At 31.8% G+C, this 72,089-nt stretch overlaps 4 protein-coding genes across 4 annotated transcripts in view; 2 read left to right on the forward strand and 2 right to left on the reverse strand.

The window, feature by feature from the left end:
- Positions 1 to 8,694: 8,694 nt before the first annotated feature.
- On the forward strand, positions 8,695 to 12,776 carry LOC134690615 (galactoside 2-alpha-L-fucosyltransferase SEC1-like). The gene is made up of 3 exons (XM_063550585.1): positions 8,695 to 8,776; positions 10,560 to 10,599; positions 11,666 to 12,776. The coding sequence occupies exons 2-3, from the start codon at positions 10,566 to 10,568 to the stop codon at positions 12,613 to 12,615; spliced, it is 984 nt and encodes a 327-aa protein (XP_063406655.1). The 5' UTR covers positions 8,695 to 8,776; positions 10,560 to 10,565; the 3' UTR covers positions 12,616 to 12,776.
- An 11,082-nt stretch (positions 12,777 to 23,858) lies between these two features.
- LOC134691654 (cholecystokinin receptor type A-like) lies at positions 23,859 to 27,092 on the forward strand. The gene is made up of 2 exons (XM_063552216.1): positions 23,859 to 23,980; positions 25,690 to 27,092. The coding sequence occupies exon 2, from the start codon at positions 25,691 to 25,693 to the stop codon at positions 26,828 to 26,830; it is 1,140 nt and encodes a 379-aa protein (XP_063408286.1). The 5' UTR covers positions 23,859 to 23,980; position 25,690; the 3' UTR covers positions 26,831 to 27,092.
- Positions 27,093 to 45,474: 18,382 nt separating this feature from the next.
- LOC134691552 (uncharacterized) lies at positions 45,475 to 46,749 on the reverse strand. Its single transcript, XM_063552117.1, has one exon. It carries the CDS (start codon positions 46,747 to 46,749, stop codon positions 45,619 to 45,621), a length of 1,131 nt encoding a protein of 376 aa, XP_063408187.1. The 3' UTR covers positions 45,475 to 45,618.
- Positions 46,750 to 64,686: 17,937 nt separating this feature from the next.
- Positions 64,687 to 72,089, reverse strand: part of LOC134691655 (cholecystokinin receptor type A-like) — a 10,851-nt gene continuing 3,448 nt past the window's right edge. Inside the window, exon 2 of the mRNA XM_063552217.1 lies at positions 64,687 to 65,797. Within this exon, the coding sequence (XP_063408287.1) occupies positions 64,696 to 65,796 (1,101 nt within the window). The 5' untranslated portion in view covers position 65,797 and the 3' untranslated portion in view covers positions 64,687 to 64,695. The remainder of the gene's footprint in view (positions 65,798 to 72,089) is intronic.

Consider the following 72,089-nt stretch of genomic DNA (forward strand, 5'->3'; position numbering starts at 1 on the left):
AATATTAATGTAAAGTAGTGATAAGGTCCAGCTGAAAAAGGTCAAAAATTAGCACTTCGGAAGCTGTCAAATGATTGCAAGACCCCCTTAACATAAAATTGTCCATATTTTGAGTTAGAGCTGATGAAGTTTTCTATAATTTTGATATAAGTTGTGCCAAAAGTAGTACAACATTCTTTAAAAATTATTGAGAAAGCGCAGGTGGGAATTTTTTTAATTTTCATTTATTGTCTAAAAGAAATGCACTGCGAAATAACTGTGTACTCGGACCAATACTGATGGTAGATAGATACATACATTTTGCCATCCCCTTTCTTACAAATTAAGAATACATGTACTGATTGTGTCATATATATGCATAATGTATGTAATCAGTATTTTTCATAGAACTTATACACTAGTTGAATGGTTCAATATAATTCTTTTTGATGTATCCATGGCAACAACCTGCTTTATTTTAGTAATAATATTTCAAAAAGGGGGTAAAAATGTCACATATGTTCCCAAATATTGTCAAAAAATGAAATTTCAATTCCCAGCTGGAAGAAACCTTTTCTGAAACTGTCTAAAAATATATATATTACGAATTCAAATAAAAATCATTTGTCTTTCTTCTCATTTTTTTGTATATAAAATTGCGTCAAAAGCATACTAGTATATAAAAAAAAGTGTTTGTTAACATTCGACCTAACGGTGACATATAGTTGTTAATTTATGTGTCATTTGGTGTCTTGTGGAAAGTTGTCTTATTGGCAAGTATAACACATCTTCTTATTTTTATGCTACAAAAATGTATGGACATACGGAAAAAGCGGACCGACAAACAACAATTATCAATTAAACAGGTTGAATATTATTTTATTGATGTTCTTAAAAACTAACTTTGATCTGCTGGGACCAAAATGCATGATCTATACTTCCTTTCCAGAACAGCTGAGATCATCCCAGGTTTTATTGGTTTCGTGTTGCTTAGTTTTTAGTTTTCTATGTTGTGTCATATAGACTGATGTTCGTCTTCTCGTCGGCTTTCGTTTTTCGCTATGGCTGTGACGGTTTATGTTTGACCTCTGAGTTTGATTGTTCCTTTAATATCTTTGGACTCTCATTTAAAATAATACACCTGCATGCATTAGTACAGACGCGTACTGTACTCGGAGAAATTTGTGTACAGGTGAAAATAAAAAGTGGCAGTATATTTGCAGAAGAAAAGTTATGAAAGTTTATCAAAGCTGCAGACATTTTTAGAGGATCGTGTATCAGTCCTGTATACTCGTGTATGACCTTGTAGAGATCGATGAGTGGTCGAATGTGGTCGCGTTGAGATCGGGTATTGGTCGAATTGGTCTGGGATGAAAACAATAGAGAAGTCGCAGTGACCATAAAGCGATCGGGCATAAGTCGAGTTAATCTGGAACACATATCGAACAGGTTGGCTTTGGTCGGAAAATGATAGGATATTAGTCGGGCAAAGATAGAAAAAGTCGAGTACTGATCGGTAAACTTTTTGTATTCCGACTAAACTCGATATCTACACGATCCTTTCCCGATCAATTCGATTTCTTCTCGAGCGGCTAGCTTCTTGATTCTTACTCGAATGACTTTGACATGTCAAATACTCTCGGGTAGAATGACCGATCGATGACGACCAAGCTTAATGTAGACCACCCCGAACATTCGTGTCGATTGAGTCAGACCAGTCTCCTGATCGCTTTATTTGTCTTGATCGAGATTGATCGAGTTGATCTGATCGGCAGTGTGAACCTACCTTAACGAAAACTGTGCATTATCATACTTGTTCATTTTAGTTTAGAAATAATAGAAATGTACTAAGACGTTTTAGTTGCAAATAGTTTTATACCTCAAGCAAGTTGACCTTTGGCCAATGTGTCCATTAAAGTGCGACGTTTTTTGTTTTTTTTATGTTTGTAGAATCCATATGTTTGATGCCAAGTATTAGTAATAACATTGATTTCTTAGACATATAGAAAGCACAACTCGAATTAATACATGTAAATGTTAACACACAGATGTTCGGTACGGTGACTTAAACACCAACGCATCAAATAGCGTTATGTTTATAAAACAAACTTAATATAGCGAATAATTATATGCATTTTAGGTATTTAAATAGAGGTGTAAACCCAATTGATTTATTCGTCTATGGTTAATAAAAATAAAATGTGCATTAAACACCAACGCGATAAATAGCGTTTTGTTTATAAAACAAACTTAACATAGCGAATAATTAAATGCATTTTAGGTATTTAAATAGAGGTGTTAACCCAATGGATTTATTCGTCTGTGGATAATAAAACTAAAATGTGCATTGCCGCATATTATATAATATATAATACTCAATGAATGTCTATGTAAACATGTTGATATGTTGTAGGTGTAATCATTTGCGTGAAAACTTTTTTTCCTATAAGGAAAACACGGTAGGAAAATGCCAATATGACAACTATCCACAAAAGACCACAATAACACAAACATTAACAACTATAGGTCACCGATCGGCCTTCAACAATGAGCAAAGCCCATACCACATAGTCAGCTAAAAAAGGCCCAAATAAGACAATGTAAAACAATTCAGACGAGAAAACTAAAGGACTTTTTTTTTTTTTTAAATGTAAGTTTGTTTGTCAAATATATAAGGCATGATCACGGGTGCCACATGTGGAGCAGGATCTGCTTTCCCTTCCGGAGCACCTGAGATCACCCCTAGTTTTTGGTGGGTTCGTGTTGTTTATTCTTTAGTTTTCTATGTTGTGTCGTGTGTACTATTGTTTGTCTGTTTGTCTTTTTCATTTGAAGCCATGGCGTTGTCAGTTAATTTTAGATTTATGAGTTTGACTGTCCCTTTGGTATCTTTCGTCCCTCTTTTATAGCCTAAGATGGCTAAAGCAGTCGAACGACATTTACACTTAATTTGATTTATAACCGTTTGCAGTTAATGTTAAGACAGCACCACTTTTGGCATAAACCGTCTTTTATCAAATATCTGCTTTGAAATACCTTTTAGAAAGGTTAATAGTATCATATTGTTATTATATCCCCTCAACCAGTAATTAAGATTTTGTCCATGAATCTTCTTTTTATCAAACGTCTTGTTCTTAATTTTAATTTTATTTTAATTTAGACCATTGACTATAGACCGCATCACGAAATAATTCATTATCTAAATGAATTGAGACTTGTTTTTAAGTTGGTTCTCATTCTGCTGAAAAGATTGTATCTGCGGACATCTCCGTACTCCACATTTGTCACAACTCGGCCGATTCCGAACCTTTTTTATAGTTTATTATTATTTTGTTCTGTAACACAACTCTCCCAGGATAAGGATTTGCGTCTTCAAACATGGTTAGCCAAGGCACATTCTGTATATGCCTGTCCCTAGTCTGGAGCATGAAGTTCTTTGGTTGTCGTTGGTTCATGTCTGTTATATTTGTTTGAGTTCCACATCTCCTTTTCAGTATTGCAAAATATAAAATTGTTGAAAATGTAGCAATGTGTACTGGTTTATTGTGTAAATTTTATTACTATTAGAACAAAATGTAGGTGGACATATCTTGCTGAAGAATTTTTTCAAACAATAATTTCTCTTTTCTTTTTATTTATTATTTTGTTAAGTTCCAGTGGCAAGTATGTCAATCATATTCAATAAAAAGAACAAGGTAGCTACAGATCGTTCGGTAGAGCCTGAAAAATGGTTCGGCCGGGGAGTTAGGTTTGAAATTTAGACTTCCATTTTACAATAAAGGATTACTTATCTCCTCCCAAAAAAGAAGTGTCTTAAGTGAATTGTTTTACATATAGAGAGCATGCAGTTATTCCTACATTTAACAAACATTTTAAGACTGGACGTAAATGCATTTTTAATCGCATTTCTGTACATCACAAACATCCGAACAAATGTTATAGACATTGAGGGCGTGCAGTTTTTCCTATATACAACATACTCTTTAACCGGGACGTAAATGCATTTTTAAAAACGTTTCTCTACATCAAGCTTGGTCTTACACATGGACTCACCCGTCGTATGGGAGAAGACGAGTATTGATCCGATGTCTCTATACGAGGCAAATTTAGTGAGATGTTGGTTTTGTTAAGAGTAGGGCAGTAGTCTTAACGGAGACAGTCACCTAACACAAAAAATAAACAAGTAGACAGATACAGGTCAAAGGAGAATGTGACTTTTCAGATGGTTTTTGTTCAAATTGGAAGTGTTCGCATAGTTTTCAATCATTAGTTTATGTATCATCATCAAATACAACACATCTTGAGTCTGAACACAGGTGTGGCCATTTCTATTTGAGACAAAAATCGTCTACGAATTATCAGAATTGCCAAAATTGTGAAGATTTCGGTAATGTTGTATGAATAAATGATGTTAGTATATTTTACCTGATGCGTTTGTAGTGTTTTGTGAAGAAAAAAAAAAGCCAATTTGTGTGTAAAAAAAATAGTCGTCTTTCCAATATATAGATAAAAGTGTACAAATTTGTTAAATGCCATATAGTTATCAAAGGTACCAGGATTATAATTTAGAACGTCAGACGCGCGTTTCAACTATACCAGACTCATCAGTGAAGCTCATATCAAAATATTTATTAAGCCAAACAAATAAAAGTTGAGGAGCATTGAGGATTCAAATTTCCAAAAAGTTGTGCCAAATACGGCTAAGGTGACCTATGCTTGGGATAAGAAAATCCTTAGTTTTTCGAAAAATTCAAAGTTTTGTTAACAGGAAATTTGTAAAAATTACCAAATCATTGATATTCATGTCAACACCGAAGTGTTGATTACTGGGCTGGTGATATGCTGTGGACGTCTAAATCGCCAAAAAAAAAAAAAAAAAAATAGCAACAACAAAAATATCTTCTTAATATTATTTATCAATTTCAATTGTTTACTTTTCTATCGGACGTTCAATGTATTAAATCTTTGACTTGATAAACCGCTCATAAATGTCTCACACGTTTATTTGAAATGATAATAATTACACTTTTATATATTTTGCTTTATCAGGAAATGTTTGACAAACACAAGTAGAAAGAGGAAAAGGCGTGCTCATATACGGACATGACATATAATCTATAGGTGAGCAGATTTTAAAATTCGATTTTTATTTTTTCTATAATTTTAGGAACGACATCAAAAGTTCAATGTAGGATAAAAGACTTGATTTCACTGACCCCCCTAACCCCCCCCCCCCTTTTTCTTAACGTAATTTGAGAAAAATTGATTAGCCAATAAGGATATATATAAAATGAATGTATGTCAATTAAACAAAACTTGCAGCAATTTTGACCTAACTATGAATTTAGTTGTTTATCATTTATTGATATTTTGATGTCGTCCCTTAGTATGATGATATTATCTTCATTTTCGCCATTGATTTAACACCGTACATATCATTACAAATTATAAGTTGATTTTATCATAATTAATATCCGATCTTTATCGGGTAAATGATACCTTTTATCCTTATTTTTTTGTTTTACTAAAACTAAGTTACATATTAAATCCTAACAATTTTATTTATTTTATAAATAACTACGCATTTTTAAAAAAAATTAACCTAAAACTAGGATATTTTTAATGCGGTGACCCTGCAAATAGGGTGGACTTCCGAAGAAGAAGAAGAAGAAGAAGATACACATTTTAGCATGTATTAACTGAAACCAGACACGTACATGTATGTATAGACGTGCAGGCTCGATACATCTTCGTTGCGTTTATTTAATATTTATAATAAATATAAATGTCATTTATAACATACGACAAAAATCAAACTTGCATATGATTTTTATCAGAAAATCTAATTGGATTTAAGCGATAAGATGCATTTTATTGGTACTGAATAATATAAAATGGTAACAGTTTTGATGTAGAAATACAACCTTTACAATTTAAACAAATAATGTCACGAAACAATGACGATTTTCTTGTCGATAACACATGTTGCATTCATAATCTCAGGCCAGTCTTATCAATAACAAGGTTTTATAACCAATAAATAGTAAAAAGAAAAATAATTATTTAATGTAATGTATTGTAAATAGTTATATGGTTATTGTGCGGACGTAAAATAGTTTCAAAATTACTCATTATTAATCAAATTCAACACTTATATAGGTGTAATGTTTGTACTAATATTAAATATTAGGTACAGGAAGGTTAAACCGGAAGTCAAAAGTTGAAATTAAAAAAAAATCAAGTTCACTCTTTTGTAAGTGTTCGTTTCTAGCGTGACAGTACGTTTTGTGTATTTATTTATTTTTTCACTGATGATTTTAACATTCGACTTGTAAGTATTTTAGCTTTATACTATTTTGGGGGTTTGGCGAAATTTTACCGGACAATCATATTTTTGGAAATGACTATCATGTTTCACTAAGGGGCGCAACCTAAGGCGCGTGTACTATAAGACAAATTAAGAGCTATGACATGAGCGCATGATACATGCGTCTATCTTTATAGTTCGTCTTTATGTGTTTATTGAATTTATATAATCAACTAGAAATACTGTGCACTCTACTCAAATAGGCCCTTACCTCATCCCCCATCCCACTAAAACAGAAATACGCATGCATGATACCCACTGACATCTTACATGAAGAATTTGGCAATGTTAAGTCTTCTTCAAGTTAAACTAAGTTTTTTTTTAGAACGTGAAAAAAATTATAACAGTTCAACGTTTGTAGAATGAACAGTTTCCCACGATTTTTTTAACAAATACAGTTCTATAACACCACTATGTCAAAGGGGGTTATTTGGTTGTGTAAATTATCCATCACAACTAATTGTGTGAACCCAATAAATATTAATAAACTGTTTACTTTATATCACTATATTCTCCATATGATTCATCATATTTATTGTAAAAATTACGAAAATCGAAATTAATTTTGGCGAAAAATTAAAAACTAGTAAATGTAAAAAAAAAAAAAGAAGAAAAAAAAGAGAAATTCCAGCCTATGTGGAATTTTCCATCCAATTGTATGAGCATGTAAACAAGTTACTTCAAGTTGGACAAGATTCATCAAATGTACTTTAATAAATGTTGTAAAAAAAAAACCATTTTATTTGATCATGCCTTGAATTCGCTAACTTTATCTACAAAGAATTCTCGCATGCTCGGATCATATGATGTTTTTTCTCTAAAAATAAATATCATCATTTGTAACATATGTCATAACTATAACAGTACATTTTGTTGTCTTAACTCCAAACTACTGACTTAGGGAGCTACCATTTGATTTTTATGGGGGGGGGGGGGGGGGGGGGGGGGGGGCTAGGATGAAATTTGAAAAAAATAGGCAGGATAGGAGTTTTGAGTAAAAAAAAAGGCAGGATGAGACATTTGCAAAAAAAAAAAGTCAGGACAACAATTTAGATAAAAAAAGTCAGGATAAACTAAAAAAAATAAAGGCTGGACCGAACAGAGTGAAAAATAAAAAGGCAGGACAGATATAACAGCTAAAAAAAAAGCAGGTCAAAATTGTTCATCCTAGCCCCCTCCCCATTATTATTATGTTTTAATTTGTATATGTATTCATTATCTTGTACTTATAAATAGTAGAAAAATCTATTAAAATTTCTAATAGGAAAAATGTTTATAAGTTTATACTTTCTACTCAAATTTTATTATTAAGGTGGTACCTAACACTACAGGGAGATAACTCTGTAATATCAGCTAAACGTTTTAATAACGTTGTATTGTGAAGGCAACGAAAAGATTCACAATGATCAAAATAAGTGTTTGTCAAATTGCTATATAACCAGTGTAATTTTTCTGATAAAACGGTTGGTTCAAATTTGGTCAAATTTTTATTTTTTGTGAAAGGGTCAAAGTAAATACTTTGTTCACATTTTAAGAAAATTATACGAGCCAAATTAATTTTAGTTAAACATTGGAATCATACTATGAAACAGTCAGCAGGATATCTATCATAGGTCAACATTAGATTTTCAACAATAGAAATATGTCAAACTATAAATCGATTCACTGGTATTTAAACATAGTAACCTTGCATCTTGGGTAGAAAAGATACATTGTGAATAGGAAGACTCAAAGAATCGTGGTATAAACAAACTACTAAAACCGGAACCCCAAATACCATGACTCTGACCCGCATGTATTCAAAAAGTCTTACATTATTTTATTGCAATATCTTGAGAACAATTGATGGCCTTCGGTTGTTTTCTGCTTTAGTCGGTTTATTGTCGCTTTGTTATATTCCTCATTTCCGTTCTCAATCTTATCATTAAGGAACGAACATTTAACTTCGAGGGGTTATGGCTTTTTCATAAAGAATATTCTGATCTCCACTATTTGACCCAAAAAATGACAAGCAAAACAAATCCTGGTCTTATAGTTTTTGGGGGTGTATTTTTTGGTGTGTGTCATCTTTCATATTCCTTTTTTTTTTTTTTATCAAGAAAAATGCAGTTGCCAAGAGGCAAGGGAACAAAATAATGTTCCCAAACCCCGTATTTCTGGTTACTACAAACGGAAAATATTGGGAATGTATTACCATGTGATGATTGTGAAAGGTGTGAATTATTGATACCGTATGGAGCAAATAAACTTGAATTATAAATAGACACGTAGTAGGTTTATGATAAGGTCAGGTTATATTAATATAGTAGATAGCGTAGTCGGTAGTGACAATTAGTCTTGTAATGACTTCCGGTCACGAGTGATAAATATGGACCAAAATGTCCCTTAAGTCGTAGTGAACTAGACCTTGGAACTACTTTCCCTCAACAGGTTAATTTAGCTTTAGTATATTAAGATAAATATGATAAGTATTGTATATGAATTCTGATAAAAAAATATATTGGAGTATTTCATACATTTATCTGTTTTCCTTTTGATTTTGAATATTTACAAGACGACTCGAACTGTAACATTGTGCTTCAATCTTACAAAAAGAAAAGAGTATTTATTTTTAAACAAATTAAGACATAAGTTGGTTTATCAATTATTTAAGAAGTTTTGATTTTGTATGCGCAGGATATCTTTTTCTCTGATATCAATTATCATATAGTACTACAATCTGTTTAAAAACTTCACCCCTACCACCGATCCTCTTTAAGGGTGACTACTGAATAGAAAATGGTCAATTTCATCTTCATCCGACAGTCAGTAAAAACCCACAAAAAAGGAGGGGTTACATGTTTTGGAAATGCGGGATGTAAAAGTACGCAGCCACGTTGGATCAGAGTATGGAAGCTTTATCGGGGATTGAAGTCATTTAAACTTTGCTCAGTGCAAAAATCATGCTCGAAACATGAAATCCATTAAATCCAATACGATTGATTTTGGTGTACGAGTACAAACAACTGACTCGAAAGTTTTATGACTTCAAGGCCTAATGAATCATGTAAAGATAGTATCACGCTCACTGCACGTTAGGAACCCTTGCAAACAACTGTTTGACTGGTCCGTTTTTGGCCTATTGTGAGGCAAATTGTCCCTCCCTTTCTGATACTCATTCTCAAGTGACAGTCCCAAAAATCTTTTAGCACGTATTTTGCAGCCGCAGAAAAGGGGACAAGAAAGTGGAAACTATCATACAACCTTGAAACTTACATTTATCTATCTCAATGTTATGTATTCTGTTATTACATTATTCCGGTCTTTCTTATTAGTTCTGATTGTATATGACATATTCGTCACTGGACATATACTTTATAAAATTCAAGGTTTTAATCTTATTGAAATCGAAAGCCACAGAATTAATGAAAAAAATCAAGTAAATAGATTTATTATTATATATTATTACATGTTTGTACGATATTAGGTATTGTCAATTGCATGTAAACAATTTCAGCTATCAAAATTTACAGCTTTTAACAAATTCTTTCAAAACTCCGGGGCGGATCCAGCCATTTTAAAAAGGGGGTCCCAACCCAGGACAAAAGGGGGGTCCAACTATATGTCCCCATTCAAATCATTGATAGGCCAATGCAACTAGTATTCCTAGATATCCATGACTGCTTATTTTTCACTTTCTCCTTTTGATATTCTTGAAATAGCATATGTCAAGCAAAGATTTTGTGTCTGCACAAAAAAATGGTTGTTAATTGTTCAATCTCTTCTTTTGAGACAAAATTTCATTTTATCGGTAGACTTCCGTTAATTCGATCTGGAGGTTAATATCTTTCCTTAAAAGTTGACACATATTTCAGTATGAGAGTATATTTATTCAGTTTCAACAAATTACAAAGTTAAGATGGTACCTAACACTACAGGGAGATAACTCTGTAAAGTCAGCTAAACGTTTTAATTACGTTGTGTTGTAAATGGAATATCAAGCTTCTCAATGATCAAAATAAGTGTTTGTCAAACTGCTATATAACCACTGTAATTTTTCTGACAAAACAGTTGGTTCAAAGTTTTTTAATTTTTTATATTTTTGTTAAAGGGTCCAAGTAAATACATTGTCAAAATTTTATGAAAATTAATTGAGCCAAATTAATTTTAAGTGTTGGGTACCACCTTAAAGTAATTAGAATGTGTTCATCTTATAAATTTATATTTCTTTCAGATTGTCATGCGTACACAAAAGCAATGTTGTTCTCGAAAAGGTGTGTATGAATTAAACACGAGGAAGACGATACCAAAGCTAGATTTAAACTAATAAGTCGAGGAGAGACATATTCATAGCAAAAATCGACAACCAGCAAAAAGACAAACAACTCAAAATATACATTACAGAAAAATTATAGACTGAGGCTTTGCTCATTGTTGAAGGCCGTACGGTTATCTATAGTTGTTAATGTTTGTGTCATTTTGATCTTTTGTGGATAGTTGTCTCATTGGCAATAATAGTATTATACCACATCTTCTTTTTTATAAGCAACACGAAAGACTTACAGACCGAGTGCCCTGTGATGTTTATGCAGATCCTGCTCAACATTATCAATTTACATGTTGCACTCGTTGTAAGGTTTTGTTGTATTTTTCAATCAAAGACTTTTTTTTTAAAGTTATGATTAAGTCGATAGTGTTTTCTCACACTAAATTTAAGACACAATTAAAACAAGCTCACACTAAATGATGGGTATCGTTACTTCAGATGCCAAACATAACCAGGTAAAATAAATTCTTTACGCGTATACATTTTTTTTATTGGACAAAACATAAGTTATTTTGTTCAATTTGACCAGGGAGAAATCCTAGATTCACATTATTCGAAGAAATGATTATAGTCAACATTTTTTACATGCATGTGTTCAAAGAGCTCAACAAATCCATGTTTTTCTCCACAAAACAAACACACTGTAACTTTAAAGGGAACACCGTACATAAAATGTGAAAAAAAGTTATGTCATTGTTCTTCAAAACTTGCTAAATTCCATAATACATATTCCAAGGCACACGGCTGTACCCAAATATGATTGTTGAGACCTCCACCGCTAAAGGATGTGCGTTCATTACCAAAAATAAATATCTAAAATTGAGAATGGAAATGAGGAATATGTCAAAGAGACAACAACCCGACCAATGTGCAGATAACAGCCAAGGTCACTAATGGGTCTTCAATGCAGCGAGACAATCCCGCACTAGAAATACAAATAGTTAAGTTTCTTTTACAACCACTAAATTTTTAAATGTCATGCATTTAGTTTATTTTTATTTTATTTTTTTCAGCAGTTTATTCTGTAATATCTGTATGTGTATTTTGTATGACTGTTGTCAGCGTTTTCTTCATCAACCAATCAATGGTCGTCCTATATTTTGACCCGCCTACCTACTTGTGTCCGTATTTCAGAGGTGGACTAGGAAATCTTATGTTCATGTATGCTTCACTTTATGGAATCGCTATAAATAAGAGAATGATATTAGTTCTCGAAAACAAGGACCATATCAACACAGTTTTCCCAAACTTAAACGTACTCAAATTGAATAATACGTCATCAGTTTGTGGTGTCAATGTTCAAGTAGTGGGTGAAAAAAGACCATGTGCGTACGACATAGAAACAATTAGTTTTAACAGAAGGAGAAATTCTCAACATAGGTCGTATTTACAATCGTGGAAATACTTCGACAAATTCGAATTTGAAATTAGAAAACAGTTTGTTTTTACAAAGGAAGTACAAACTCAAGCACAGTCTATAATAAATAAATACACTAGTTCTTATATTAAACAACATGGTATTTCCGAAAATTTACAAGTTATTGGAATACATCTCCGAAGGGGAGATTACTTAAAAGATTATAATATAAAATATGGATATCAAACTGTAAATAAAGAATATATGGAAAAAGCACTGCAATATTACCGATCAAAATTTAAAAACTGTTTATTTTTGGTATTCACCGGACATTCAAAAGATGCTGTAAAATGGCGAGCAGACAATATAAACGGAAGTGACGTAATACACGTGGAAGCTAATTCACGAAATGTAGACATGTGTGCGTTATCCAAATGTAATCATACCATAATAACTGTTGGCTCTTTCGGTTGGTGGGCAGCCTGGTTAAATAATGGAAATACAGTGTATTTTAAAGATGTTGCGAGACAAAACAGCTCGCTGAGATCAGATTTTAGTGATGATATGAAAGACTTTTTCCCGCCAAATTGGATAGGTCTGTCTTGAAGATGGTTTCAAATTATTCTATGACATTGAATATGCAAAAATAATTATTTGCAAGTAAAATAAGCAAACCAATTAATGATGCACGACCGATGACATTTGATATCATATTTTTATGACGGAAATATGTGGACCAAAATAAAACGCAATTATTTTGTTACATTCATTTAACAGTGCACATTTTTTTTAGCAAACGCACAGTTCGATTTACCAGTAAGGCCAACATAATTAAGATTATGGAACATGAATCGATTTATTTATGAACACATAAGTATTATATACTTTGGTTAAACGTTTTGTCTAATTTGGTTTTAACAGTTTTCAAAGTGTCGATTTTGATTTTTGAAGATCTGGCAAAACCAACACAAAACGAACAATAAAGACCCTGAAAAGAAATCCTTACAATGCATAAGGGAAAAATTTCTTAGTTACAGCATGATTATCAAAAAGTTAATAACACGTTCTTAATCTAAATCTAGCAACATAAATTTATTTCAACATTGAGTTTTTTTGTATGTCCCATTTATGGGCAAAATGTTTTCTAGTCTGTGCGTCCGTTCGTTTGTCTGTTCGTTGTACTGTTCTTCCGTTCGTCTGTACGTTGTACCGTTCTTCCGTTCGTCTGTTCGTCCGTTCGTCCCGCCTCAGGTTAACGTTTTGGTTAAAGTCTTTGGTCGAGGTAGAAGTTGAAATCCAATCAACTTGAAACTTAGTATACATGTTCCTTATGATATAATCTTTCAAATTTTAATGCCTATTTTTTTGTTTTCCTTGGTTTTTTTTCGTTTTAATAATTATAGTTAAACTTTGTTTTATTTAAAGTTATAACAAATCTTCTCAAATGTAAAATAATTATAGGTCACTGTGCGACTCTAATTAATGAACAAAAACTATTTCATATTGTAAGCTATAAAAGTCCCCGGCATGACACATACAAAAATATTGAAACAAAAAATCAACACCTTGAATTATATTCACAACATCAAATAAAAACCAAGTGAACCTGGCACCAAGCACCAACAACCCAGCAACCACTGAGATATAGGATGCTGAGTTTGGACAGCTATATAAAAATTGAGCTGGGGTGAATATATCAAAAGAAGAGACCAAATGAAACAAAAATTAAAAACTATACAATAGGTCACCATACGACCTTCAACAATGAACAAACCCCATACACATAGTCACCTATATGGCCCCGAAATGACAAATGTAAAACTATTCAAACGAGAAAACTTCCGACCTAAATTATATACAAAAAATAACGAAAAACAAATATGTAACACATCAACAAACGACAACCACTAAATTACATGCTCCAGACTTGGGACAGGCACATACATACAGCATGTAGCGGGGTTAAGAAGCATGATTATGAGCTTGTTCAACCTTCTCCCCAAACTATAACATTGGTGTTACAATACAATCTACGAAAACACTATAGAAAAAAATTAAACAAGAATTTGTCACCAGTACACGGATGTCCCCTCCGCACTAACATTTTCCATGTTTAATGAACCGTGAAAATCTATTTTAACATAAAAATAAGAAAGATCATATCATAGGGAACATTTGTACTATGTTCAAGTTGATCGGATTTCAACTTCATCAAAAACTACCTCGACCAAAATATTTAACCCGAAGCGGGACAGATGGACGAACGGAGAAACGAACGGACGGACGGACGGACGCACAGACCAGAAAACATAAACGCCCATAAATGGGACATAAAAATGATTTGATGGTACTTCATTTGACACATTTTAGAAAATCTATGTAAAAACTCTGTTACATAGCCACACAGTCGTGTATTCAAAACGTTATATAAATTATCTAGGGTTTATTTTAAAACGTAAAATTCTGTAGAATGGTGAGTTTGAAAGAATTTGGAACATGAGTCTTATACGTGTCTAGGCTGGTTCACTTTTCTGTAACGTACTCTTTTGGGACAGGCGCAAAATTGCGTCGGGGTTCAACATGTTTATGAGATCTCAACCCTCCCCCTATACCTCTAGCCAATGTAGAAAAGTAAAAGAATAACAATACGCACATTAAAATTCAGTTCAAGAGAAGTCCGAGTCCGATGTCAAAAGATGTAACAAAAGAAAATAAATAAAATGACAATAATACATAAATAACAACAGACTACTAGCAGTTAACTGACATGCCAGCTCCAGACCTCAATTAAACTGATTGAAAGATTATGTCTTCATCATATGAATATCAGGCACAATCCCTCCCGTTAGGGGTTTAGTATCATAATATAGACTTATTAGAAGGGGATATAGTTACGATACTGTTGTCAGGTCATTAAAGATTTCATATTTTGGCTTTAATATTGATTCACTGATAGGGTCTTTGCATCGGAACTAAACACATTTATTTCTAAAAAACAGTTGTTGTCATGACACGGGTTATGTTCTTCTCATATATGTTATGATAGTATGATACTAAACCCCTAACGGGAGGGATTGTGCCTGATATTCATATGATGAAGACATAATCTTTCAATCAGTTTAATTGAGGTCTGGAGCTGGCATGTCAGTTAACTGCTAGTAGTCTGTTGTTATTTATGTATTATTGTCATTTTATTTATTTTCTTTTGTTACATCTTTTGACATCGGACTCGGACTTCTCTTGAACTGAATTTTAATGTGCGTATTGTTATTCTTTTACTTTTCTACATTGGCTAGAGGTATAGGGGGAGGGTTGAGATCTCATAAACATGTTTAACCCCGCCGCAATTTTGCGCCTGTCCCAAGTCAGGAGCCTCTGGCCTTTGTTGGTCTTGTATGATTTTAAATTTTAGTTTCTTGTGTATAATTCGGAGTTTAGTATGACGTCCATTATCACTGTACTATTATGCATATTTTTAGGGGCCAGCTGAAGGACACCTACGGGTGCGGGCATTCTCGCTACATTGAAGACCCATTGGTTGCCTTCGGTTGTTGTCTGCTCTATGGTCGGGTGGTTGTCGCTTTGACATATTGACCATTTCCTTTCTCAATTTTATCACATATACTGGTATCTGATTCATACAGATAAAGGACCGGGAACAAGACTAGTACATGTAATTATTTTTTATAAATCGCTTCATTTCAAATATACTACAAAATGTACTTTTTTACGTGTTATGAGGGACGAAAGATACTAAATTCATGTTTATACTTATCTGTCAAAAACAAAATTAAACTGACGATGCCTTTAAAATAAATATTTTTCTTTTATTGAAAGGAATTTATCCGGTCTGGAATGTATTCGTACCGGAATGTATTAATAACAAATAGTTTTTATGTGAAAAATGTGTTGTTAATAATAAGTCTACCTGCAGCGTTTGGTTGTCAGATTTTGTGTTTGTCTTATGCACGGATTAAGATAATTTATATGAAATAAAGTAAACTCTGTCGATCTGTTCAAACATAAACGATATTTCAAAAGTTTGTTTTTATTTTGAATAAACTCAATATTGATATTTATCAATGAAACCTTTTTGCTTAGACAAATAATCTCACAAAAACAAATGGTTTATCATTTTAACGTTTAAGTGATTTCAAAGTTGAAAGTTTGATCTACCAGGGGCAATGACGAAAATTCATCTTAAGTAATATGGTAACACAAATATGTTCAAATTTGTTTTACAATCTTTAAGGCCATTTTTAAATATCCTTATTTCATTTCAACCTTTTATTTCTTAAACTAGGCAACAAACTTATCCAAGCAGAATGCATCTATTACATTGTTAAAGAGGGACCAAAGATACAAGAGGAACAGTCAAACTCATAAATCGAAAAAAAGACTGACAACACTTTAAATAAGAAAGACAAACAAAAAAATAATAGTGCACAAGAAACAACACAGAAAACTAAACACTTAGCAACACAAACCCCACCAAAAACTTGGGGTGACCTCGGGTGCTCCGGAATGGTAAGTAGATCCTTCTCCACATGTGGCACTCGTTGTGATGCTCATGTTATTACAACATAGGCAACAAATTCAACCACACAGAATGCATAAGTTAAATTGTAAAATAGCAAATGTAATTCTCTGCTCAGCGTGTCGGTTAAGTATTTTATATCAAATTTACGTTTAAGCGTTCGTATATGCATGTAATATTTGCAACTGGACATAAATAACCATTCACAAGCATCAGATTTTGAACTGTTTACATACTATTGCATGTCTCACACCTTTGTTCGTTTTCGTATATTTTTCTTTTTGTGACTTTAAGAAAACAGAACACCCACAAGTATCTCAATGATAAAAATAAATTGCTGTCATTTAATCTGCTATTTAGTAAGTGAAATGCATTGTGTGGTTCAAATTTCTTTCATTTTGTACGTTTATTAACAGGTCAAAGAAAATATTTTCTGTAAACTAAATGAAAATCAAACAAACCAATTATAGTCTAGTCTGCTAGTGTATGAGGGTGTGAACGGGTTTACAGAATTATAGAGAATAATGGGGGGGAAATAGAATAAAGAAAGATAGGGTGATAGATTGTAAAGAATAATTGTGCAAAAATAAAAAATAAGTGAGTAAACAATTTGGTATAAAATGTCGAACTGATCGTGATAGGAAATGTTTTAGTAATTTTATCTATGCCAATGCTATACTTTAATTCAATATGGATCAGGATTTTCCATCCGAAAACACTTGCACAAGTTCAAACAAGTTGCTTTCTTTATAAAACGAAAAGCAATACGTGAATCTAGACTGCGCACTGGTCATCAAAAGATTGTTGCTGAATTTTTGTTTCCCTATGAATTGAAATGATTTACTGTGAACAGAAGAAGATAATTATGAAGTTTAATTGCCTTGACTTAAAATATGTAATAGTTGTACATTCTTGCGCACGACAGTTGAAAATAATGTTGGATAGTTGTAATGAGTAAATGTATATATGGCCCGAGAACACAGTTATTTTGTTGTGCATTTCTTTTAGACAATAAATTAAAATTAAAAAAATCGCACCTGCTTTTTCTCAAAAATTTTTTTACAGTGTAGTGTACTACCACTGAGACAAATAATATCAAAATTATAGAAACTTCTACCAGCTCTAACTCAAAATATTGACAATTCTGTGTTAAGGGGTGTAAAAGTCAGTTTGACAGCTTCAGATGTGATAAAATTTGACCTTTTAGAACTGGACCAATTCACCACTTGACATAAAGATTCAGCACCCAAATTTTTTTAACATCCCCCTACTTGATATTTCATGCATTTGATATCAGGAAATAAATTGGGAAAGTGTATCAAATACAACATGCAAGTTATACACTGTTTACACTAGGGACTATATTCGTAGACAACGAAAACCAAAGGACGATAACTGTGTCCTTGGACAATACACAGCTGCTATTTGAAAATACATTTTAAAGATCGACTATTTCATTCGTTGCTTGGGGTTGTTCATCTTTTTTTTTTCCATAAATCTATTGCAAATCTCAGTATGTACACACTTGAAGTATAATGCAAATTGCATAAACTAATTACAATATGAGTTTAAGCACTAAGTGTTTTCTATAATCTGGATGAAGTTACTTATATGTATCTTTCTATTTGAGTTTCTTTCATATTATCAACTTGTTGTTGAGTTTGTCTGTACTCGTGGTAGATATTGTATACTAAATTTTCCATGTGAAGTGAAACCCTGTAGCATGCAACTTTTAAGAATGTTTCATATATATTTCTGGAGAGAAACACACCAGCTTCATTTAGATCTCTTATAAAGAGACTTATTTTGATCTCATAAAACATCTCAAAGATTTCCTGATTTTCTTAAATAAATTCAAATTTCTAAACTTGGTTTTGAAGAATATCTTATTTCCAGAAGTTTTATAAATACATAAACTTGTGAATGGAATTGGGGAATGTGTCAAAGAGACAACAACCCGACAAACTAAGAGACAACAACAGACATACAACATATACAACACATATACTCAAAACTGAGAACCAATTTATATAAAAATATACCAGGAATAACATGTTGTACGCCAGACGCGAGTTGCTGCTCACAAGGAAGTTATTAAACCAAGAGTTCTAAATGGTAAAATTGACATCATCCCTTTGCAAATTTTACGGACGCCATCACGAGTTGGTTGACCGTTATGGAATAACCGTTTCAAAAATGATATCGGATATGTTCCTTACGTCGTAACTACAATCCCCTTCCCTTTCATGAATGTGACCTACCGAATAGACCACTTTCGAGTTCATCCGTCACCGGCAAAAACTCGTCAATTATGCACGCCTTTATGACGTCATTTACCAGATAGAGGGGCTCGCCTGTATCCCTGCACTATTTACGTTCATCAAGCGTCTTAGTGATCGTCTTTGTGCAGGATAAACTAGAAATAATGGTTGCTCTGTAGGTACTTACTGACAATTCCCTAATGACAGCAGTGTTGATTATCAATTTTGAGAATTCAATTTGCCGAATAATTCGTACAATATAGAATTATAGTTTTCCAACCACTCGCTCAACATTGGAAGGAAGTGACGACGCCCCTAAACGCACAATTGACGGTGATAAAGGCGCGTATCATTGACGAGTTTTTTCCGGTGACGGATGAACTCGAAAGTGGTCTATTAGACTATTTACCGGATTTGTTATCACATAAGCAACACGACGGATGCCACATGTGGAGCAGGATCTGCTTACCCTTCCGGAGCACCTGAGGTCACCCCTGGTTTTTTGTGGGGTTCGAGTTGTTTATTCTTTAGTTTTCTATGTTGTGTCATGTGTAATATTGTTTGTCTTTTGGTTTTTTTTTTTCATTTTTAGCCATGGCGTTGTCAGTTTGTTTTAGATTTATGAGTTTGACTGTCCTTTGGGTATCTTTCGTCCCTCTTTTAAGTCTACAAAGAATCATCACTGACGCTTGAATGAAAAAAAGTTTAAAAAAAAGGAGCCAAATGAAGTAACAAGTTATAAGTAATCTATTTCTTAGGGAGAAAATCCTTGACATTTCGGAAAAAAATTGCATATTTTTTTAAAGATATTTACATATTTGATTTTATCAGGTAAAAAATGGCATTTCTCACGATTACTGTATCTGTTGTTGTATAATAATTCATTGTGAACAAATATGTAATTTGAATTAACACATATTTTCAAAATTAATATTTTATAGTCATATACTAGGGCAGTGTTTGCTCGCGCAGTGGTAATTACCATATTTATATTATGAAAAACTCTTACGAAATTCTGTATAATTTTCAATATCCATTTTTCTCTGAAATTTATTCTATCAAAACCTTTAATTTTTAACTCTTTATACCACCATTTCATATAGTGGGAGATATTATGGACATAATTGTGCAAATCGTGATACAAGCATGAAATTTGGTATAAAGGTTGACTAAATGATACTTATAAAAAATCCGCTGCTGGCCAGAAAAAAAATCTATGTTTCAAGATGGCCACCATACATTTTGGAAATGGCGTCATTACAAATTGGCAATAATTCGTTAATACTTTGAAAGGTGTGTTGTATGTAAAATGCAATGTAACAATTGATAAAAACCAAATGAAACTTCCTAAATTACGACTAGACAATACATCAATGAAACTAAAGGTGACTTCCGGTTTCAAAATGCCGGCAAAAAAGTCAAAAATTTCAAATTTTATTTTTTCAAGCAACTTCACAAGGAATGTAAATCCTTGATAGATATGTAATAGGTATAGTTCAATGATAAAATGTAAAAAAAAAACAGTTCCCAAGTACGACAAATCAATACATAAAAGAAGAAAAATATTGATTTCCGGTTCCAAAATTGAAGCAAATACGTAAAAAATATTTTTTTAAATTTCATCAAGTTAACAAGTGATAACACTCTTTGTTAAGTTTAAATGCCAAGTTTGATTTGACAGACAGGTTGCTTATCTTATAATTATCCGACAGTTGCCTAAACAACCCATACACGGAAGGCCAGAACGGTAGAATTTACAGTTACCAACACAACTGGATTTTTGCCTCCGTATTTCAAACGTTCCTGACACGAGGATGCAACGGCAGTTACAGAAGCTATTTTGGTTTCCAACTGTCTTTAATTCTTCCTTTCATCAAACCCCAGTGTTCATGACTTGGTACATGAACCTGTCGAATACATGAATCAGGCTGAGCCCAAACTACTCCTCCTTGATTTTCTTCTCTTTGGAAAAGAACTTCTTGTAGACGGAATTGCATCACAATGCCGCTGCTTACTGGCAAACAATTCACATAGTGCCTCGCTTCATATTTAAGGCAACAAGAACGTCCTTTACATCTGAAAAACCTTCCATTGTTAGCCAAGCTGACCTCTTCCCTTCCCTACGACAATTCGACAAAGTGTCACATCCACTGAATGCATGGACGAAAGAAAGAGCAGCTACACAAGGACCAAACGCATTTGATATGTCACGTACAGGAAGCCACAAAAAGTCTTTATTCCTTCCATAACCTATCAACAATGTGTTCTACCTAGTTCTGCGATTGCAGTTATTCTTGATACTATTACATCAGTCTCAGAACTACCTAAAATTACATTTTAAAACACTTTTCATAATCATGCCGAACATGGACAAACATTCGTGTATCTGCTTCTTGGTGATTACAAGGTGTAGATAGGAAGTATCCTTATTGAAATTGCAACGAATATTTTCACCATGAGTAAGATACACATTTTATTAGTCTCGTAAGAAGCAATTTTGTCAGCAAGAAACTTTAGCAATTTCGTTTCGTTGTCACCTTCACAGAGAAAACTACTTCCAAACTCTTGGAGTTCTACAAGAACCAAAACGTTTCCATCTGACACAAAAATTTAGCATCGAATACAATGTTTACTCTTGAATACTTATCAATGCACGATTTTATGTTAGGCAGTATGACATCATTTACATATTCATTAAATATGTTTGCCCAACTTTGTGACCTAGAAATAACCATTGCTGCCCAACCAACGATAGATGCGTCCGAATGTGGATCAGAAAATCGCAGAATGTTTCAAGTAAACCCATTTGCAGCAATCTGATACCACTATTTCAAGAAACATCCTGAGATAAATACGGAGAAGTTTGTTTTTTATGGATAAAGAAATATTCCAAGTAAAACTGTCTACTGTGAAAAGAAATGAAAAGTCTAGAAAAGATATCGCAATCACTTTAAAATTTACGGTTCTTTAGCTTTGACAAAGACGTTTCCAGTTTTATTTTGCGGCAAAAATAAGAAGTTGTTATTTGATTTTGGTTATAAAAAGCAGGTTCTGCTTTATTTGCATTTGCTTCAAAAGATCTTCGTATTGTTTGGACCAAAATTTTTCGTATTTGTTTACTTATTTTACATGTTCAACAATTTCCTAAATGGAGTATATTTTTTTTAACAATTCTGACGACTCTTCTAGAAATGAATTTGCAAACTAGTTCATCACTTTACAAAGTCTTTAAAGCTGTTTAAAGATCATATCGTTTTGTGTTTTCGCAGAGTCTTCATTAGGTCTTTCATCTGTTATCGAATGAACTAAACCACAAGATTTGTCAAATTCATCTCCTATTATACTGACCCCTGGTCCAGCTACCATCCATTTGTCTAAATATCATCTTCGGATAATCATATGGCACCAAAATCGCCCTCTACAATTGCATTATTCTGTTTTTGTGCCTGATTAATTGTTTTATTAGAAAGAAATGTGCTCGTCTTACGTACAGTGAAATTAACAAATTGTCGGCTTTCCTATGGGAACGAACTGTGCGCCTCTAATTGCCGTAAAAATACACGGAAAAACGATAAAAAAAAATAATTCTAATGTTTCTGATCGAAAAATAATTCTTATTTTTTATTTGAAAGATTGAAATACCTAAAATATATTTGCATTAACTCCAAAAAGAGCGCTTCCGGGAAGGTCAATAAGGTCAAGGGCTCCTGAAATGTACGTGATACTCTCTCTGCGAATCCAGTCGGTCATTCAAAAGGACACACGTGGTATAAGAACACAAACCGTAATTAATAAGTGTAGATTTTGAGATCAACAAGACACGTTAGTGAGTTGGCCTATTCGTGTGTTACAGTAGTAAGGAATTCATTAGTTCTGTATGATAAACAAAACGGTCCGCTTATTTGACTTTTGTATTCACATATTTTTGCAACTATGTACATATTAATAATTTTCCCTCTTGTTATTTTGCAACAATAAACAAAAGTATACTCATTAGAGTTCAATGTATATCAGGATTTTAATATCCGTTGATACAGCAATGTATTTCAATATAAGTAACTGTTTATCGTTGTCACTTCGAACTTGTTTTCCTGTGGTGATTCCACGAAGATGTACTTACAAAGTGATAAAAACAATTGCGAAATATTACCTGAATTTACAGAAATAACCGTATTATAAAACTACATGGTCAGTAAATAAAAACATTGACTTTGTACTGTCATTAACATACTTGGATAGAGTATGTCATTTTGTTTACAGTGTCTAGTCGATAATGAACTCATAATATATACCAGGATAAAAATTGTATATTTACGTCAGGTCTGCGTTTTGTTCATAAAAGACTTACCAGTGACAATCGAATCAGAAAATGTTTAAAAGGCCAAAATAGAGGACGAAGTTGAAGAGCATTGAGGACCAAAAATTCCTAAAGGTTTTGCCAAATACTGTTAAGGTTATCTATTCCTGAGGTAGAAATTAAAAGCCATTTTTTTTTCTAAAATTCAAAGTTTTGCTAACAGTTAATATATAAAGGTAGAAAATCCTTAGTTTTTCGAAAATTCAAAAAAAAATTAACAGTTAATTTATAATTATTACCATATCAATGATAACTCAAGTGAACACGATAACATCAAGGTTAGTTGTTGATTGAAAGGCATGATGTTGACTCAAACAATTCTCTACACACACCAGGTTTGAATATGCTGTACATTTCTTATCTTACGTAATGGTACCTGCTGTTGTTTTTTTCTACGGTCGGGTTGTTGTCTCTTTGACACATTCCCCATTTCCATTCTCAATTTTAGAGTAAATGCAGCTTCCAGAAGCCCTACCAAATATTGATCGTACCACGAATATATTATGAGAACTTCCGTGTATATTTGAATATACAATATGTCTTTTATCCAGCCTTGATTGTACTTTATTTTAAAACAGAAATAACGTTTGAGAGATACATGTACGAGGAGAAACTTCCTGAAATTTGTTTTTATCCTTAAATAGCTTTCCAGGAACAGGAATATCTAACAATAACCATTGTGTGAAAGTTATTGATTTTTCATCGGATACACCATCTCAAAAGTGTGTAGTAGTTTACAAAACATATATATCAGTTATATAGTATATACTTTTATTTATACACAAAGACACAGACAATTTCGAAAGACCTATACAGGTATGTATTTTTTGTCATACAAATAAGACACAGTCAAATTTAAAGATCGAATCGAATTTAAACTGACCGGTTTAAAATAGGGGAAAGACAAACTGACAAATAAAAGTACACAAAACACAACATAGAAAACTAACGACAAAGCAACCCGAACCCCACCACAAAATAGGGGTGATCGCAGGTGCTCAGGAACGGTAAGTTACAGGTTCAGCTAGCAATACAAAAATGTTGAAGCCTTTTTTTCTACATAAAGACATACTTGTACGAACTGAGGAATATGACAGCTTATTTCAATACGTTAAATGTGTTTGAGCTTTTGAATTTGTCAGAAAATAGAGAACGGCTTTGAATTTCCCTTGGAGCTCGGATTTTTTGGTTAATTTACTTTTTACATGTACTTTTATGACAAAATGAACATTTGTTTCAAGTAATTAAATGTCATAAGTTAAATATGAATGAAATATTTCGGTAAATATTTTGTTTATGTTTCTTTGCATAAACTGATAGTTTCCTCTGTAATAGGCTTTTTACCAATTCCCGTAATTGGCCCTGTAATTAGAGAGCCCTTCTTTTTGTTGTCTCCCTTATGAGAGACATAAATTTTTATTTACAATGGAGAGCTATCAGAAAGAGCAACTTTACCTTTGCGTAATGTGAGTTATCTGTAAGGTTTTCAAATCTTTTAATAACAATAATTTGTTGTTCCGCTAAATACTTTTGACATCATAAATTATTTTTCATGAAAATCTAGTTATACCGCCGATACATCACTTTTAATTCATCATGTTTTGCATTGGCAAAGGCCTTTTTTGTCCGGTATGGAACCAGTCTACGATTGACAAAGGGAAGTAATTTGTTTAAAAAGTGTGTAATAATAAAATCAAATCGGAAATTGAAAAATGGGCTATTGGCCATAGTGAATGTCAGTTTTTCAAACATCAACTTAGCAACACATTTAACAGACATCTACTATTATGATAACGTTTTCTCTATTTAATTATGCTATACTTTGCATATCGGAGCCTATTACATGTATGACCGACTATACGGTATGGGTGTATCTAATAGTTGAAAACTGTACTATTACCTTTAATTGCTTCATTTCAATTTTGGTGGATAGTTGTCTTGTTGGCAATCATACCACATCTCGTTATGTCTATTTAATTTGTATGATATGTATGTTTTACTGCACTATACGATAGATAATTCAATAACCTATTTTGAAACAGTTTTTACTAGAAATATTCTGACGGCCGTAAGTCACTTTGTCTATTTAAAACACGGAACGAAGTTTTGTCTATCATTTACCATCCAATACGTGAATGTTTCCGTAGAAACCAAGAAACTTAATCACGTGTGTTTGAAGGTAATCATAACTCCGTTTAAACATAAAAATGATACACAAGATAAGTTTAAACATTGTTGGTTTTTTTTTAAATGCACGAATTACATTTATGAAATAGAAATACCGGGACTCGGAAACACGATAAACTTATACAAATCAGTCTCTCTTAACAAAATGACAATATTGGGGCATAGTGTAAGATACCCGTTAGAAAGTGATTTGCAATTGATATTCTATATTTATTCTGTTGTTTCTTCTCAGAAGTCAGTTTGATAAACTCATTTCTAATTCGTACATGAAAATGCATTTTTTCATTTATGATTGCACAAAATAAAACGATGAAACATTTAAAGAAAATATTTTTCAGGATGGAATTCAATTTTACTAACAGAACAAATACAAGTTTGAGCGAAATAGACTACAAAAGATTTCTCGACGAAGCTATTCCAGCAACAATATACCTCGTGATTTTGTCAGTCGTTGGAATAATAGGAAATATACACACGATCTTAGTGTATATGATATCGCCGGTCATGGCAAAATATTCGGTGCGAGTTTTTATCATTTGGCTTGCCATTACTGATATTACAGCATGTTTGTTTTGTATGCCTTTTGAGTGTTTTGACTTGCGATTCAATTACACCTGGTCATCTGACGGTGCTTGCAAATTCTTCAAATTTCTCAACCACATTGTAACAGGAGCCTCCGCTAGTTTATTGACTATAATTGCTATTGAAAGATATAAACTTTTTGTTAAAAACTTGCCGAAGCTATTTGCAAGCCTTGAAAGACAAAATGTCGTATCTGCTGTTCTGGTAGGGTTCTCCGTGATATCGTCCATTCCAACAGTTATATTCTACGGTAGAAATGACAAAGTAACAAACATATTTGGTTTAATCGGCAAGGATTGCAGTTTTTCATCAGAATATCAAAAGATGCAAACTGCAGGAGTTTACTACAGTATACTGGCGATTATAGGTTTAGTATGTATTGTGTTGAGCGTCGTATCATATGGACGAATATTGCGTGAAATCTTTAGCAGAAAACAATGGAGAAAATCACTAGGAAAGAAAACTGTTCCTTCTGTGAATTCAACTTCGGATATGAGATCAGAAACCACCCAGGTACATGCAATCTCAACTATTCAAAATGCCGATGTGAAAATAAATAATATGCAAATTGAAATCTGTAAAAAAGCAAAGAAAAAATCTTCCTGTTCATCACACAATCTTGGAAATGCGATTCGACTTACCATTAGTCTCATGATAGCAACCGCTGTTTCCTACATTGGAAATTTATTGTATGTTTTTACGTTGATGGTCAGAATGCTTAATCGACAAGTATACCATACCCATATTCGACCAGTATCATTCATTTTAGTGCGAGGATATTTTATCAACAATGCAATCAATCCTATTGTGTTTTGTCTGTTGGATAGAACTTTTAGACAGGAATGCATAAAACTGTATAAGAATATATGTTCGAGGAAAAATATTTCGACTGCATGAAAGTATCGAACAGAATATATATATGTACAAATTGTGTATCAAAAGATCGCTAGAAAGATTTTCTATTGCCAGACTATCGTAAATATCTAAATACGTCACCTGACTCTGGAGATAATACTTTACACTTGTCGTTAATGATACCGGTTTCTTGAGCGTTTGAATATATTCAAGTTTGTAACGGTGGGATTGGTTTGTTTTATGTACATGCATAGTGTACATTACATTATCAAATCTATAAATAGATATTGATCATTGAGTCATTGTTGAAGGCCTTACGGTGACCTATAATCGTTATTTTTTGTATCATTTTGTCTCTTGTGAAGAGTTGTCTCATTGACATTTATATCACATCTTGTTATATACATATAATAATCTGTTGTTTATCAAGAATTTTGAAGTGTACGCTTTCATCAAAAAAATTTTCTCTTTTGGCACTTTTGTATTCTACTCTTACATTATAGACTTTTATACACAAAGTGAAACCCAAACAATATGGGAAACGGTAACATTTTTACCAACCCAATATATGAAAAGGTATACATTTTTTAATATCAAAATTAAAGGAAAAGGGTTGGGTAACAGAACCCCAGCGGCACCACATATTGAAGTAGCCCTCCCCTCCCCGAGGGAATTTGGATTTTACCATTGATTCTAGAAAACCAGAAATCGGTTGTAATGTCCTTTGGTGTTAATCCAAAGGATGAAGACCAGGATCTTTCATCCTTATATTGGATTCCTAACCTTCACAAGAATCCTTATAAGGAAAGGCATATTGCAGGTCCTTCCAAGTGTTCCACTAAACCCCTTTCTAAAGTTCTTACTGCAATATTCATTGAAATCACAGAAGGACTTCATTAGTATTCCGAAAAGGCATATTCAAGTAGTGGTGTTAATCAGAAACGAATACCGAAAAAATCAAAAGAGTTAATGATGAATTTACAATCGCAATCATTTAAACATTGTACCAACATTAAAACCTTTGATTTTTCAACTCTTTATACCACTACTCCACATACTAAACTTAAAGCTCGACTAAAAGAACTCGTCAGCTTATGTTTCTTTAACAAAAAGTACACTAGACGTTTCAAATATCTAGTTTTGGGCTGGAATTTAGCTTACTTTTTGAAAAATCATACAGAGTCAAGAAAAAATATACCGACGAGGATATCACTGCCATGCTGGACTTTTTAATTGACAACATATTTGTTGAATTCGAGGTTTGGTCGTCCAACAGGCTATTGGAATCCCAATGGGTACCAATTGCGCTCATGTACTTGCAGATTTGTTTTTTATATTCCTATGAGGCAGAATTTATACAAGGGCTAGTACAGAAAGGAGAAAAGAAATTAGCCTAGTCTTTTAATTTCACCTTTCGGTATATTGATGATGTACTGTCTATAAATAATTATAGATTCAGTAATCACTTACATTTAATGTTTCCAAGTGAATTTGAAATTAAAGATACTACCGACACAGATCAATCTGCTTCATATTTAGCCCTTTTCTCGAAATGACCACTGATGGTAGGTTAAAAACCAAAAATTATTACGATAATTATCAAAGGTACCAGGATTATAATATTTTACGCCAGACGCGCGTTTCGTCCTCATAAGACTCATCAGTGACGCTCATATCAAACTATTTGTAAAGCCAAACGTGTACAAATTTGAAGAGCATTGAGGATCCAAAATTCCAAAAAGTTGTGCCAAATACGGCTTAGGTAATTTATAACTGGGATAAGAAAACCCTTAGTTTTTCGAAAAATTCAAAGTTTTGTAAACAGGAAATTTATAAAAATGACCACATTATTGATATTCATGTCAGCACAGAAGTGTTGACTACTGGGCTGGTGACACCCTCGGGGACGAAACGTCCACCAGCAGTGGCATCGACCCAGTGGTGTAAATAGTTATCAAAGGTACCATGATTATAATTTTGTACACACAATACAATTCTAAGGGTACTGGCAGTTAAAAAGCTAGTCCACAACCAAGAAAACATATGAAAGTCATAGACGACTAAACAGCACAGGTGAAGATAGTCGGTAAGATAAATTCGTTACACGGTGTGTTAGTGACCTAATAAGATACATAATGGATCAGTAAATTCCATATTGGGATTCATGCTTCATATCGTATGAGGTCACTAACACACCATGTTACTAATATAATATGGATTATCTTCAGGTAAAGGTATCAACTATTACGATGTATATTGTCATCGTTGTCTTTTTTTATGTCTATTGTGAATGACGTAGATATATAGGTGGGAAAAAATAATTCATTTAATTCTTTGAAACAAAACAAAATCGTCAAATCGATTGAAAATTATTGCTGGAATAATTTCCTCATTCCTGTGATTCGTTTCAAGTGTGTTTTGACATTTGTATGTCCGTTGATTTATAGATACCATTCATTTCATAATTTGAAATTCCTTAAGGTGGTATCTAACACTACAGGGAGATAACTCTGTAAAATCAGCTAAACGTTTTTATTACGTTGTGTTGTTAAGGGAATATTAAGCTTGACAATGATAAAAATAAGGGTTTGTCAAACTGCTATATAACCAGTGTATTTTTTCTGATAATTTGGATGGTTCATTTTTCAAATTTATATATTTTTGTCAAAGGGTCGAAGTAAATATTTTGTCAAAATTTTATGAAAATTAAAGTCATAAGAAACCTCAAATAATGCATATGTTTTTTATAACTCAATGGATAGTTTTCATTGTAAAACTAATGTACATATATTTTTTTCTGAAGAAAATTCTTTAATTTATTCATATTTAGAAGAAGTTTACTTTATTTGAATTGCTTCCTTCCAGCAAGCAATTCCCCCGATATATTTTCCGTATGCAAGGTGACCTCAGTTTGACCCATCTCGTAAAAATCCGGTGACCACAATACGCATGGATGTCCTTAAAATAAACTATTATCTGAATTAACATGTTAAACACGTGCTCAATTTCCATGCTTTTCTGTTTATTTTTCGTCAATTGTTGACAAACAGGTGACAATCGTTAAACTCCGGCTTCAAAACACGAACTTTAATTACCTGCCATATTTTCACAACAACACTGACCGATTGAAAATAAAATTGACGATTATACCAAATTTACACGAAAAAAATGATAAATTCGAGCACAGAAGACTAAGTTTATGATGTTTGTATGCATTGGTTTAAGAATTGGAAGAACATTATTTTTCACCGGTCACTCGTTTCTTATGACTTTAAACGACCAAATGAATTTAGTCAAGGTGTTGGGTACCACCTTAAATGTAAGATTTAATACATCCTAACAAAAGAAGATGTGGTAAAATTGCAAATGAAACGCCTCTCAACAAGAGACCAAATGACACAGAACATCCTAATTCATGTAAAAAAAATCAACGAAAAAAAAATATGCAACACTTTAACAAATCACAGAATATTTGCCCCACATGTTATAACAAGAGACTTTAACATAGTTCATGACCGAGCGATGATATTATTTCTCAGTAAATATCGTCACCCGTCCATTATAATTGGAATAAGTGCCGTAACATCATCCACGACACACTCCGTACTTACTGCTCAAAATAGATAAAACGAGGAAAAACTGACAAGAAATCAATAGATTTTCGGTAATGAACATTGTTGGTACACGTATTCAACATTTTAAATATCAGTTTACTCATAACAACAACCATGATAACTTGTTTCTCGTATCAGAAATTGGCTAAAATTAATCACAAAAGAAATTGTTTAGTCCCCGCTGATAAAGCTGCTTATAAAATCAGTATTGTTTGACGTAAATTTTATTTTGAGGTTCTACAAAAGGAATTCACCAATTTACAAACATTTCAATTTACTCAATTTTCTGGAAAGGACATATGTAACAGGCATACACTTTTAGTTACCTCTTTAAAGCTGAACCAACGTTTCCTTTGTGCCATTCTCTCATAAAAAATGTACATACACACGTCTCATTTGGTTGATTTTTAAAGAAAGATGAAGCAATCTTATGCCGGCGAGATATTTTTCTTCAAAAATATGTGTCCATACAATTTCAAGCATTCCTGTCGAAATGTTCTATCCAAGAGACAAAAAATGATAGAATTAGCTGCATTGTTAATAAAATATCCGTGAAGTAAGATATTGGATACTGTTTGGATAATGTTTTTATATATATTAGGATATAATATTTCAATCATTTTCGTGAAAACATACACCAAATATCCTATTAATGAAATGGCGGTCGCTATTACGAGGTTAATGGTCAATTGAATCGCATTCCCAAGATTGTGTGATGAATTAGTGCACTTTTTCTTCGTCCTGTTGCCACATACAGTTTGCAATTTACTTATTTGTAACTCTTCATTTTGAATAGATGCAGTGACCTGAGCAACTTCAGATCGTATATTCGAAGGTGAATTAGAAGACGAATTGGATTTCTCTCTTTGTGATTTCCTCCATTCTTTCTGGGAACAAATTTCATACAGTATTCTTCCATATGAAATTATGCACACAACAACGCAACCTAAACCGATAACTAAAACAATACTGTAATAACATCCTGCAGCACGTATATTTTGATATTCTGATAAAATTCTGCATTCCTTGCCGGACAGGCCTGAAATCTTCGTTTTATTTTTATTCAGACCATAAAATACTACTGCTGGAATTGATAATACAAAGACCAATGCTAACAAAACACCAGATATAGCATTCGACCTTTGTGAATTTGTAATAAGTATCGGCGATTTTTTAACAACCATCTTATATCTTTCAATAGCAATTGCAGTCAATAATAGGGTTGACGTCCCTGTACTTATGTGATTTAGAAATTTAAAGAATTTGCAAGCACCGACAGATGAAAATGTGTAGCTGTACCGCATAACAAAATTCTCAAAAGGCATTCCAAAGACACAAGCTGTAAGATCGATAAAGGCAAGCCAAATTATAAAAACTCGAACGGAATAGTTTGACATGATCGGTGATAACATATATACTACTATCGTGTGTGTATTGCCAATTGTTCCTACAACTGACAGAAATGTGAGAAATATTGTAGCTGGGATGTCGTTGTCCAGAAACTCTTGATATTCTATCTCACTTAAAGTTGTACGAGTTCCATTTGTAACATTTGGTGCCATTCCTGCAATCATATAGGACAAAACATTATACAGCTGTTTAATTTTTCACATTTTAACAACATAAAAAAACATAACTAGTTTTTTTTCAACTGAAAATGATATGACCCTAAGTCAGAGAAAACTTTTTGTCGTTAATACGAATCACACAAAATAATGAATAATGAAACGTGAAAAGGATAGACCATATCAAATGCAAATCAGGATGAAAACATGTAAAATGTAAATCATATAAGTACCCAGATTTGCAAAAGACATCGATGCTAAGTCATATATTTTATGTTAAGTGCACAACATTTCTCTCGTAGACATACATTTCATGAAATAAATACTACTACCGTTTATCCTAACTTTGCTTTTCTTATAATTATCGCATTCCTAGAGTTTGAGCTTATGCGTATTTTTAGGTTTTTAGGCATGAACATGGGATGGACCATGTTCGTTCCTAATAACATAGCAGTTCAATCGTCACCGTAGACGAATCCGCCAATATACATGTAATACACCATCCGGACACTTTGCTGACCTCGGAGACCGAGTGTTCTCAGTAGTCCATCTACTGTATAATTAGATTGTCAACACTGATGTTGTGAGTTCGAACTCCGTACGTGGCAAGTACGTTTGAATCTTTATTGACTTTAGTTGTCATTTTTCATGTCGCAAATAAGTGGTTTATTCCGGGTCTTCTTGTTTCCTCAATAATAAACCTACTTACTTCCTTGACAAACCATTTTATTCTGAAAATCGGGTAAGATACCGATCAATCAGTTAATCAATCCAAAACATCCGCAATAAAGTATATATATTTTTTCTTCCTTTGTTGTAATGCTTCTGAAACTGTCATAACTATTACAAAGTACGTTTCCAGATGAAGTCAGACTCAATATTTAGAAAATTAAACAATACCATAAATGATCAAGTTTCTATGCACCTGATGCGCATTTCATCATTAATTGTCTTTTCGGTCATCATCAAGGCTAGATATTTAAAAAAATTCAAAACTTTTTATTTACAATGTTTTCAAAAATTTAAAAAAACAAAACTTAATCAAACAATATCCTTAGTACAAATTAAGCATTTCAACAATTAAATCTATCCATCATTTTCGATCCATATATATATATATATGTGTTATGTAAAATTAAAAATAAATAAAATTGCCCTCCCCCTCTTTTCCAAAAAAATAACGGGAATTATATGTATCCAGCATGACTTTGATACCAGATACTTTTCGATTATCTGTAACATTTTATAAAACCAGGAACACTTATCAGCATTAAATACTTACCTGAATTAATCCTCCTTTATTGCTTTGTCGTTAAGTATATAGTCGTTTATACTTCATCATTTGGAAATAGTTATATCCTTATTCTATAATTTTGAAGGGAAACGTGTGAATTTTCAATTGTCAATCAATTATTTCAGACACACCCTTTAAGATTGTGTATCCAATGAAAAGGATTTAAACTTGAATATATCTTAGCTTTATCAGCATACACTGTTAGTAGATGTTGTTGTGTCCTGTTAAATTGTTATACGATGATGACTGATGTTCCCATATTTTGACTATTTTATTGATTGTGACTGTTAATTTAACGCATCATGTAAATGTAACGGAATTTGATGAGACTGTTATTAAAGTGAGAGGGTTAGCGCTATAGAACCAGGTTTAATCCACCATTTTCTACATTTGGAAATGCCTGTACCAAGTCAGGAATATGACAGTTCTTGTCCATTCGTTTTTGATGCGTTTTGTTTTTTGATTTTGCCATGTGATTATGGACTTTCCAAATTGATTTTCCTCTGAGTTCAGTAATTTTGTGATTTTACTTTTTTCTGTTACATTTTCCTGGAATTTTTTTGTTTAAATATGTTCTAAATAACTATAGTACGATAGACATGATAGAGTTGATGAATGTTTTAATTATCTTTAATACAAAAAATTACATTAGTGAAAACACTTAGAATTAAAAGTGTATTATAACTTGAAAAGAAAAGAAAATACATAACGAAATATACACTTATTATAAGACCAACTTTCTCAACTTGAAAAATCTGTGGGTTCTTTTTGGAAAACATTTTATCATATTCAAAACTCCAATTATAATGCATCTTAAAATTAAAAGAAAAAAGTGAGAAGATGTCATTATAAATGAAAGACAATAGAATGGCCTTGTGCCGTGCCAGAATATGTGAATATACAGATTGAAGAATCGTGAATGTTCGTACATGTTTAATTGAAAATCGAGACAATGTGACAATATATAGTTCGTTATATGGATTTTGTGAATGTTTCGATAGATACTTGTACCGTTCTTTTTCAAAATTGGTACAAAAAGGACATATTTCTGTATTGTTAATGTCTCCTCTATTGTGAATAACGTAGATTTATATATTAGAAAATATCACCCATTCAATTCCTTGAAATATTGAATAATGAATTAATCGTAAAATCGACTGTAAGTTAAATATTTTCCTTGTTCCTTCGTTTCAACAGTGTTTCGACCTATTCATGTCAGGTGATTTTAAAGATACTTTTTTTCATAATTTAAATGTATTTGAAGTACAAGGCTTTATGTCTAATACCACCTTATCATAGTACGTCAAATCCGGTTGCATACGAAAAATGGTGAAACATAATGTTATCTTGATTATTTGTATCTCAATTGTTTGTAAAACAATTGAAAGGTCTTTCCCCATAAAACGACGTTATCGTAATGAACATTGTACGACCTTCCGTTTGATATACGACAAGCAAATCTTCAAAACACTTTCGCTTTTTACACTAAATGAAGCCATCCGCCTACATTTTCGAGATCGGAAGTATGATATATGTAATGTAGACTTGATGATCAATTCTTATTCATATTTCGCCTTCGGTCTCAAGTAATGAATTAGCTTAACTTCTCTATGAGGGGTGAAGCTTACATATAATATCTCTGTTTAAAGAAACGAACTATACCCACAGACCATACCTGGCCAGTGACCTTGACCCTAGTATATAAGCACCTGTTCCATAATAACTTGTCATTATTTTTCTTGAGGGTTTGAAGTGAACACTTCACGTAAGTACTTTTTAGTTATTTTATTTTTATCTTAAATTTGGGAGAAAGTTATTAAAGTTACATTAACTTGTCTACGATGTACGACAAGTTCTATTGTTATTTTGTTATTTACAAATAATAATTCCTCAATTGTCTACGATGTATGACAAGTGTTGATGGAAATGAATTTAAAAACTTCTTGTCTACGATGTATGACAAGTGTTCATGGAAATTAATTAAATATTTTATTGTCTACGATGTATGACAATTTTATATATTTATTAAGTTTTTGCCTTAGTACGATGTACGGCAATTACTTTTTCATACCCCTGTTTGTTAAACAGGTAGATATTTAAAATTATTTTTATTCACCCGAAGGTCGTTAGTACTCTTCACAATTTACACGTGTTTTACCTGCACAGGTACACATTTTTGTATTACAATGGCTTAATTTGTTTATGCAAATGTTTTGTTTTTGCAAGATGTTTAGAATGATGTTTAAACTTACAAGGGTGATGGTTATGATTTTCATCACCTCTGGAATGTTTTAGAAATTAAAGATGATAAATTTAATAGGAAAACAAGAGGTATTTTGAATAAATCCTCTTCTTTAACAGATATAAAACCTAGTAGTTTTATAATAAATCATAATGGCATGGCAATTGGAAATAATTGACAAAGCAACAGAACCTGTAAAATTAGTAATTTTTAAAATCTAGTGCTACTTGTATAACTTCAAAATCTACTTGATTTGTGAATGTTTCTCACGAAAGTGCTGTTGAGATTTAAGATAGGCATGTATATTGATACATTTACTCATTATTATTAATGACTATGAAGTAAAGAACCTGTATGAATCATGAGGTTTGAGACAGTTTCACTGCCTTCAACTCTAGCAAAGTTTGTAGAGAAACCTGCTGCTATATTTGAATTTTGCCATTAGAGGCTTACTTTAATGAAGATTTAGTTCTAATTTTTGATCTGATCTACTGAAATGATACGGTGTATGTACCTCCTTTTGGAGTTTGTGCCATGGCTGATGATAGTCCAGCCGGAGTTGAATTTGATACATCTTTTGATCCTGCATTAAGGTTTTCAGAAGCCTTTAAGGCTTCTTTTATTGAGATTAATGGTCCATTATCTCATCCTGTTTGTTGAACAGTTTAATCATGATTTTGATAAAATCAGGAAAATATAAAGTTCATAGAGGAAATACTATCACACTGAGAACTGTGACAATCCTAGTGTGTCTAGGATAAATAAAAAAAATCGATATGGCACTGCCTAGACAGGCCCACTCTGTGGTTTCAAAGATGCAGGAAACCAAGAGATACTTTTTTAAGGGGTTGATCATCACCCCTATTGTTGAGTTTGCTATTTCTTGTTGTAAGAATGAGCCATTGGATCTTGATAATACAAGGATTTTATTGTAAAATTCTTTTTGCTTGTTTGACCATGGGTTTCTGGTTAAACCCATAGGAGATGCTCAGAAATATTTAGATGATAATACTTATTTGGAATTCTGTTGTGATAGTTGCTTTATCACTTTTCTAGTTATGATTGCAAAAAGCAAACTTAGTGTTTATACAAAGATTCTGAAGCAAATTATAGATTCCTTGGAAGAGGTTCCAGGTCTAGCAATTAATTTACTCCCAGCTGTTATGGGAAAGGCAATATCAGTTTTTTAACTGCAGAGGCTCTGTTGGTCAACAGAGCGACTATATTAGTAGGCATTTCCCTTCATTGAGAGGGAGAGGTTTCCATAAAGGGAACAGAGAATCTGGAAGAGGTCACATTTCTCAACCAGTTGCTATATATACAGTAGATAACTTAAATATTATGATTTGGAAAATGTTACTAATGATCTATTGATATTAGATTTATTAAGAAATGGTTATAAAATTATTTTTAATGATGTACCACAAGGTTTATCATTTTTGAATTAAATACATTTCACCTTTCATAAGGATGAATTTATTTCAGAAGTCCAAAAATTGATAGTTAAGGGAGCTATTTAAGAGGTTGATCGATCAATGGAAAATCAGTTTATTTCCTATATTTTCTTAGTTCCTAAGAAAGATTGGTCTTCAAGGCCTGTATCTATTTGAAAAATTCAAACAAAATTAGCTTGTGGCTAATCAGCATTTGGAGCAGGACCATTTATCTTTTGTTTAGAGGTAATTCTTTAGGATAATTATCTATATATATATATAGAGAGAGAGCTAACATCTATAGATCTCACAGATGCATATTTAAGTATCATTTATGATTATATCACTATTTCCTGATTCATGTGGAAAAGACATTGATATGATATTTATGTTTTTTGTTTTGGATTGGCTTCTGCATCAAGAGTTTTTACTAAGGTTTTAAAACCTGTCTTATGTATTTATGAAATAATGTCACTTGAAGTATATACATGCTATAGTTTATACATTGATGATTCTTTTATTATGGATCAGAGTTTAGATTATTGTATTGTGAATACAGAAGAAGTGGTGCAAATGCTCGATAAGCTGAGCTTCGGAATAAATTTTGAGAAGTTGGTACTCATTCCTTGGAAGCACATTGTTTTCCTTTGTCTCATTATTGATACTGAGCTATTTTAGTTTTTTCTGACAGATGAGAAATGGTAAAATTATCTCCCTTGGGAAATTCTTCTTAAATAGAATTGTGTAACTGTATTATAGATGATTTACATCATTTATTGGTCTTGTGACGAATGCTTTTAATGCAGTATCTGTGGGAATGTTACATTGCAGAAACATGGAGAGAAATAATGTTGAAACACTGTATAGTTGTTACAGTGTTTATTATCATCAATAGTTGAAATATTTTTTTAATAATTTAAATTCAGAAATTAAAAATTTGATTTATAGACCCATCCAAATAAGTTTTTGGATTGGACCAGATTCCTCTGACATAAGAAGGATTTGGGATCCAAATTTGAAGAAAATGTTTCTGTTGGTAGATGGAGCTTCTTTAAGAGTATGCACTTATTTCATATAGATTTCATAGTATTGTTGGCTATATTTTTCTTATGGAGAAAAAGTTTTAGTCACAGAGAGTTATACAATCAGAAAATACAATTTCAGTAGCTTTTTTTATGCAATAGGAGGTATAACCTCTTTGTCATTTAACATGCTTACTACAAATATTTCATTATTTGGGCTTGGTGTTCAAGAAGGAACATTTTTATCACAGCTCTTTATATACCTGGTAAGAAAATTTTGATGCTTATCATATGTCTTAAAAATTTACAGATTCAAAAGGATGGCAATTGAAAGAAGATATATTTGTTTTGTTTTTATCACGTTTTCATTTTCAAATCTGTAGATAATTACCTCGTTGTCTTTTGACCAACAAGCTCCTTTCAGAGATGTTTGTATTTTTCATGATCAGAATTAAGACCTTATATTTTCCCAACTTTTTCATTGTTGGGGATAATTATAAAGGAAATTATTAGTGATAAAGTTCAGAAGGCTCTTTTGATTATCCTTTTTGGCTTGCTCAGAGTTGGTTTTCTTTGCTAAGACCAATTTTAATTTTTTGTCAGTTAAACTGCTAAGCATAAAAATTAGTAACAATGTTGCATACTGAAGATAATGTCTTACCGTCAGGAAGAGACTTAATTTAACTGTATATTGTAAAAAATATAAGTGAACCAACACCTGAAGGGTTGATTGTGCAGTAGGGTAAAAGTGTGTATTATTCTCAGAAATCACTTTAATATATACAGGAGATTTCAGAATCATTTGTAAAATATATTTACACTTCATCTTGGAGACCTTGCATCTATAATCAAGCATTATCAATATTTTTTGAGAAATTTCATTATTTGGTGTGTTCAATTAGAGAACCAATTCCTTATCACCATCTAAAAAGGATGTTATTGATTATTAAATTTTTTGTAAAACACAAGCTTTTCATATTCAGCATGTTTAATGTGTATTTTCCTTGTTCTATGTTGAAACAGACTTTATCCTTTAAGAAATAGATGTTAATTATTTTGTTTGTTTACTACATGTATTTGTGGAAGGTTGCTTAAACCTGAATCTGCAATTGAAGAGTTAGATACTCTTTCACTTGGGAGATGAATTTAGTGCTTTCTTTTTTAAGTTCTTAATATTCATTGGAGTATTTAACATTGAAGACTGTCTTTTATACTTGTGTCTTTATTTGCCTTGACTACATCTGCCTTAAAGTACTATCTTTATCAGCTGTAGATTTACATTCTATGTCTTTCATTCTGAGACATGGCACTTTATTTTTTCATATACATGAGTTTTTGAAAAATACTAGATCTGTTAGTTAGTTTACCTAATGAGGTGATCAAAGGTTTTGATAAACCAAATCTTTGTGTTGTTAAGACAATGATTTATCATGTTTTGTGTACAAAATAGGTGAGAAAATTCATCTAAGTCTTTTCGTAAAGTTAAGATAGTTAGAGAGAGTTCTAATTTTATCCGAGGTTTTAAGGTTAACTCATTTAGAGAAACCTTTTCATAAGTGCATTTAGCTTCAGGATGTTCTATTAAGGACATTATGGCAACAGTTTTGTCTGGACATATGGTAAAATTTTTTACAAGTTCTATAACAGGAAAGTAAATAATATCAGTACTAAAACACTTTTCTTCAGTTGTAGTTACTGGATGATCTTGTGATTTTTATCCTTTATTAAATGTTGGCATTTATATAAAAAATGTTTTTAGTTTGTGTCTACATTTTAAACAAGCTAATTCATTACTTGAGACCGAAGGCGAAATATGAATAAGAATGTTCCTTCATCCAAGCATATCTTGGATGTGCAGGATGAAGGTCATTCTTAGAATATGAGCTTGAGGCTCGAAAGTAATTAATTCCCACCCTAGGGATTATCAGTCAGACCCACCCTTTTCCACTGGGTTTTATTTTTGGTCGACACAAACTTGCTTTAAATTATGACAAGTTATTATGGAACAGGTGCTTATATACTAGGGTCAAGGTCACTGGCCAGGTATGGTATGTGGGTATAGTTCGTTTCTTTAAACAGAGATATTATATGTAAGCTTCACCCCTCATAGAGAAGTTAAGCTAATTCATTACTTTCGAGCTTCAGGCTCATATTCTAAGAATGACCTTCATCCTGCACATCCAAGATATGCTTGGATGAAGGAACATCATTTGATATACGACAACGCCATGTTCTAGAAAGTGTTTTTTGCACACAATAATCCCATTAAACTCATTTTTGGAGGTCCGGAATTTGATATATTTCAAATTAGTTTAAACATATTTTATTGTTCAAAATGACAAAAGGATCAGACACAAGTTTTACAACTTAGAAACGTCTTCTCCAAAACAAATACAAAATATACACATTAATTAATGAACATATGAAATATTTCTAACTAACAAATAATTTAAGAATAAAGACATGAAAACAAAAGGAAACTTTTTGAAGCGAATCAATGGATTTTAATCGAGTGCATCCTTTTACAGTATAAATACGACACAAACACACCGAATAGTTAGTGGAATTACCTATGCGCAAATTTTGTTCTTAAATAAGTGTGTGTGTTTTCTCATAATAAAGTGTGGGATCTTAATATATTATCCAAGTTTCGAAAAGGATGTCAGCTGCACAATGGTAAGTATAGATTTGAAACTTATTCTTATATTCTTTCGTTAAAATCCATTGAATCGTTATTGATAACAAAACTTAACAGTAAATATTCATCAAGATCATTCGATTATTGTCATTACATGTATATAGAAATATCTTTAATCTCATGTGTTAACAGAATTAAGGTTGTTAATGCAGAGAAAAACGTTTGGTATTCTTTATATATCTTTGAACAGATAAACAAATAATATCATTTTCTTCAGTACGTAAAGCATCATCGCCAAATAATAATAAATCGATAGTAATATTAACACTAAAGACATTAATTTCATTAAACATCAGATTTCTCTGAGCTGAAAAATTAATACAATATAATAGATAGTGTTCAACATTTTCATTAATAAAACCACATGAACAATTTGCATTTTGTATCAAATTTGCTTTGAACAAGTCAGCACGCAGTGCGCTACATCTGTTACGCAGCCTTGCGTGTAAAACAGAATACAAACGATCTCCTAAAGAACCAAATCTCGGACATTCATTATTTCTATAGTATAGTTTGTGCAAGGTTTATTTAAAAAAGGAAAATGTAGGAATATGTTTCAAATGTACACATCATAACCTTTCATTTGATATACAACAACCGTATCTTATGTATCTTATAAGAACATTTATTTTTTGCATTCAACGACCCCACCCGACCAATTTTTGGTGGACTCAATTTGAAATTTGAAAAAGAACACTTTATCGACTTTCGTTTGTAATGCAACAATCTTACTATCTGAGAAATATTGTTTTTCAATAAATGACACCACCCAAGACCTGGGATGAAAAAGAGGTTTAAAATTTTCATTTTTAAGTACAGATTATTAAGAACGCCAATTTGGTAAATCAGATGACCCAATTTGACAAAGTGCCAAAAATGATGCTAAATAGAAATTATGAAACCTACACAGTCAATGCAAAACTTTAAAATATCAATTTGATTTTTAGGGATTTTGTTCATTGAATGTTTTTGATAATTAATCAAACATATAACCATGTTTAACTCTTCAATTTCATAAAATGTCAGATGGTAAACTGTTGTTGATTCAGAAATACATGCCTCTGGTCGCAAAACTTCAAACTAAATTATCTGTAATATTAAAGCAGATATCTCAAATCTGCTTAGTGGTAAATGATCGGCAGATAAAGGACAAAATTGTAGAAAACAGTTGGACGATTCCAAGGTTCATCAAGGTCATAATGAGTAATCAAATATATGATGAAATATCAAATTTGAGAACCAGAACTCATAGAGACGTGGGACTTCCACCATTCAACCCAAGACTACTTGACCTTTGAAATGTCTCATGTCAGTACACTTTGAAGGTCAGGGTTAAATTTCATCATGACCTGACATTGACCTCAAACTGAGTGAACTTCTAAAGGGGATGATGAAATCCTACAAAAGTTTATCTTTTAAAACTTCATGATGAGGTCTATCGACGGTTTTAATTTTAGTTCTGATAACACCAATAGAATCGGTTGGAAGGCGTGCCAAGAAAATGCTAGAAGAACAAAAAAAGAAAAAACCGTAGAAAAATAATTGCAGTAATTTTAATCCTTTATTATAACGAGTAAAAAAAAAACATATATCATGGGGATTTCAAAGCACCATTATTAGGGTTTTTTTTTGCATCTATTGATGGATTTTTTTGTTATTCACAATGAAATGTTAGGTTAAATATTTTGTATGGTACTGGACAATAAAACTTTACTCTTGCCAAGTATTTTTTTATTTGAAATCAAGGTGTCTTTTAAATAACATGTTGTCAGTCAAGCACATGTTACTTCCATGTTTTTTAGGTTCACTGCCTTTTAATATACTATGAAAAAACAGTTTTCAAAAATAAATTTCCCATTACTACTTTCTTTTAAATCATATAATTTTATACTTAAAGACACTTATTATGTCATTCGTTAAGAAGAAGAAACTGTGAATCATACATGATACATTAGATATAGTTTAGTCATCGTTATGTCTTGACTAACACTCATAGATTAACGCATAGTAACTGGCAGTTGGGTCGGTTGAGAACTACACTTCACGAAAAGGATTTAAGTTATCCAGTTGTGACCTCTGATTTATTTAGCAACATTATTATACCCCAGGCAACGGGTTGCGGAGGGTAAAATGTTTTTGACCCATCCGTCAGTCCGTCCGTCAGTCCTGTTTCTTGTCATCGCAACTCCTATCAAACCACACAACAGAATTTCACGAAACCTTTACAGATAATAAGGACATACTATGTAGTTGTGCATATCGACGGGAAATTGCGATTCAATTTTTTTTCGAGTAGTTACTCCCCTTTGAACTTATCTACTTTAATGTACTACTGCAAAAGTTTGTCATCGTAACTTCTCTCAAACCACACAACAGAATTTCACGAAACCTTTACAGATAATAAGGCCATGATATGTAGTTTTGCATATCGACAGGAAATTGCGATTCAATTTGTTTTTCTAGGAGTTACGCCCCTTTGAACTTATTTACTTTAATGTTCTACTGCAACAGTTTGTCACCGCAACTCCTCTCAAACCACATAACATAATTTCACGAAACCTTTTCAGATAATAAGGACATACTATGTAGTTGTGCATATCGACGGGAAATAACGATGAATTTTTTTTCTAGGGGTAAGGCCCCTTTGAACTTATTTGCTTCAATGTTCTACTGTAACAGTTTGTCATCGCAACTTCTCTGAAACCGAACAACAGAATTTCATGAAACCTTTTAAGATAGTTAGGACATACTATCTAGATGTGCATATCGACAGGAAATTACGATTCAACTTTTTTTCAAGGAGTTACGCCCCTCTGAACTTATTTACTTCAATTAACTACTGCAACAGTTTGTCATCGCAACTCCTCTAAAACTACATAACAGAATTTCATTAAACCTTTTAAGAGAATAAGGACATACTATGTAGATGTGCATATCGACAGGAAATTACACATATTTTTTTTATTCTAGGAGTTACACCTCTTTGAACTTATTTGCTCTAAGGCACTACTTCAACAGTTTGTCATCTTAACTCCTCTGAAACCACACAACAGAGTTTCATGAAACTTTGTAGATAATAAGGACATACTTCGTAGATGTGCATATCGACAGGAAATTACCATTCATTTTTTTAGGAGTTACACCACTTTGAACTTATTTGCTTCCATGTACTTCTGCAACAGTTTGTCATCTCAACTCCTCTGAAACCACACAACAGAATTTCATGAAATTTTGTAGATAATAAGGACATACTATTTTGATGTGCATATTGGCAGGAAATTAATATTTCTTATACAATTTGGTTTTCCTTACACTTATTTAATTTCTCCAATGACAATGTGGGGACGTAGGATATGTGAGCGTGCTCACTCTAAGTAGATATAGGAAGATGTGGTGTGAGTGCCAATGAGACAACTCTCCATCTAAGTAACACTTTTAAAAATAAACCATTATAGGTTGAAGTAAAGTTCTTTAATTGTAGCAGCTTCATATATAGTTTTAAACTATTTTTCAGAGCTAGCATTTGCTTTATTCGTGAAATAAACGGGCAATTGCTTGAAAGACGCAATATCAAACTATGAATTGTGTTCACGTTATTAAATATTTCTTTCATAACTGACGACGGAAATGTTATAACTTATGCCCGACATCGTTTCTACGAAAATGACATACCATCAGACCAGTAACGACTAGTTATGATACAAAAGATACCAAGTTCATAATGTCAGTGCCGGGTGCTCGGATCCACTACTAGTACTTTAATATGTGCGAATATATTATTAAAATACAACATATTAACATGAAAAGTGTAAGTTTAGTTAACTCGTTGGACAGCTAGAAAGTGACCATATACTTTACCAAATACGCCTGATCACGTTATTCTAATATATATTATAAAAATTAAATTGTCTGTTGACATGTTTTTGCTCAACAGGTCAAACACAATTCTTGTCTCCTGAGATCATGCAGCTCGAAAAAAAATAATAAGTTAGAAAACGATCCCAGGCAGCACTTGAAATTCACTTGTCACTTTTACATTTCAACAAACACATATAGTGTGCACTTTTCAAACACGGGATATACATGTCAGTATTAACTCAAAACCATCTAGATATATAAAGTTTGATACAGTTACCAATTTGAATACAGCAGACTACCTTGAACAACATATGTGTTGCCAAACCTTTAAAGGCATGCAGTAACCTTTAGTTGTCAAACTTAGTAATCAAACATTGTTAAAACAAGGCATAGCCATGAAAATACGTAGCTTCGTTTTGTGTGTATTTGTGTCTAGACGCCATCTGATTATTTATCGAGTTGACCTCTATAGTCATCCGATGACCATATAAGCGATGTAAACATAAATATAGATATAAATAGAATAAGCAAACACGCGCTTTTGGATTATTATAGGTCTATTTAATTCTATATTACAGATCATCATTTTTTCCTGTATTAGAATGTGTATTTGTGGATCGAACTAGTCAATCAAATTATTAAGTTTTGTTTCACTTTCAAAGTTGACATTGTCTTCCTTTAAATAACTTTACACATTCAATTCACGTATTATCCATCTCAAGCTAAGGAGTTAAATTAAAGTTCACATAAATACGGATTCAATGAGGTCGAATTATTCACTTGCAAGTGAATAATTTATAATCAATGTTTTTTTACTTATTTTGACAAAATTGAACCTCATTGGCTACTAAAAAGGAAGTTATTTTACTATTTGTATTTCATTACTGATTGAGCAAAACAAAAATATATTAGGTTTTTCATATATCTCGTAGCTAGTATTCCTTTAACATGCAATACAAATTATCGGTAAAACAAAACAATCCAAGCAATGAGAATCGCACATACGCCATGTTGGAAAAAAAGCGTACCCTTTTCTAGATTCTCTTATAACAAAATGTATATAAACACGTTTTTAATTGTGTTTGAAGGAAAGTTGAATCAGTGTTATGCTGGCGAGATATGTTTCTTAAAAAAAAAGTTTCCATACAATTTCAAGCATTCCTGTCGAAAAGTGCTATCCAAAAGACAAAATACGATAGGATTGGCTGCATTGTTGACAAAATATCCGCGCACTAGAATGTTGGATGCTGGTCGGCCAATATTTTGATACATTTTTGGATTGAGCATGATTACCATGAAAGTAAAATTATGCACCATATATCCTATATAGGAAATAGCGGTTGCTATCATGAGGCTTATTGTTAGTCGAATCGCATTCTCAAGATTGTGTGTTGAGCGAGTAACCTTTTTCTTTTCACTGTTAGCCATTCTAGTGTGTAATTCATCTATTTTTTCCTCCCCATTTTGACAGGTTATCTGGGTGGTTCCCGAACTTATTTCCAAAGTTATATTCAAAGACGGAACTGTTTTATTTTTTCCTAATGATTTCCTCCATTCTTTTCTGGTACAAATTTTACGCAGTATTCCTCCATATAAAACGATACACATGACAGTATTAACTGAACCTATTACAACTATTATACTGTAATAAACTCCTGCAGAATGAAAATTTTGATATTCCGATAACAAGCTGCAATCCTTACCCGTTAGGCCAAACTTATCTGTTTCTTTTTCATTCAGACCTTGAAATATAACTGCAGGAATTGCCAATATCGTGCATAATCCTACCAGACTTGCAGATATGATATTTGACCTTTTAGAATTAGCAAATAGTACAGGCAAGTTTTTGACAATCATCTTATGTCTTTCTATAGCAATTGTCGTCATTAAACAGCAGGAGGCCATTGTTAAAATGTGATTTAGAAATCTAAAGAATTTACAAGCACCAACAGATGAAAATGCGTAGTCGTATCTAATATCAAACATCTCAAAAGGCATACCAAACAAACATGCTGTTAAATCGATAGAGGCAAGCCAAATGATAAATACTCGAACGGAATATTTGGCCATGACCGGTGATAAAATATACACCAAAAGTATGTGTATATTGCCAATTGTTCCAACGACTGTCAAGAAAAGCAGGAATATTGTATCAGGGATCCCTCTGTCAAGAAATGCTTGGTATTCAATTTCACTCAAACTTGTAAAAGTTCCGTTTGTAAAATTTGATGCCATTCTGAAAATGATATAGGGAAAAAATTATACATCACAAAATATTCAATATAATAACTTTTTATCACAATATCTCGGTTTTAAATTATTTGAATCCATTGTTATGATACATCAACTAAACATGGTCACATTCAACATTTCTACAAAATGTGTAAAGGGTGTTTGTCCGAAGTCCGACTACATTTGCGACCATTCGTGTTTTGTTTTGAAAAACCAGAACATGAAGACAGAAACTTAATTTGAAATCAACGAGTTGAGTAATTCTTTGCAGAGTTGTATCTGCAAATTGAAATTATAAGACTGTTTTGTCTTTTTCCTGCATAGTTTTACGTTTTATTAGATAAGAAATTATCAAGTTTTTTAAACTTAAAATATTTATGGTTTTGATATATAAAAAAGCGGACACCAAGGTGACATTTCAAACCCAAAAGTCGAAAACAAACTGACAACGCCATAGCAAAAAGATTAAAAAACGACGAAAAGACGATAAGTTCATTAAACACTTTACAAAAAAATAGAGATTGCGCAACACGAGCTGTATCAACACTCATCGTTAACGCATGTGTCCCATAAAGTTTACTATGGTACACCTTATTGTAAGAACAACTGATTAAGTATCCTGTACTTTCTATCAGAAGAAACATACCTTAATTTTGTGGTAAATGATAAACAAAACATTAGACCCAGAAAGGTATACATGTGTGTAAAACTAATATTCCTGCCAAGCAACATTAATTGGCACCCCTCGTCTCGATCATTTTGAGAAAAAATGTTGTCATAAGCTGCGAAAAGAAAGATAATTTAAATGTATTATCTCAACAAATATAATGGTTTTTTTTTTACTTTAGTTGAAGATAAAGATGTATTATTATTTATAGGCTCAGTTATTCGATCAAATTTGCTACTATTCGATCATTTGTGATTTATATTAAGGGACAACAAAATATAATTTAGCATTACAAACATACCTGAATTGGTCTTTATAAGTCTCTTTTTCTGTATGCTAACAGTTGTATATACTGTTACATATGACAGAAACTTTACATTTTTTTGATTTTCAAGTGAATAGTGAAATATATAATCAAGATAATACACGCCTTTACAATGATGTATCCAATTGAAATTGATATTGCTGCATAGTGTTAATTGTTTTTCATGATGCTTGTTCCTTTTTCACTTTTGTCCGGTGATTTAAAAGATTGTAATGTTCCGCATTTTCAACGCAATGAACTTTATTTTGAAGTGCAGGGTAAATAGAATTTTAAAAGAAATATTCAAAATATGCTGTAGATTCAGAACATGTAATACACAGAGTAGCAAACACACTGTATAGGTATAAGCCTCCTTATTACACATGTTACAGTTTATGTTGTTGTTAGATTAATTATATCAGAAGAGAATGCTTTCTATTCAAATCCATACAAAGATAGTTCAACCTAGAACTATCGTGAAAACAAACTCCAAATACCTAATGTAGGAACCAGTGGTTGTTATTATGAGGCTTATGCAGGTCGATTTTGTTTTTAGCCCTGTTAAATATTTCTCTATTCAGCATAGATCCAATTGATGGTATTAAAAGATGTAATGCATGAATAATTGACTGATCAATGTATATCTTTATATTTCTGTACTTGGAGAAGTTTTCAGAAAAACTGTTTTATCATGAAATGAAATTTCAGGATAAGATACCAGATATCGTTGAGTAAATTATTAGTTTTCTTTTGACAAAACAAATGTTTGATGCACTATCAGCAAGTACCTGTTTAAAAGGTTTTTTTTTCATCAAATATAAGTTTCCTTGTTCCTGTTCTCTGTTAAAATGGTGTTTTGACAACTTCGTTTGTGAAATTTTTAAAGAAAGCAAATGCTTCTGCAATTCAAAGTACATGGCATAAAAATCGTTAAACAACAGATCGAAATATGCCTGATCTTAAGAAAATATCAAGCTCATATTCGCAAATAAAAAACCTTGAGTTCTCTATTAAAGTGTCTGTGTTTTTTTTGTATATGCATAGAATTTTTGATTTTTGATTTGTAATCCAGGTGATCAAGCGTCAACTCAAACGGTAACAAACAACATTTCTACAAACTGAGTTAACAAATGTCCGTCAAAAGTCCGTGCACATTTGTGTCCATTCGTATTTTGCTTTGCGTGATAACAAACAAACATAAAAAATCACAATGGTTGGTTTTCTTATTTTTTTTTTCTTTAAAACGAAAAACGCAACATCTTAATGTTTTTGTAATGATGAAACACAAGCCGAATAAACAACATTTTGATGTATATATTTCGATTCTATGTATTTGCCATTTCAAAAGTAGTAATTTTTATTTATTGCAGGGTGTGTCTGGAACTCAAGATAATATGAATGTCGTCTCAATTTTCTGAATAGATACTTACTACCTTAAATGTATATTGTGAGTGTGACCTCTTAACACATATAAGGTATATTTTTCAAGTTTATCATAGTAAAGTTTCAAATTACCGTAATTTGCTTGCATGCTCTGATCTACATAAACAATAATGCCTGCATAGTCTCGGCAACGGAATTGTCCGTTATTTTATTGCAATTCTTTTGATTTTGCATCCAACTGTTAAATTCGAGCTTCACATTTAACTATTATGTAGACAAACCTCGAATTTGGCGTACAAAATTATAAGCCTGGTAACTTTGCTTTGTCTTCCAAAGCAGAGTACAGCGCAATGCTAAGATTGATTTGAAATAAAACAAGGAATTGTAGGATAACGTTTTGTCCACATATTTGGTCGCAAAAATTTAGAAAACTGACGAAATCATAGATTAAAATGATAACAACTAAAACTAAATATATTTAGTACTGTACACTATGTACACCGCATTCACACCCTCCGTTTTTGCAATACATAAATGCATAAAGCAACGATCTTTAAGATTGAATTATCAGGCTCCTGCAAACATTGTAAAATTAAATCTTGAGATTTTGAATATGGATCTCTGTGATTTTGCAATGCATATAACTTGTCTATGCGAGCGACGATCAATCTAAAAACTCAATACACTTTCCCTTTACTTATATATGTTACAATAATACTACATATTCCATGCATTCTGATTTGATATAGTTACCCATGAAGCATTCCTTATAGTATCAGTAGTATCCTTAATTGCAAGTTCGCTGAGATATATGAGATGTAAGTATTGGCTGAAATATGGGTTATTCAATGATAGAACATCATCAATATATCGGAAAGTAATTAAATAATTTTGCAAGTAGCTTTTTCTTTATGTCTTTTAGAAGGTTACGAATGAATTCTGATTTGACACAGTTACCCAAACAGCAGACTCCCTCGAACAACATAATTATTATTTGATTGTCAACCTTTAAAGGCATGTCTATTGAGCTAATCTTCAGTCAATTTCTATTTAGTCAGCTTGTATTGTTTGATTGTGCTTTCTTCCTCACATTTTGTTTTATTCGTAGCTATAAGATGTGAATATTTACCATGCAATACCAATTGGCATACATCAAAGTTCAAGAAACGAGAGACGCACAAACGCAATTTTGAAAATATTATACCCTTTTCGCCATTCTCTCATTAAAAAAATGTATTTATACACGTTTTATTAAGTTGTGTTTGAAAGAAAGTTTAATCAGTGTTATGCCGGCGAGATATTTTTCTTTGAAAATGTTTTTCCATACAATTGTAAGCATTCCTGTCGAAAAGTGCTATCCAAAAAACAGAATACGATAGGATTGGCTGCATTGTTGACAACATATCCGCGCACTAGAATGTTGAATACTGGTCGGACAAAATGTTGATACATCTTAGGATTTAGCATCATGAACATTAATGTAAAAACATATAACATATATCATTTACAGGAAATGGCCGTTGCTATCATCAGGCTTTTGTTAATCGAAACCCATTCCCAAAATTGTGTGTTGAACTATTATACTTTTTCTTTTCACTGTAAGAAAGTTTTCTGTGTCCTTTTTTCCCCCTCCCTATTTGGAACAGTAGATATAACTTGGGTGGTTCTAGAATTCATTGCCGACGGTATATGAGATGCCGAGCATGGTTTCGTTCTTAAAGATTCCCTCAAATCTTTCCGAGTACAAATTTCATACAGTATTTTTACAACTATGCACACGGACAGCTCATGCTGAACCTGAAATTACTAATATACTGAAATAAACTCCTGCATTACGTATATTTTGATATTCTAAAAAAAAAGTCTGCATTCCTTGCCGGAAAGGCCTAAAGTCTTCGTTTTATTTTCATTCAGACCATAAAATACTACGGCTGGAATTGATTATACAAAGACCAATACTAGCAAAACAGCAGATATAGCATTCGACCTTTATGAATTGTAATAATAGCATTCGACCTTTATGAATTGTAATAAGTATTGGGGCTGTTTATTTTTAACAACCATCTTATATCTTTCAATAGCAATTTCAGTCAATAAAAAAGTTGAAGCCCCTGTACTAATGTGATTCAGAAATTTAAAGAATTTGCAAGCACCAACTGATGAAAATGTGTAGCTGTACCGCATAACAAAATTCTCAAAAGGCAAGCTGTAAGATCAATAGAGTTTAGCCTTTGTTTTGTGTTTCTAAAGAATATTTAGATGGTTACTTAAGCTTGAACATTTGGTTGATTAACTTCCAGTGATATGCAATGAAATGTTTAATAAGATTTTGTTTATGGTACTTTAAAATAAAACTTTACTCTTTCCAAGTATTTCTTCATTTAAATCCAAGATAAATTTCGCACCATAATTTGAAAAATGCAAAATTTCCAAACATTAATAGGGGAAAATAACTGGTGGTTTAATCCCTAAAAATAAAAAAGAGACAATTATCTGCAGGTAAATTGCAGGAACATATTTGCTAGAAAGTACATTATGAAAATATTTGTTTTTTTATAGTTTATATCAAATTGGTTATTAGATATAGGAAGATGTGGTGTGAGTGCCAATGAGACAACTCTCCATCCAAATAACAATTTAAAAATTAAACCATTATAGGTTAACGTACGGCCTTCAACACGGAGCCTTGGCTCACACCGAACAACAAGCTATAAAGGGCCCCACAATTACTAGTGTAAAACCATTCAAACGGGAAAACCAACGGTCTAATCTATATAAACAAAACGAGAAACGAGAAACACGTATATATTACATAAACAAACGACAACTACTGTACATCAGATTCCTGACTTAGGACAGGTGCAAACATTTGCAGCGGGATTAAACGTTTTAATGGGCCCAAACCTTCGCCCTTTTTCTGAAACAATAGCATAACATCACAACATAGAAAAACATATGTTTGTTTTTCAATATATTTAATATAGTATTTTAATTCTCCCCGAAAGAGAAGTTTTTTTATGAAACAGCTGTATTTACAAAGTGTAACGTGAAGCATAACACAAAGAATGAATATGTTTCAAATTAATATGCGGTTTGGCATTTGATCATACTACAGCCATACATAACTTTTGGGCGATATAAGCATATAAATAATAGATTGTGCATTACAAAAATTGCCCGTTGACCCCCATTTTTCTTATATTAAATTTTATCGTGTATAATTTTAAGCCATCTGTAAAAGTCTTATAAAATCTTTGTTATTTTTTAATAGTTTTGGGGAACTTTAACTTTTTAATGATAAGGCTATGAAAATCAAGAGAAAACATTTTCCCTCCAAAATTTCAATGGCTAATATCTTGAAAACAAGCACTATAAACTATACTTCTTTTTTGTTGCTATTTTTGTTCCTTTATTAATCAGCTGTCCATATATACTAGTGGTATAAAAAGCTTGTTATTTTGAAATTGAGTAGCGAACTCGCTTAATTATGAATTGAAACGTGTGTAATGATCATTGACATTGAATGCAAAACGTAACCTTTTTCATGTCTTGCAGTTATTTTAAAACTACTCAGTACTCCATTTCGCATATTTTGGTTTAAAATTCTTTTGTAACTATTTAAAGATAATACATTTTTAAATAGGCAATAATAAAAAAAAATGACAGGTAAACACTAATTTTTTTATACAGCGTTGCATTGCTTGGAATACTAGTATAAAGCATGCTTTTATATGCATTGTATTGTATGGAAGTTGTAGCTTCTTTTATGCATCTACCAAGAACGTCCGTGTAAATTTCAAAAGATTAAACTTATATAGGATATATTTTGAAAACAAGCACTGTTACTGACATTGTTTTTGAGCATGAGAATAAAGATAAGCGACTTGTTTGAAATATATGTGTATTAACTTTTTTGTCACTGCATGTTCTCCTATTTCAAAAAGTTGGGTTAAAGCTTTAACATAAAAAGTTGTTCTGAAAAATTGAAAAATATGTATTCATTGCTTTTAAATGTACTATTTTTTTCTAATAAATACTTTTATAAAAGTCTACACTTACAGACACATTTGAATTCTATTTAAATCATTTGATTTCTACCAAAGTATGGAGTTTAGTTTATTATGACGGTTGATACATTCGGATATAACATCTGTCTTTTCACATACATGTTATAGTCGTCAATGATTATATGTTTAAAATATTGATCAATATTAACGAAAAATTAGTATGATTTACATTGTTGCACTGTGCAATCTTTAAGTCAGATAGGTTATTTACAAATAAACCATGATGATACGGGTGAGATTTATTTTAAAGATATAATTGGACGCTAGAAATTTATCATATTTCCTGTGTTCACTTTGTATCAATTTGCATTGTACTTTCAAGTGTAGAGACTACTACAATATTAACGGCATTATTTATAGATTTCATTTACATGGAGCTTATACTTCAAATAATGTTTATATACTGTGCAACCTTAAGTATTGTATGTTGATGGAAAATTCGTATACGTCTATGGTAAAAGCGCTCCTATTGAGTATTTTTGATGACAAAACGTGTTCTGACGACCAAGGTTTCAATCCTGGTATCTTTGATAAATTCATCTATCTGTATCCACAAGAACAACCCGCAACATTGGGCAGTGTTTCTGGGCAGGTTAAAAATAAAAATATGCCACATGCTTGCCAATGATACAACGATCCACAAGATATCTAATTACTTGGATGTAAGCAACTAGGGGTCTGTGTACGGTCTTCAACAATGGGCAAATCACATACTGTTAAGGAAGTAAGTCAAAAAAAGATGTCAACGACATGACAAAATGTGAAACGGTTCAAACTTCCTGATTATGATTAGATATGATACAGCTGTGTTATTTTCGCAGTCACATTACATTGACCGTATAATCATTTTTAACATACAGTCGCTGACTTAAATCGTATTGTTTATGGTATCCTCCATTCTCTTCAACTTTGTACTTGTTTGGCTTTATAATATTTTGATATGATCGTCATTGATGAGTCTTATGTAGAAGAAACGCGCGTCTGGCGTACTAAATTATAATCCTGGTATTTTTGATAAATTTTTATAGCATCGACAAATCTTTTTCGTTGAGTTTTATATATGGCGGCATTTAACAGGACAGGTTCGCGGAAGTTTTATGTCGCTCCCTCAAAATAAAAAAATAATACTTATTTACAATAAATATTTTATTTAAAGGACTTTGATTATATAAAGCATATTATACTTAGTCTCGAAACATACATTGTATTTGTACTATGCTCAAAACAAGCTAAAAATGCTCTGTAAAGCTTCGCTTTCTACCTGTTTCTAAGCCTTGTGCAAGTAGAATTTACATTTCGAGACAATATATAAAAAAGAAGCTGTGGTATGATTGTCAATGAGACAACTGCTCACAAGAGCCAAAATGACACAGACATAAACAACACTAGGTCAACGTACGGCCTTCAACAATGTATTGTTATTCTATAGAGTTAACAAAACACATTTGACAGACAATTCAGATGGACAATTAGTTATGAATAAAGGCAACAGTAGTATACCGCTGATCAAAACTCATAAATCCATGGACAAAAAACTAAATCGGGGTAACAAACTAAAACCGAGGGAAACGCATTAAATATAAGAGGAGAACAACGACACACCACCGAAACGTAACACACACAGAAACGGACCAAGCAATTTTTTAAGGCGAAGCTTGAAAAGTAAAGTCGAGCGATTATAACTTTTTTGGTAAACATAAAATAGTAGGTTTTGACAATATTAGAATTTGATGTACCATTTGTATTTGAACATTTCATTAATTTCTGAAGTATTTTTTTCCTGTTCCCAAAGATATAATTAAATCTGGTCTATGTATGTGTGACTGACAATGAGACAAATCTCCATCCAAGTCATAATCAGTTTGAGGGCAACCCCTTAATGTTATAAATATCCCTTTTACATGTTTTATGAGGGATCAATATAAGTTATAATATATTTGTTTGTACAAAAGTGGTCATATTTTCTCAAATAACTTTATATCTATATCTGGTATTTTAAAAATGGTCAAAACACGTCCAAGATTTTTGTAATATAACCATGTTAAATTAACACATTTACTTTAACAGTTTAATATTATTCAAAATAGGTGGACCCCTCTTGTAGAAAAAAAGTTGTTTAAAATATGATGTAACTCTCCTCTTTTTGAGTACAAAATTCTAATTTTCAAAGGTTTTGTAGAAATGTAAAAATCCTAGGTATTTCTATTTTCTTTTCTACATTAGTAAATGTCTGAGGGAGGGTTATTCTCAACTTGATAACAAACACAGGTCAAAGTACGGCCTTTTACAGAAGGCTTTTGATACAGACCAAACAGCAAGCTATAAAGGACCCCAAAATTATGAGCGTATACGATTCGAATAGGAAAACAAACGATCTAATTTATAAATCCAAACGGGAAAATACCAATGAACATCAACAAACGCTAACTGCTGACGACAGGCCCCTGAATCAATCAGGACAGTTGCATCAACATGCAGTGGCTATGGATAGTTTTGTTTCGCCAGCATACAATATAATTGCAGTTGAAGGCAAATCCTTTAGAAGTTCTTTGTACTTTATTCTAACAACGAACATATTTTGATAGGGAATATAAGTAAAGGGGAAGTAAACCATTTTTTGTTCTTTACATGTATTTTCGCTGTTATAAATTTATATCGGAGCACTCCCACTTGGATAAATAGGCTTCATGCTGAAACAAATATTCTCACAGGGTGCTTTCATGTTTAAAATCTTTATATACAGGTTAAACTGTGATTTTAAAAACAAATGTTGATATCTTTTTATAATATTTACCAAAAAAAAACGGTGTGCGAAATGGACATGATTACATTTCCGGATGCGGGAAGCGGGAATATAAAAAGAATTAAAAAAATATGTTTTGAAAAAAATAGGTGCGGCGGGTCCGTCGAACAAGGAATCAAATTGGTGTGGCCTAAGTTACCAAACAGTCAAATAAAAAAAATACTGAACTTCAACGGAAATTCAAAACGGAACATCCCTTATAAAATGGCAAAATCAAGATATCAAACGCAAATCTTTTTTAATAAACTTAGAGTTTGATATTTTTCATATACATTTTACAGACACATGCAAATTAGTATTTTTCAAATCACCTTCTTTGTTATTAGAAATGTAACAATAAAATGTGGTCTTTTATTTTTAACATTCTGGTTTGAAACAGTTCATCAAAGATCAAAATATCTTATACAACAACAGTTGTGATTGTAAGCCGTTTCAGACACGTACTAAACTTCAGATTTCGAATTGAGCAAACATATGCTGGTTTTACTACTTCCTCAAGTTATTTATTTATAACTGCCCGATATAAATACTGTAATTATTATAAAATTGGCATATATTCAAGTTCATGGAAACAAATGTCTATCTGATTATGTAGTTTATCTCTTTCGCGATCCTACAAAACAGCCATTGTATGCATTTAATTGTACAAGCCTTTTTCAATATAATTAATGAGAGATTCGGTCAGTTTTATTCAATTGACACAGCTTTCTTACAAAATATTTTACCATACAATTTCATGCATTCCTGTCGAAATGTTCTATCCAAAAGACAAAACACGATAGGATTAGATGCATTGTTAACAAAATATCCGCGCCCTATGATATCGGATATTGGTAGGATATGGTTTTGGTACATCGTATGATTCAGAATTTGGACCATTTTCGTGAAAACATACAACATATTTCCTATGTAGGACACACCGGTTGCTATCATGAGACTTATGGTTAGTCGAATCGCATTTCCAAGATTGTGTGATGAACGAGTACGCTTTTTGTTTGTCTTGTCACATGTTCCAGTTTGCAGTTTATTTAACTGTAACGCTTCATTATGAATAGTTGATGTTACTCGAGTGGTCTCTGATCTTATATCTGAAGTTGAAATGACAGACGAAACTGGTTTCTTCCTTATTGATTTTCTCCATTCTTTTCGAGTACAAATTGCATGCAGTATTCTTCCATATGAAACTATGCACATTACAACGCAAACCAAACCAATGAATAATACTATACTGTAATAGCTACCTAGATAATAATACTATACTGTAATAACTACCTAGATAATAATACTATACTGTAATAGCTACCTAGATAATAATACTATACTGTAATAGCTACCTAGATAATAATACTATACTGTAATAACTACCTAGATAATAATACTATACTGTAATAACTACCTAGATAATAATACTATACTGTAATAGCTACCTAGATAATAATACTATACTGTAATAACTACCTAGATAATAATACTATACTGTAATAACTACCTAGATAATAATACTATACTGTAATAACTACCTAGATAATAATACTATACTGTAATAGCTACCTAGATAATAATACTATACTGTAATAACTACCTAGATAATAATACTATACTGTAATAACTACCTAGATATTCTAACTTTACATACTCTAATGAATAATACTATACTGTAATAACTACCTAGATATTTCAACTTTTCATACTCTAATGAATAATACTATACTGTAATAACTACCTAGATATTTCAGCTTTTCATACTCTAACAAAAATCTACAGTCTTTACCTATTAGACCAACATAGTTTGTTTCTTTTTTGTTTAGACCATAATATATTAGAACTGGAATTGATAATATCATGGCAAATCCAACAAGAACAGAAGATATGAGATTTGACTTTTGTATATTTGTTATAAGTACCGGCAAATTTTTGATAAATATTCTATATCTCTCAATGGCAATTGAAGTCAATAATATGCAGGAAGCTCCTGTAACAACGTGATTTAGGAATTTGAAGAATTTACAAGCACCGTCAGATGAAAATGTGTAATCATATCGAATATCGAAAATTTCGAACGGCATACAAACTACACATGCTGTCAGATCGTTAACAGCAAGTCAAATGATAAATACTCGAACGGAATATTTTGCCATAATCGGTGATAACATATACACTAATATCGTGTGTATATTTCCAATTGTACCTATAACTGACAGAAATATAAGGAATAGTGTAGCTGGGATATCTTTATCCATAAATTGTTGGTATTCTATTTCCCTCAAACTTGTATGAGTTCCGTTTGTGAAATTGTATGCCATTCTAAAAATGATAAAATGAAAACGTTATAAAAATGTTTCATTTTGTTTTATTTTATATACCTTGGATGAATGTATGACTTTTTATGATTTTTATCCAAAATATGTAAAATACAACTGAGAAATGAGGTATATTAAAGTGCCAACCATTGCGACAACTCTTCATTCAAGTTACAAAGTCTCAAAAGTTAGTAATTATAAAAATATATAATTGTCCAAGTACAGCCTTTAACTCATAATCGTGACTCACATCGAACAGCAAGCTCTTAAGGACCAAAATATTACTAGTGTAAAACACATATGTATATATATGTTTTTGAAATATCTGTGTTTACCAAAGTGTACATAAGGAAAACTATTGTTGAAAACTGTTCTACTCAAAGCTGATCAAGGATGACCTGTTGTATCCAGAATTTACACAGTTTTCTGTCTATAGTTGTATATATGTAATCAAATCAGATTCTTCGGTAGTAGTTAAACAGTCGGTAAGATGGTAAGCGCTATAAAACCAGTCCTAATCCACCATTTTCTACATTTGAAAATGCCTGTACCAAGTCAGGAATAATACAGTTCTTGTCCATTCGTTTTTTATGTGTTTTGTAAGATGATTTTGCCCTGTGATAATGGACCTCCGATTAGATTTTCCTCTAAGTTCAGTATTTTTGTGATTTTAATTTTTATACACAGCTACTTTTGCATACTATTAGGTACTTTGTCAGTACCAAAAATCATAAGTACTGGAAATCTACTTCTTATATTCAGTACTATTTTGTTACTCTAAAATTATTGTAATATTTAGGTACCGGTATTTTACAGTACTTGAAAATTTAAGTACTACATATTTTTGGTTACAAAGTTACATTTTCAGCATTTTGATAGTATGTCTATTTCAAATCTCTGAAAATTATGATTTTCAAGCATGGCATATTGTGATCGCTTTTGGTATTATTTCTGTACCGAAATTTCAAGTACAAATAAAGTTCTGTAAATAACAGGTACGTAAATAGTAGAATAATTTTAAAGTAATGAAATAGTAGTTAATATCAAAATAAATTTTCAGTACTACAGATTTTAAGTACACAAATAGTACCTATGCAAAATTGGCTGTGTACCCGTTGAAGAATCATTTTGTTTTTGATGGCGAATTGTCTCAGTGGCAGTCATATCACATCTTTTAATGATAAACAATACATGTCATACATCGAGATGAACAACTACATACTAAGAAAAATATGAAATTTCGACTCGATTTCTTGTGCCCGTCGATTTAATATAATTTACATGATTTAGGTAAACCTACATAGTCTTATGAAGAGCATATCTGGTTGGATTGGATACAACTTCAAATCTACCTTATCATATTATGTTTGCTTACCAATGATGAACACAAGCGACTAGGTTTAACCATCTGTTTTTATATAAGACAATGCGTAAACCAAGTCAGGAATATGACAATTGTTATCAATTCGATTTTGACATTTGATTAGGGACTTTACATTTTGAATTTTGTGGTTTTACTTTTTATCAAGTATTTGCTTACTTTTTCAATAATTGTTTGTTACCATTCGAATATTTGTAATACATTATATAGAATAAGTATTCTTATGACCCATTTTAAACATACCTGAATGATTCTTCCTATTTCTGTTTTCTGTGTGTTTCTAGTTCTTTTTTTTATGTAAAACTATTTTCACATATCTGTTTCACATCCAAGGGGTCATGCACTCAGAGGTTACCACACTACATAAAACCCATATGATTAATTTTTCATCACGATTAATTTATTAAACAGACATAAAACGACAATTTATTTAGATATATTTGATATAAAAATGTCGGTACTTGGAAAAACAACACAATGAATCAACCAAAATGTATCGTTAAATGATTTCCTTGTACTTCGTTTAAAAAAGACATGTTGCCCACATTATGTCCGGTAGTTTCCAGCATAACACAATGCTTCCCTATTTTCACATGCATATCAAGTGCATGACAATGAAAATTAAAAATGAACAATTTCAAATCAGATTTTTAAACTACAACAACTTGTGACAAAAAAAACGTACTGCTACTTTCTTTTAAGTATATGGTTTTTATTCGGTATAATATAGAACATAAATATTATTTTTTTCGATTTTAATCCATGTAATGAATTAACTTCAGCTAAAAATGTCAAAACAATCAATATTTTTACCCAATATGTACAAAATATTCATCAGAAGTCCCAAAACAGGAGTATTTTTTTAAGTTTTGAGAAATCTAAATATTCAAACAAAAAATCAGTTTTGAATCAGTTAGTTTTGTCGTTAGTTGTTATAAATTATGTTTGTTTTAAAAAAATATTAATGTTTTCTCTTTTTCGTGCTTACTAATATTCAATGATATTTGTTTCAATTTAAACTAAAGTTAGTCCTGATTTTGATAATAGAATAAACAAGAGGCTTACAATACCAATGAGACTTTAGAACTAACAAATCGAAAACAAAATGGTAACGCAATATTAAAAAAAATAACGATGACGAAACATTCCACAAATACTTAATAGAAAACTGAGCCCAACAAGTTCAATCGAACATACAGGGGTTTCTAATGAGCTCTTATGGTTATGATTGCATTCCTGAACTCCTTTGAGTTACATTGATTTTGCACCTTAAACTTAATTTCGACTAAAACATAGAGTTGTTTGGATGATTAATGAAAAACAAAATATCAGACTACATCGCGGTCAACATGAGCACTTATTTCGTTATTAATGGCACCGTCGTCAATTTTTTTTTTAAGTACAGCCTTTGTAATAATTCACATACAATGATTTGTGTATTGAATTTATTATAACTTCAAATCTCACATCGAATATAATGTTTGTTTACGACAGTTATAGATATCATTGATATTGTATTCGCTTAGTTAATTAAAATTCTAATTGTCTATGGTCTTCTTCTTCGTACTTTATTTTGGTATTTTTTTCTAATTTTCTAATTAAAGCGTCACTTGTGAGTTCTTTATAGACAAAAATATTTTGCGTAAAATATTGTTATCCTGGTATTTATGATAAATTTATTCAACAACTTCATTTGTTACTGCTCGATTATTTGTTTATTAATATTATAGAACTACAAAAACTAATTGAGTATTACAAACGTACCTCAATAGATCTTCAAAGTCTTGTTTCCGGATGTTTACGATTGTGTATGCTTCTTCATAGGTCAATAGTTTTACCCTTATTATTTCTCAATTTTAAATATTGAACTATATAACTGCTGTATCGGTCGTAATACTATCCGCCTTTTTTTAATGTATCCAATGAAAATATTTTTATACTGAGTGATGATTGTTTTTTCTGTTCATCGTTAAAATAGTGCATTTTATCAATTTATGTCCGGTGATTCGAATGATATTAAATTGTTTTCCCGTTTTTGATAATTTGTCAAAGGTACCAGGATTATAATTAGGTACGCCAGACGCGCGTTTCGGATACATAAGACTCATCAGAGACGCTCATAGCAACTTACTTTTAAATCCAAACAAGTATAAAGTTAAAGAGCATTGAGGATCCAAAATTCCAAAAATTTGTGCCAAATACGGCTAAGGTAATCTATGCCTTGGATAAGCAAATCCTTAGTTTGGTCAAACTTTTGTGAACAGATAATTTATAAAAATGACCACATAATTGATATTCATGTCAACACCGCAGTGTTGACAACTTGGCTGGTTATTCCCTCGGGAACGCTATAAATGAATTAAAGCGCGTGGCAAAACAATCTGAAAAGACCAGTTCAAAATGAGCCGTACGTTCAGAAAAAAATGTTTAAAATAAATTGATTGGCAAAAAAAGTCCTTGCATGGCTTCCTTATTAACTGTATTATTGTATTGAAACATTGTTTATATCAGATAGTAATTTTATTTTACCATCTATTATGATCTCCACAAAAATGTGTAATTAAGTATCTGTCCGTAAAACTCTGTATAGCCTCCATTCCTTTATCCTTTGAAAAAAACTTTAATCTAAAAACTAAAGAAAATGAGTTCTCGTCTTCTGTCGTTGAATACAGAAATACGAAGAATAAAATTTTAAAATATAAATCAGAAGCTGTCAATTTGACATTTAAATTCTTAGTCATAGTCATTGATTAATCATTCATAACTTCAGGATGTTTCTACGTGTTGTCAAAATAATAATCTTTTCAAAAGACTGTTTAAAAATTACAAGTATGTAAATAAAGTTACTGAACAGCTGACTCGGATTATGGATCCAAATGCTATATTTTAAATTATCAGTCGTTGAAAATTTGGCAGGAAAATATTCCCTGAACGCATTTCATATATTTAGTATTGGCACCTTTTTTTCAAAAACAATGAAAAAGGGATTTAAAAGCTTTTGAAATATGGCTTTTAAACATTATGTAATACAATAATGAAAAGAAAATTAGAGGATGGCGGGCAAAATATTTAATGACACTACATTGATAATATCAGAGGATTGCGAATATGTGGTATAAACTCAAAAAAAGAAGAGGAGCAATCCCTGATTTACAAAGAAGACTGGACTTTTTTTGATACACAAGTTTATGGTGAAATTCGATAAATATAAAAAAGAAGATGTGGTATGATTGTCAAGAGACAAAAGCCCATAGTCAGCTATAAAATGCATCAAAATGACAATGTAAAACAATTCAACGAGAAAGCTACCGACCTCGTTTATGTATCAATCAATCAATATTGCACATGATACATAATATAAGTAAGCTATTCGTGTATCTTATTGACCTTCGATTTCAATCGTTGATTTGAAACACGCTCAAAGAAGTTGTTTTTGTAGTCAAACACTTAAATATGCTATAAACAAAAAGAGAATAGGCAGCATTACTCTTGATGAAACTTAAGAACGATTGACATCATTTAGTAAAATCTGCAGAAGAGTTTAGGAAATTCAAATATATTCTACATGGTATCAAAATAGAGTGTATCTTTAACTCATGTATACCTACCTACATGACCTATGCGTAGTATTTTTTTATTTCTCTTTAATGTTATTTAAATTATTGAGGTCTGGAGCTGGAATGTCAGTAACTGCTTGTAGTCCTTTGTTAATTTATGTGTCAATGTCAATTTTTTTTGTTGTTATCTATTCTGACAACGAACGTAAACTTCTTTTAAACTGAGTTTTACTGTGCGTATTGATGAGTGTTTTGTTTTTTACATTTGTCGTTATTGTCTGTGTCTTTTTCTTCTTTTTTTTAAGAATATTTTGTTACCTATTCTGACGTCGAACCCGAACTTCTTTTGAAATAAGTTTTACTGTGCATATTTGTGTGTGTTTTTTTTTTGCGTGAACACCTGAAGGGGTTGAGATCTTAAACTAACTTGTTAAACACAACCGAATATTTGCGATTGTCTTTATTCAGGAGCCTCTATGATGTCACAGATTTGATGATAGCTGAACGCACCTGTACTATAACAAAATGACATTGAATTTTTAAAGCTAGATCACGCTGGATACCAATCAATCAGTGATTGGAAACAGGGCTAAACTTACTGTACCTTTTTCCAATGAATTATTCAAAACTATGCAAAATGTTTCTACAAATTTGAGCTAAAACATTTCATCAGTTACCTATCATTACCAAAGACATGCGGAAGATATATAAAGGACATTCAAACGTTTGAGTAAATGACAAACTGACAACGCCATCATGGTCATGACAAGAAACAAAAAACTATAAAAAGACAAACAACAAACATGTATTCCATAACACAACATATATATCTAAAGCCCTTTATCAAGTACTGAACACACATATATTGTACAATTCCTTTCATGTTTATACCATTTGATAGTCTATCGGACTATTTATAACATATTCAAATTTGATACAATTGCTCATCCACTAGATGCTCTCAAGGGTGTGATGGTGAAGTGTTCAGAAATTGCTCATCTTGTGTTATTTGCTTGTACTGTCTCATTCACGATTACCCAACTTGTTTTACTAATTATAATGATGCATTTTAATAAATGGTTCTTATGTTTATGTGTTACATATTTGTTATTCGGTCGTTTTTTCATATAAATAAGGCCGTTAGTTTTCTCGTTTGAATTGTTTTACATTGTCAAATCGGGGCCTTTTATAGCTGACTATGTGGTATGTGCTTTGTTCATTGTTGAAGGCCGTGCGGTTACCTATTGTTGTTAATGTCTGTGTCGTTTTGGTCTCTTGTGGACAGTTGTCTCATTGGCAATCCTACCACATCTTCTTTTTTTTATATATATATACTGGCGCAAAAAAGATAAAGCCTTACATGCAAATACTATGCGTGTGCATTATATTTGCAATACTATCTCAGCTCCTCAAATATGTTGATGCACTGTATGATATAACTCGTTTTATTTAGAAAACTCCAACAGTTTCAAGCGGTCGAAAATCTTTTAAGAACATATTTTCCGATATAATTTCAAACATTCTTGTCGAAAAGTTTTATCAAAAAGACAAAATACAAAAGCATTGGACGTATTGCTACCAAAATATCCACGCAGAAGAACGGCTGTTACCGGTTGGACAGTGGTTTTATATAACGTAGGATTCAGCATTTTGACCATCATCATGCAAACAAACAACATGTATGCTATATACGAAACTGTGGTTGCTATTATGAGACCTACTGTAAGTCGAAGTGCGTTTTTAAGATTATGCGATGCGTTCGTCCTGTAACCTATGTCGGCTGGTACGTGAATTGTATGTATCTCCTCATTTTGAATAGATGAGTCAACATTATCGTTCCTAAATCTAATGTGCGTAGCGGAATTGAAAGACGAATTTGACTTTCCTCTTAATGATTTCCGAGTTTTTATCCCACTACAAATGTCCCACAGTATTCGTGCGTATGACACGATACACACTACGGCGAAAACTGAACAAAGAGTACTAAGGATTATGATGTAATAAATTCCTGCATTATGTACATTAAGATACTGGGTTAAAACTGTACAATCCTTTCCGGGGACATCAGGGGTCACTGTTTTAATTTCGTTTGGACCGAAAAATATTACGACTGGGATTGACAATGCCATAGATACTCCTACCAGGAAAACAGATATGACATTATTCGACCTCTGAGAGTTTAAGAACAGTATTGGTTCTTTTTTAACAATAATTCTATATCTTTCAACAGCAATCGTAGTCCAAAATCCACTTGAGGCCAAGGCTACCACGTGAAAAAGAAATATGAAGAATTTGCAACCGCTTGTAGATGTGGAATAGCTATATCGAATATTATATATCTCTAATGGCATACAAAACAAACACGCTATAAGATCAGTTAAAGAAAGCCAAATGATGAAAACTCGAATTGAATATTTTGCCATGACCGGCGATATCTTGAATATTAATATCATGTGTATATTTCCACCTGTTCCTATGATACATAAGAAACTAAGGCATATTGTAGCTGGAATCCCGTGGTTCAGAAATCTTTCGTATTCTATATCACTCAAACTTGTATTAGTTCCGTTTGATAAATCTAATGCCATCCTGAAAATATTAAATAAAACATTTTATGCTTTTGATTTTAATAATAATTGATGAATGAGAGCTACTTGTACAAATTTAAAATTTTCGAGAATAACTCACGTGTGTTTCATCTGGTGTACTCCTGAATGACGAATTTAATTTTTAAATCAGCGGCCATTTAAATTTTACTTTTTTCTGAAGGATAATTTTTTTGTGTGTGTAATTGATTCAAATATGATTTCCTTGCCTGATTCAGATATGTTCTTTTAATCTGATTATATATGTTCTTCTAATCTGATTCACATAATTATGTTCTTCTAATTCTGATTCACACAATCATGTTCTTTTAATCTGATTCACGTAACTATGTTCTTCTAATCTAATTCACATAATTATGTTCTTTTAATTCTGATTCACTTATGATCTTCTAATTCTGATTCACATAATTATGTTCTTCTAATCTGATTCACATAATTATGTTCTTCTAATCTGATTCACATAATTATGTTCTTCTAATCTGATTCACATAATTATGTTCTTCTTATTCTGATTCACTTATGTTATTCTAATTCTGATTCACTTATGTTCTTCTAATTCTGATTCACGTAACTATGTTCTTCTAATCTAATTCACATAATTATGTTCTTTTAATTCTGATTCACTTATGTTCTTCTAATTCTGATTCATATAGTTATGTTCTTCTAATCTGATTCACATTATTATGTTCTTCTAATCTGATTCACATAATTATGTTCTTCTAATCTGATTCACATAATTATGTTCTTCTAATTCTGATTCACTTATGTTATTCTAATTCTGATTCACTTATGTTCTTCTAATTCTGATTCACTTATGTTCTTCGAAGTCTGATTCACTTATGTTATTCTAAGTCTGATTCACTTATGTTCTTCTAATTCTGATTCACATAATTATGTTCTTCTAATTCTGATTCACATAATTATGTTCTTCTAATTCTGATTCACATAATTATGTTCTTCTTATCTGATTCACATAATTATGTTCTTCTAATTCTGATTCACATAATTATGTTCTTCTAATCTGATTCACATAATTATGTTCTTCTGATTCTGATTCACATAATTATGTTCTTCTAATTCTGATTCACATAATTATGTTCTTCTAATCTGATTCACATATATTTTTCTAAGATGATTCACATATAATCTTACAAACTGATTCAGATATGTTCTTATAGCTTAAACCACGAATGTCGCATACGGAGCGGGATCTGCTACAATTCAAGAGAACCTGACATCATCACCTTTTTAGTTGGTTTCATTTAGCTCAGTCAATGGTTGGTTTTCTGTGTTGTTGTTTTGGGGACTCGTGTTGTCTGTTTGTCGTTTAGTTTTTTAGCCAAGGCGTTGTCAGTTTATTTTCCATCTATGAGTTTGAATGTCTAAAATCTCTCTTTTACAACCATATTTGATTCCACAAATGTGTTAGCATTAAAATTATGTCCTTGTTCCTGTACTTCGTTAAAAAATGATTTAAACAACAACGGTTAAACAATACGTGTGTTAAGTGCTAGATTATCAAATCGGAAGAGATCAGTTCCAAGTTAGCATTAATTGCAGGAAAACGACAATCACATATTTGTAAAAAAAAAACGTACAATTACTTCCTTGTTGAATTCTTTTTTATCCGAATTATTAAATTCTATTTTATTATTTTAATCCATGTAACGGTACCTTTACTCTAAATTGTAACAATAACAAACAAATATCCACCCGAAATCCCATTTTTATTTCAGTTTGCACAATTTAAAAGTTGACATAGAGTAAACATTCATGATTTATATCTGTTAACTAAAATTTAAGTATTACATGAAAAGAATTTAGTTAATTAGTTGACGTACGGTACTGCAGATCTTTTCAAAGAAAATATTTAGAGTAAAATTGTTCGTAAGTCATACAAATTTCAGTATAACTTACAATCAATTTTAGTCGTAAGATTGTTTGTGAACAGGGTCTCTGTACTTTAAACACGACAACTGTCTTGCTCTTTATCGGACGATGTTGTGCCTGTGCAAGAATACAAAAAAAGAAAATAATTTTCTTTGAAAAAAATGTTTCTTATTATATCAGTAGTTGTAAATGGTACCAGGATGATAATTTAATTCACCCGACGCGCGTTTCGTTTACATAATCAGACTCATCAGTGACGCTCAGATCAAAACTCAAAGTTTACTTTTTTAGGTATTTTTCAATGGTTAAAATGTTAAATGTATGAATGTCTGGATGTTTCTTTTGTACCGAAAAAAAAAATAAAATTACAAAAGTACTGAACTCCGAGAAATTCCAAAAAGGTAAGTCCCTTATAAAATGGCAAAATCAAAAGCTTAAACACATCACATGAATGGATACCAACCGTCATGTTTCTAATTTGATACAGGCATTTTTGAATGTAGAAAAATAGTTGATTTGACCTTGTTTTACAGTTAGCCAGACGTTTAACTTGTATGATAGTCGCATCAAATTCCGTTATGTTGACAACGATGCGTAATTTCCAACCATTATCAGGATACCTTATAATTTTATATAATACCAGTTAAAATCAAAAAACACATACTTCAATGATCTTTATGCTCTTTGTGATATAGTTGTAATTTTATTTACAGATGATTGACAATAAAAGGTAGTACCTAACACCACAGGGAGATAACTCTGTAAAATCAGCTAAAGAGTTGAATTACGGTGTGTTGTAAAGGGAAAATTAAGCTTATCAGTGATCAAAATTTGTGTTTGTCAAACTGCTATATAACCAGTGTAATTTTTCTAATAAAATGTTTTGTTCAAAATGTTTGAATTTTTTATATTTTTTGTTAAAGCTACAAAGTAAATACTCTTTTAAAATTCTATGAAAATTAATCGACCAAATCAATTTTAGTGAAAGTGTTGGGTACCACCTTAATCATTAATTGGTATAATTTTCAAGTTCTTATATACAAAACAACATTTTTCATATCATTACACGCCCTTCCGGTGATGCATCCAATAGACATGTATTGTTATCACAAAACTAAAGTCAATATGGGAAAACCTAATATGAGTAACATGTCTGGTGAATTAACAATCGTATGGTTGTCGTTTTTTTAGTCTGTTCAATCATATGAGGCTTTATACTGTTTTAAGGGCATACGATACAGTTTTGATCCTGTATTTACAAGTTCATGAAAATTTGCATATAGGCTATTTTTTACCTGATTAAATCAAATATGTAATAAAACATATACCTTCATGCGCTACTTTTTGAGTAAAATTAGGTCGAAATTTTGTATATTTGCTCGAAATTCAGATTTGTGGTCGTAATTTCTATTATGAAAGAAAGACATAACTTTGTTGTTATAAAAGATAAAAACAAATTGTTTTTCGTTAAATAATTGGTAATTTCTGTATTTTATAAATATCTTTAAAAAATATGCATTTTTTTATTCAGAAATAACTCATATTTATCAAATGTTCATGACTTGAGGAAAAAACGTAATTTTTTACTCTATGTTTATCACAATTAAAACAAATCCTCTATTTACAGTTTTATAAAATTTGGGTCACATAATCTCCCTGCAAAATGAAACCAAATGCCGTTTTGAAAAATAGGGGTCCATGAACTCGTTGTCGAATTAAATCAGTTTGAATGATGAAAATTAGTCGAAAAATGCATCTTTTCCCGATATGTCACAGTTTGACGTCGCAAAAATAACAAATTACGTTAGCAACGTCATTACCTTCCCTGTAACTGTATGGTATACCCTTAAACGCAATAGCCTAAGCGGAAATAATTTGGACAACAATAAACATTCTAAATAGAGTGTCAAAATGATTCCAAGCTGACGACATTTGGATAACACGTCACAATTAGGTTCAATACCATGCATATCATAATGGAAACTATTTTCCCTAACTGATTGGCCATTGTCAATGATGATGTTTATCCATATTCCTTGCGCATTCTCAGTGTTATCTATAATTGTATTATTCTTTAGTCCCATTATTACATGTCATATAGACTCCGGTTTTCGTATTGAATATATTTGTTACAGTTTGATAACACCGAAAGCAAAAATATTCGTGATCACGTTGATTGACAGTATTTATACCTATATGTTTTACAATAGTTAATGTTATTGATACGTCAAACTTAATTTTCTTTTTATTTTACCGATTTGTTTGCTGATCTGGGCTAAACGCTTATGTATTTTAAATAGATATAGGAAGATGTGGAATGAGTGTCAATGAGACAAAAAAAAAAGTATGTTTAAAAAGACGACATGTCATCTAAAAATGAATCTCCCTACTACACAAACAAACCGAGTCGGATTCTTTCTTTTTTTCTTCTTCTTAAACATGCTTGTGATTTTGGCGAATGTCTGTATAGAGACATATGTTTTGCTTAGACATAAAACTATTAACAAGTGATCTTATTGCTAAATACTTCGTGGGTTAAATGTTAGTTTTCAAGTATTTGTTTAGCATGTTATCTATATAAGAAAATGGCAATTTTGGACGTCGAAGGAGGATAATGTTTAGGCACAATTCATTTCGAAATCCAGAAATTATAAAAAAAACTAAAATTTATTATTCCAACTTTATCAAACCAACTGTATCAATTAAAAACACAATAAACATTTAAAGTTACATGAACGAAGTTACTGTAAGGTTTATCCAATTCATGAACCAATGCATGTATTTAGTCTAATATAGACTTTGTCTTCTGTGCACGATTTTATCATACTTTAACTTTATCGTATAATCGTATTTTTTTTCTCTCCGGGTGTTATGATGTTAAAATATGGCAGCTCATTACTTGTCGGAGCAAAAGTCGAAGTTTGGTGATTGTCACCTTATAGTAAACAATCAACAAAGAAGCGCGTGGATATTTAGCACGTGTTCAACATGTACAATTATAAAAAAAAAATATTTAGGTGCAGATCCATGCTAATTGCGATCAACGGTTTTTAATGAGTAGGGTCAAGTAAGGTCACTTTGCATACAGAAAATATGTCGGCGACTTGCTTCCTAAAAGCCAGCAATAAAAAAAAAAAACTTCTTCAAAATGTGAACAAAATACAGAATGTTCTTCTGAAAAAAAATATATGAACATCAGTTTAATAATGAAAACTATCCATTGTGTTATAAGGTTTCTTATGAATTTAAAATCAAAACATTTTTTTCACATTTGAATACTGCTATTTTTGTCTTACGTGAATAATAACTCTTCGACCTAAAACCTATTTCATAAATTCTATATAAAGATGGGGTTTTTTTTCGTTAGCAATTGTGCCTTTTTCCTGTTCTTTTGATGGAACAATCCTATCAATTGTTTCTTAACTAATGATTGATAGATTGTCCTTCCTTTTCTGAATGTTTGTGAAGTGCAATGCATTATAACCACTCCTAACTGTGACGTTATTACAACTTGTTATACCGCGCATGCTCAATTTCACGCTTAGCTTCTGTCAAATACAATGTACACTGCTACTTCTGCATAAATAACGTTTGTGTGTTTTGGCTTAACAAAGCAAACTTTCAACAGATACTGAACTGACAAACAAACGAAATGATAGACGAAGAAATATTCTGACGAATAAAAACCCCTGGCAAAATATTTCTATACTCCTTTTGGAATTTGGCAGAATAATATATATTTTCGAACGCTAGACACGCGTTCAAATCTTATTCTTATATGTACCAACCTATTTAATGAACAATGTGTTGGTGACTATTGCCATTGGAACTTCAAAATAATAACTGAAGGTTCCTCACTAGGTCTTATAATTCACAGTAACAATTTCCAGCTTAGAAAGTCTTTTCGACTTTTAATTGAATATATCGAATTATATTCACATCGATGCAGGATTGAAGAGATTTAGGTCAATCTTTTTTCTGAATGGTCTAAATAACTCGCAAATAAGATTTTGTCAACGATCTAAGGTGGAATCTTCAAAGCATAGGTACAAAACTCATTTCAATAAAAGCATACAGTTGCATATATGCATTATCAGGCATGTATAACAAATCAATAACATGTAGGCCGACATAATATATGTGCCGGAAATTTACTGTATGTTTAGATAGGTATTAAAAAACAGATCTGATAGTCAGCCAAAACTCGATAAATATTGACATAACGTATAAAAACTGCTAGAATTGTTGAAAAGTGATTTATTTTTCAGATTGACAAGTAGCGCTGAACACAACTATTTAAACGACAAAAGACACACAGTAGCTATCGAAGAGATCTGCTAGTTACTAAAAGCTAGTTTAAAGTCAAATACAACTAGTTGTTATAC

This window comes from Mytilus trossulus, chromosome 11 (assembly GCF_036588685.1).
Source record: "Mytilus trossulus isolate FHL-02 chromosome 11, PNRI_Mtr1.1.1.hap1, whole genome shotgun sequence".
In the NCBI taxonomy this organism is placed as follows: Eukaryota; Metazoa; Mollusca; class Bivalvia; order Mytilida; family Mytilidae; genus Mytilus; species Mytilus trossulus.

What these genes read in the sequence shown, in the direction of transcription:
- LOC134690615 (XM_063550585.1), top strand. Translation starts at nt 10,566, where the DNA reads ATGCGTACACAAAAGCAATGTTGTTCTCGAAAAG. An exon ending in GCAATGTTGTTCTCGAAAAG is followed by an intron (nt 10,600 to 11,665) that starts GTGTGTATGAAT and finishes TATTTTTTTCAG; the next exon opens with CAGTTTATTCTGTAATATCT.
- LOC134691654 (XM_063552216.1), top strand. Translation starts at nt 25,691, where the DNA reads ATGGAATTCAATTTTACTAACAGAACAAATACAAGTTTGAGCGAAATA.
- LOC134691552 (XM_063552117.1), bottom strand. Translation starts at nt 46,749, where the DNA reads ATGGCATCAAATTTTACAAACGGAACTTTTACAAGTTTGAGTGAAATT.